The sequence below is a fragment of the Tachyglossus aculeatus genome, chromosome 23, assembly GCF_015852505.1.
Source record: "Tachyglossus aculeatus isolate mTacAcu1 chromosome 23, mTacAcu1.pri, whole genome shotgun sequence".
Taxonomy (NCBI): Eukaryota; Metazoa; Chordata; class Mammalia; order Monotremata; family Tachyglossidae; genus Tachyglossus; species Tachyglossus aculeatus.
In genome coordinates this window covers 32,815,992-32,888,080 of record NC_052088.1, presented here as the reverse complement: position 1 = coordinate 32,888,080, position 72,089 = coordinate 32,815,992, and the positions used below count along the sequence as shown (strand labels likewise).

Sequence of the window (72,089 nt, the reverse complement as noted above, 5' to 3'; positions counted from 1 at the left end):
GGTTCAGTGGGGAGGGGAAGGAGGTAGGGCGGGGGGATGGGAAGGAGGAAAGGAAAAAGGGGGCTCAGTCTGGGAAGGCCTTCTGGAGGAGGTGAACTCTCAGTAGGGCTTTGAAGGGAGGAAGAGAGCTAGCTTGGCAGATGTGTGGAGGGAGGGCAGTCCATATACCCAAACTGTCCAACCCTCTCTCTAGCTTCAAAGCATTATTAAAGTAACATTTTCTCCAGAAGGCCTTCCCTGTTTAATTCCTCTTTTCCCCGCCTCGCTCTCCCTTCTGCGTCATCTATGTGCTTCAACCTGTGACCTTTAGGCATTTGAAATTTGCTTTACCGTCAGCCCTATGAAACTTACATACATGTCTTTAAACTATAGATCATAAATCATTTATAGATTAATGTCTCTCCCCCTTTAGACTGTAAGTTTATCATCATCGTATTTATTGAGCACTTACTGTGTGCAGAGCACTGTACTAAGCGCTTGGGAAGTACAAATTGGCAACATATAGAGACAGTCCCTACCCAACAGTGGGCTCACAGTCTAAAAGTTTATCGTGGACAGGGAATGCCTCCGCCAACTCTGTTGTACTGTACTCTCCCAAGGTTTTAGTGCAGAGCTCTACACATAGTAAGTGCTCCACGAATACCAAATAATAATAATAATAATAATAATTGTACTTGTTAAACACTATGTGCAAAGCACTGTTCTAAGCACTAGGGTAGATACAAGGTAATCAGGTGTCTCACATGAGGCTCACAGTCTTAATCCCCATTTTACAGATTAAGTAACTGAGGCACACAGAAGTTAAGTGGCTTGCCCATTGTCACACAGCAGACAAGTGGTGGAGCCGGGATTAGAACCCACATCCTCTGACTCCCATACCCATGATCATTCTGCTGAGCCGCACTGCTTCTCTAATATAACCCACCTGCCGTGTGACCTTGGGCAGGTAACAACTTATTTGTGCCTCAGTTACCGCATCTGTAAAATGGGGATCGAGACTTTGAGCCCCTTGTGGGACAGGGACTGTGTCCAGCCCAATTTCCTTGTATCCACCCCAGGGCTTAGTACAGCACCTGGCACATAGTAAGTGCTTCACAAATACCACAATTATTATTACCTCATATCTATCCCAGCACTTAGTACAGTGATTGGCATGATGACAGTGATGACATGATGACAGTGAAGCCTTCGGCTTCAAGGCTCTCCATCACCTCGCCCCCTCCTACCTCACCTTCCTTCTCTCCTTCTACAGCCCAGCCCGCACCCTCCGCTCCTCTGCCGCTAATCTCCTCTCCGTGCCTCGTTCTCACCTGTCCCGCCATCGACCCCCGGCCCATGTCATCCCCCTGGCCTGGAATGCCCTCCTTCCCCACATCCGCCAAGCTAGCTCTCTTCCTCCCTTCAAGGCCCTACTGAGAGCTCACCTCCTCCAGGAGGCCTTCCCAGACTGAGCCCCCTCCTTCCTCTCCCCCTCCTCCTCCTCTCCATCCCCCCGCCTTACCTCCCTCCCTTCCCCACAGCACCTGTATATATGTTTGTACCTATTTATTGATTTATTTTACTTGTACATATTTATTCTATGTATTTTATTCTGTTAATATGTTTTGTTTTGTTCTCTGTCACCCCCTTCTAGACTGTGAGCCTACTGTTGGGTAGAGACCATCTCTATATGTTGCCAACTTGTACTTCCCAAGCACTTAGTACAGTGCTCTGCACACAATAGGCGCTCAATAAATACGATTGAATTAAATTGATGATGATGATGATGCAGTCTCAGCCTCTCTGGGTTTCAATCTTCTCATCTGTACAATGGGGATAAAATAGATTGTGAATCCTATTGGTGACAAGGATTGTATCTAATCTTAGAACATTTTATCTACCTCAGGGCTTAACGCATAATGAATACTTAATAAATGTCATAATCATTACTAATCATTATTTAAAATCTGCTTATTCTTTACAGCAGAGTACATTTTAGTGAAAGTAAGATGCACCATTACCATGACTGAGGTTTATTTCAAAGTCAGAGAATCCTTACAAGTTGTCTTTCTGATTACAAAAGTTTGCATTTGTTAAAGTGTGAATTGATAGGCTAAAGAAAAATCAAACTGAGACGAAAATATCACAAGTCCAAGAGGATGTTAAATTTTATTTTGAAGACATCACAAGTCCGAGAGGATGGTACATTTTCTTTAGAGCTACCAATCTAATTCCACTACACCATAAACTCCTTAAGGGCAGAGAATCAGGTCTACCAATTCTATTGCATTTTCTCAAATAATAATAATAACAATGATGGGTACTTGTTAAGTGCTTACTATGTGCAAAGCACTGTTAAAAGTGCTGGATGTTTAGTGCAGTGCTCTGCACTCAGTAGGTATTCAATAAATGCTTTTGATTGTTTTTTTTTCAATGCATGTTTCTGTCAATATCTTGGAACATTGGTAGTCATACTGGAATTTCTATTTCTGTAACTTCTGGAATATAATGAGATGTTTTTTAAGTATGAACCCCTGTTCATGACTTGAAATGTAAATATCTTAAAGCATTTGGGGGGGGGGGGGGAGAGTGTGTGTGTGTGTGTGTGTGTGTGTGATGACAACAACTCCCAATAGGATCTATCTGTAAAACCCATTAAGGCAATCTCCAGTGTCAATAAACGAAAGGTTCTGGATGGAATAAAGCTTACTCAGGGAAATCAATATAGGGAAATCATGTTGATTGACATGGCTCTCCTAAATTGCCTACTGAAGCATATTGGATCAATTGGTCAATTGATAGTATTTACTGAGTCCTTACTCTGTATAGAGCACTGCTCTAAGTGCTTGGGAAATATAATAGTTGAGATGACCCCTCAAGGGGGAGATAATTAACTTTGCCAAAGTACAGATAAGTAGTTAATAAGAATGATAAAAGATACAAGGTCATCAGATCAGATGCATTTCCTGTCTCCAAGGAGATTCTCCATCTGAGGGTGAGGGGAGAAGGGGCATTTAACACCCATTTTACAGATAAGGAAACTGAGGTACAGAAGAATAACATGGCTGGCCAGTGGTCACACAGCAAAGTGCTACATTCTCTAATCTGTAAACTCACTGTGGGCAGGGAACAGACTCTATTGTATTTTACTCTCCCAAGTGCTCTGCACATAGTAAGCACTCAATAAATACCACTGCTTGATTGATTAAAGTGGCAGAGCTGGGATTAGAAGCCAAATTGTTTGACTCCCAAACCCCTAGTCTTTCCAACAGGCCATGGTCTATTCTACAAGCTTCCCCTGGACAGGTCACAAAAATATGGATGCATGTTTTGCAAACAGATGTTTGTGAGGAGGGATTGCTCTTTTCCTGAGCCAGGATTGGAATGGGGAAAGTGATTAATTGATTTATTGACTGGACCCCCATTTTCCCAACCCAGGGGCTGCCCCCAGAATTCAAGGAGCTAACCCTCTTACCATCATTACCCCCATACAAAGAAGTCACATGGCCTAGTGGAAAGTGCACGGGCCTGGGAGTCAGAGGACCTGGGTTCTAATTCCAGCTGTGCTGATCATCTGCTGCGTGACCTTGGGCAAGTCGCTTAACTGCTCTGTGCCACAGTTACCTAATCTATTTCTCTTCCCTTATTGACACCCATGCCCAAGGTCAGCTGTTCCGGATATTTAATTCCCTCCTCAGGCTCCCTGTTCCTCCCCCTCCCCCATCCCTCCCTCCCAACAATCTGGCCATCTACTTCATTAGGAAAATTAACACTATCAGGTTTGAACTCACCAAATTCACTCCTCCCCACTCCTCCATCCTCCCTCCTCTCGACCCCTTCTTCTACTTTACCATCCTTCCCAGCAGTATCTTCAGAGGAGATCTCCTCCCTTCTCTCAAGTCCCACCCCCTCCAAATATGCTTCAGACCCCATTCCCTCCCACCTTATAAAAACTCTCGCCCCTTCCCTCCTTAACTTCCATCTTCACAACATCACCAAGATCCACCCTTTCCTCTCCATCCAAACCGCTACCTTGGTAGTACAATCACTCATCCTATCCCAACTGGATTACTGCATCAGCCTCCTTTCTGATCTCCCAATCTTTTGTCTCTCCCCACTTCAGTCTATACTTCACTCTGCTGCCAGGATTATCTCTCTACAGAAACGGTCTGGGCACATCACCCCCCTCCTCAAAAATCTCCAGAGGTTGCCTATCAACTTCTGTATCAAGCAAAAACTCCTCACTATTGGCTTCAAAGCTCTCTACAACTTGTCCCCTCCTACCTCACCTCCCTTCTCTCCTTCTCTATCCCAGCCCACACACTCCACTCCACTGGTGCTAACCTTCTCACTGTGCCTCATTCTCCCCTGTCCCACTGTCGACCCCTGGCCCACGTCCTACATCTGGCTTGGCATGCCCTCCCTTCCTCAAATCCACCAATCACACTTCCCCCCTTCAAAGTCCTACTGAAGGCTCACCTCCACCAGGAGACCTCCCCAGACTAAGCCCCCCTTTTCCTCATCACCCTCACTCCCTCCCTTTGCTGCATATACATATGCATATATGCATATACATATGCATACATACATATGCATATACATATCTATAATTTTATTTATTCATATTAATGTCTGTTTACTTGTTTTGATGTGTATATATGTACAATTATATCTATTTATATTGATGCTATCAATGCCTGTTTGCTTGTGTTGATGTCTGTCTCCACCCTTCTAGACTCTGAGCTCATTGTGGGCAGGGATTGTCTCTCTGTTGCTAAATTGTACTTTCCAAGGGCTTAGTACAGTGCTCTACACACAGTAAGTGCTCAATAAACACGATTAAATGAGTGAATGAATGAATGAATGATCTGTAAAATGGGGATTAAGACTATGAGTCTCATGTGAGACTCATGTGTTAATGATGTACATCTAGCTTTATTTCTATTTATTCTGATGACTTGACATCTGTCCACGTGTTTTATCTTGTTGTCTGTCTGCCCCTTCCAGACAGTGAGCCTGTTGTTGGGTAGGGACTGTCTCAACATGTTGCCAACTTGTACTTCCCAAGTGCTTAGTACAGTGCTCTGCACAGTAAGCACTCAATAAATACAATTGAATGAATGAATGAACAGGGATTGGGTCCAACCTGATTAGCTTGTATCTACCCTAATGCTTAGTATAATGCCTGGCACATACACATACTTAAAAAATAGCATTAAAAAACCCATCAGAGCATTGCAGAATAACGATAATGTCAAGGAAACTCAGATGAACAAAATTAAAGTCCCCTGCCCTGCACCAAACAGTGACTGTAACACTGGCCTGTCAGCCGTGGGAAAGAGACTAAAGGAAAATAATGATCATTTCAGAACTGTGGTTTCTCTTGGGAAATCTGGTCTTCTCATGCCCCTTTTCTGAGTACTGGCTCCAACATGCTATAATTTAAACCAACAAATACATCGGGATGTTTTAAATCTCTTCGAAAGGAGCCATCTGCACTGGTGTTATTTCCTACTACAAAATTGACTCTGGGGAAAATAGCACAGAATGTCACATGCTGAATAAGAAATTGTCTTGCTTTTGTCTACCGTGGGGCAACCTGATTACCTTGTAACCTCCCCAGTGCTTAGAACAGTGCTTCGCACATAGTAAGCACCTAACAAATACCATTATTAATTAATTAATTACGCTTTCCTTAAAACTCATGAATATATGTCACAGCAGTCACAAAAGCTCACAGGCTCAACCTTGGCCTTCTCACAATTCGAAAACCTATCAGTCAGTCAATCATATTTATTGAGCACTGTGTGCACAGCACTGTACTAAGCACTTGGGAGAGTACACTATAGCAATAGAATAAACACATTTCCTTGTTCCCGTCTGGACTACTGCACTAGCCTTCTCTCTGATCTCCCATCCTCGTGTCTCTCTCCACTTCAATCCATACTTCATGCTACTGCCCGGATTATCTTTGTCCAGAAACGCTCTGGACATATTACTCCCCTCCTCAAAAACCTCCAATGGCTACTGATCAATCTGCGCATCAAGCAGAAACTCCTCACCCTGGGCTTCAAGGCTCTCCATCACCTCGCCCCCTCCTACCTCACCTCCCTTCTTTCCTTCTACTGCCCAGCCCGCACCCTCCGCTCCTCCACCACTAATCTCCTCACTGTACCTCGCTCTCGCCTGTCCCGCCATCGACCCCGGCCCACGTCATCCCCCGGGCCTGGAATGCCCTCCCTCTGCCCCTCCGCCAAGCTAGCTCTCTTCCTCCCTTCAAGGCCCTGCTGAGAGCTCACCTCCTCCAGGAGGCCTTCCCAGACTGAGCCCCTTCTTTCCTCTCCCCCTCGTCCCCCTCTCCATCCTCCCGTCTTACCTCCTTCCCTTCCCCACAGCACCTGTATATATGTATATATGGTTGTACATATTTATTACTCTATTTATCTATTTATTTATTTATTTTACTTGTACATTTCTATCCTACTTATTTTATTTTGTTGGTATGTTTGGTTCTGTTCTCTGTCTCCCCCTTTTAGACTGTGAGCCCACTGTTGGGTAGGGACTGTCTCTATGTGATGCCAATTTGTACTTCCCAAGCGCTTAGTACAGTGCTCTGCACATAGTAAGCGCTCAATAAATACGATTGATTGATTGATTGATTGATTGTTCACAATGAGCTTATTCATTCAATCATTCATTCAATCGTATTTATTGAGCGCTTACTGTGTGCAGAGCACTGTACTAAGCGCTTGGAAAGTCCAAGTTGGCAACACATAGAGATGGTCCCTACCCAACAGCGGGCTCACATTCTAGAAGGGGGAGACAGATAACAAAACAAAACATATTAACAAAATAAAATAAATAAATAGATCAATCAATCGTATTTATTGTGCGCTTACTGTATGCAGAGCACTGTACTAAGCACTTGGGAAGTACAAGTTGGCAACACATAGAGACGGTTCCTACCCAACAGTGGGCTCACAGTCTAGAAAGGGGAGACAGAGAGCAAAACAAAACATATTAACAAAATAAAATAAATAGAATAGATATGTACAAGTAAAATAAATAAATAGAGCAATAAATATGTACAAACATATATACACATGTACAGGTTCTGTGGGGAAGGGAAGGAGGTAAGGCGGGGGGGATGGAGAGGGGGAGGAGGGGGACCTGAGGCACAGAGAAGTTCATTCATTCAATCATATTCATTCAATCATATTCAATCATCTAGCTTATGGTCTAGAGGGGGAGACAGACAGTAATATAAATAAATAAAATTATAGACAGGTATTTAAGTGCTGTGGGTTTGGGAAGGAGGGTGAATAAAAGGAGTAAGTCAGGGTGATGCAGAAGGGAGTGGGAGAAAAGAAAAAGAGGGCTTAGTCAGGGAAGGGTTCTTGGAGAAGTACCTTCACTAAAGCTTTGAATGAGAGGAGAGTAATGAAGCAGAGGCGGAGCGGGGGGGGGTCCCAGCAGAGGAAAGACCTGGGTGAGAGGTCAGAGGTGAGATCAGGGGACAGTGAGAAGGTTGACATTAGAAAAGTGAAGTGTGTGGGCTGGGTTGTAGCAGGAGAGGAGAGAAGTGAGGTAGGAGGGGGCAAGGGGATCGAGTGCTTTAAAGCCGATGGTGAGGAGTTTCCGTTTGATGCAGGGGTGAACTGGCAACTGCTGGAGTTTTTTGAGGAGAGGAGAAAACTGGTCTGAACATTTATGTAGAAAAATGATCCAAGCAGCAGAGTGAAGCATGGACCGGAATGGGGACAGATAGGAGGCTGGGAGTTCAGCAAGGAAGGATAGGATAAAAATAATACTAACAGTGATTTTTGTTCAGCACTATGTGGCAAACACAGTACTGAGGACTTGGGATTGATACAAGATAAACAAGTCAGACTCAGACCCTATTCCACATGGGGCTCACAGTGTAAGTAGGAAGGAAAACAGGTATTCAATCCCCGTTAATCAGATGAGGAAACTGAGGCCCAGAGAAGCTAAGTACCTTACCCAAGGTCACATAGGCAAGTGGGAGATTAAAATCCAGGTCCTCAGATGCCCAGTCCAGTACTCTTTCCACTAAGCCACGCTGCACCCCCAAATGTCTGGGTAAGATGAGTTTTCCGGAGAATAAAAATCAGGCTCCGTGTTTCTATTTATTCCCTTTATCTTTAGAAATATTAAGTGACTTAACCAAGGTCAAAGAGAAAGCCGAGTTGTAACTCAGAGTTTCTAACTTCAATGAGCCTAAGGATATGAGAAACTAAATCGTCTGCTCCATTTGACCTCCTGAGCCAGAACAATACACCCACAGACAATGCTCTGATTTATGTATAAACGTCACAGTCCAACCCATTCCCAACCCTGGATTTCATCTGAAAGAAATTACCCTGTGGTAAAACAAAGGAGCTTACTGGCTCCCTCCAAGGTCAGACTTGTTTTGGGTCAATAGCTAATTCCTGGGCTCCTGAAACCATTTGTTTGGCCCTGCTACACTGGAAACAAAGTGAGTTCTTTTCTCAACAAATTTAGAAATTGTCAACTCATTCCATGCTCCTAAAGTGTTTGAACCCAAGGCTACTGGGACCTCACCTTGGCTGAAAGGGGTCTACAGTTTGACAAGGCTCAGTGGTCCTAAATCAATCAACCAATCAATTAATCAGTGGCTTAGTACAGTGCTCTGCACATAGTAAGCGCTCAATAAATACGATTGATTGATTGATTTATTGATAAGCACTTACTGTGTGCAGAACACTGGGGAATGTAAGATATGACAGAGTTGGTAGACATGGCCCACGTCCGACCTCCGGCCTGGAATGCCTTCCCTCCTCAAAGCCGCCAAACTAGCTCACTTCCCCCCTCCAAAACCCGACTGAAAGCTCACCTCCTCCAGGAGGCCTTCCCAGACTGACCCCACCTTTTCCTCTGCTCTTCCTCCCCTCCCCATCGCCCCGACTCCCTCCCTCTGCTCTACCCCCATCCCCGCCCCACAGCACTTGTGTATTTATTATTCTCTTGATTTTATTAATGATGTGTATATATCTATTTTTCTATTTATTTATTTTGATGCTATTGATGCCCATCTACTTGTTTTCTTTGGTTGTCTGTCTCCCCCCTTCTAGACTATGAGCCCGTTGTTGGGTAGGGATTGTCTCTGTTGCTGATTTGTAATTTCCAAGTGCTTAGTACAGTGCTCTGCATACAGTAAGTGCTCAATAAATACGATTAAATGAATGAATGAATGAATGAATGAATGAATGAATGAATGAATGAATGAAAGGACCTGGCTCTTAATCCTGGCTCTTCCACTTGTCTGCTGATTAAGACTGTGAGCCCCATGTTCCAGTGCCTAGAACAGTGCTTTGCACAAAGTAAGCACTTAATAAATGCCATTATTATTATTATTATTATGTGAGTCAGGGACTGTACCTTTTATCTATCCCAGCGCTTAGTACAATGCCTTGGACATAGTAAGAGCTTAACAAATATCCCGATTATTATCTGAAAAGCAGCGTGGCTTAGTGGATGAAGAGCCTGGGAGTCAGAAGGAACAGGGTTCTAATCCCCACTCCGCCATTTATCTGCCGTGTGACCTTAGGCAAGTCACTTCAGTTCAGTTTCCTCATCTGTAAAATGGGGATCAAGACTGTGAGTCCTAGGTGGGACAGAGACTGTGTCCAATCCAATTATCTTGTATCTATTCCAGTGCTTAGTACAGTGCCTGGCACATAGGAAGTGCTTAACATATACCACAATTATTATTATTATTACTGTATAAAATATTTTTTGAGAAACCACGTGGCCCAATAGAAAAAAGTGTGCTTTGGGAGTCAGGGCACCTGGGTTTGAATCATTCATTCAATCATTCATTCAATCGTATTTATTGAGCACTTATTGTGTGCAGAGCACTGTACTAAGCGCTTGGAAAGTACAATTAGGCAACCAAGAGAGACAATCCCTGCCCCGTCCACTACTTGCCTGCTGGGTGACCTCAGGCAAATCAGTTGACTTCTCCGTGCTTTGTTTCCTCATCTGAAAAATGGAGAGTCAATGTCTCTTCTATCTAATAATAATGATAATTTTGGTACTTGTTAAGCGCTTACTATGTGCCAGGCACTAGACGAAGTGCTAGGGGAGATACAAGGTAATCAAGTTGGACACAGTCCCTGTCCCACATCGGGCTCACAGTCTTAATCACCATTTTACAGATGAGGGAACTGAGGCACCTGTCCCTTAGGCTGTAAGTCCCATGTGGGAGACGGCTTTTTTCTGATTCTTTTTCATGGTATTTATGAAGTGTTTACTGGGCATCGAGAACTGTTCTAAGCACTGGGGCAGATACCCATTTATGTGGTCAGACACAGACCCTGCCCCACATGGGATTCACAGTTTAAAATGGAGGGAGTAGGACTTAATCCCTATTTTCCAGATGAGGTAACAGAAGAATTAAGTGACTTGGCCAAGGTCACACAGCAAGCAATTGGCAGAGGTAGGATTAGAACTGAGGTCCATGACTCCCAGGCCAGTGCCTACATTGCACAATCTGACTATATTGCATCTTCCCAGAAAGTGGCATGTAGAAAATGGTTAATTAATACCACAGTTATCGTTTTTATTATTACATCTTCCAGGGTCCTCTGTTCTTGTGTGCATATCATGACTCAGCGCTGCTTGTCACTTGTCAGAATACATGCTGTGATGTCTTTATCATCATAATTCTGGTATTTCTAAGTGCTTCCTATGTGCCAGGCATTGTACTAAGCACTGGAGTGAATATAAGCAAACCAGATTGGGCACAGTCCATACCTTACATGGGGCTCACAGTCTTAACCCCTATTTTACAACTGAAGAAACTGAGGCACAGAGAATAATAATAATAACAATGATAGCATGTGTTAAGTGCTTACTATGTGTAAAGCACTGTTCTAAGAGCTGGAGAAGTGAAGTGACTTGCCCAAGGCCACGCAACAGACATGTGGTGGGACCAGAATTAGAACTCAGGACTTGCTGACTCCCAGGCCCATGCTCTATCCACTAGGCCTTTTGATTTAAGATGATGACATCTTATTTGGCCCTTCCAGGTTTTCCAAAATGTTTCCTGGTCACTCTATTTACAGGTGAACCCAAGTCACTTGAGTGTGGGGGTTTTTTTGGTGCTGTTTATTTTGTGGGTTTTTTTGTGGTATTTGTTAAGTGCTTACTATGTACCAAGCACTGTACTAAATTAATCTACCTCAGTTAATCAGGTCCCATATGGGACTAAGAGTCTGAGTAGGAGGGGCAACAGGTATTAAATCCCTTAGTGCTTAGTACAGTGCCAAGCGCTTAGTACAGTGCTCAAGCACTTAATACAGAAGCAGCATGGTATAGTGGATACAGCATGGGCCTGGGATTAAGATGGTCCAGGATTCTAATCCTAGCTCCACCATTTATCTGTTGTGTGACCTTGGGCAAGTCACTTAACTTCTCTGTGCCTCAGTTACCTCATCTGGAAAATGGGAATTAAGACTGTGAGCCCCATGTGGGACAACCTGATTACCTTGTATCTACCTCAGTATTTAGAACAGTGCTTGGCACATAGTAAGTGCTTAACAAATACCATCATTATTATCCTTATTATTGTTCTCTGTGCCTCAGTTACCTCACCTGTAAAATGGGAATTGAGACTGCGAGCCCCACATGGGACAAGGGACTGGGTCTAACCTGACTTGGTTGTATCCACCCCGGGGCTTAGTACAGTGCCTGGCACATAGAAAACACTTTACAAATACCATAATTATTAGTACAGTGCTTTGCACATAGTAAGCACTCAATAAATACAATTGAATGAATGAATGAATCCCCATTTTGCAAAAGAGAGAACAGAGGCACACAGAAGTGAAGTGACTTGCTCAAGGTCACACAGCAGACATGTGACGGAGCTGAGGTTCGAACCCACGTTCTCTACCTCCCAGGGCCATGCGCTTTCCACTAGGCAACGCTGATTCCTAATCTCCTATTTCATGAGGGCATTGGGGACGTGGCGACTAGCAGACAGGCTGACAGGACCAAACTTTATGGGATTACGATCAATGTTTTGGATTGTTCCTCAACACAAAGAAGACAGCAAACCCAGGCTTATCTTCAAATTAACCTTGCGTAAGGTACAACCTCATTCCCTAGCTTGCTGAGTTACTCTGGAGGCCTAATTTGTTATCTCTTTTCCAGGAGCTGCCAGCCAAATTAGAGGGCCCATCCCTAAACATTAGGATGAATATCAAAGGCTTAACTCATGGTTCCAAAAATTTCCTTTCACCAAAATCAGACAGAGTCCTTGGCAGGATGGGCCAATGGTCTTACCCAGTAGTGATGTTGCTTAACGGGGAGTTTCTGCTGTTGCATCATTTTCAAACTGGGTGACAAAATAATAATAATTATAATAATAATAATAATTGTGGTATTTGTTAAATGTTTACTAAATGCTGGGGTAGATACAAGGTTATTGGGTTGGACACAGTTCCTGTCCCATGTGGGGCTCACAGTCTTAATCCCCATTTTTTTATAGATAAGGAAACTGAGGCACAGAGAAGTTAAGTGACTTGTCCAAGGTCAAACAGTGGACATGTAGCAGAGTCAGAAATAAAACTCAGGTCCTTCTGACTCCCAGGCCTGTGCTGTACCCACTAAGCCACGCTCCTTCTAAAAGGGAAGATCTTACAGCTAGACACAGGTGCCCCAAACCCAGAGATTGTCCTTAATCTAGTCACTCTCTGAGATGCCAGAGACGGGAGCTGAGAAGCAGTGTGGCCTGTAAAAGAGCCCCAGCCTAGACGCCAGAGGACCTGGATTCTAATTCCAGCTCTGTGTGACCTTGGGCCAGTCACTTAAGCTCTCAATGCCTAAGTGGGAATTCAATATTTCATCTTCCTCCTAAGTAGACAGTGAGCTCCGTGTCAGACAGGGACTGTTATCATCCTGATTCTCTTGTCTCTATCCCTTGGCTTGGAACATAGTGAGTGCTTAAAAAGAAGCAGCATGGCCTAGTGGATAGAGCACGGGCTTGGGAGTCAGAAGGTCTTGGGTTCTAATCCCAGCTCCGGCACTTGTCTGCAGTGTGACCTTGGGCAAGTCACTTCAGTTACCTCATCTATAAAATGGGGGTTAAGACTGTGAGCCCCCATAACTATGGTATTTATTAAGTGGGTACTGTGTACCAAGCTCTGTGCCCAAAACTGGGGTAGATACAAGATAATCAGATTGGACACAGTCCCTGTTCCACACGGGACTCACAGTCTAAGGGAGAGAGAGAAATCAGGGAACTGTTCTCCATTTTACAGATAATAATAACAATAATAATGGTATTTGTTAAGCGCTTACTATGTGCTAAGCACTGTTCTAAACACTAGGGTACATACAGGGTAATCAGGTTGTCCCATGTGGGGCTCACACTTTTAATCCCCATTTTACAGACGAGGTAACTGAGGCCCAGAGAAGTTAAGTGACTTGCCCAAGGTCACACAGCAGACAAGTGGCAGAGTCAGGATTAGAACCCATGTCCTCTGACTCCCAAGCCCGTGCTCTTTCCACTAAGCCACGCTGCTTCTCTGCATGAGAAGCAACAGATGAGAAAAGTGAGGCACAGGAAAATTGACTCGTCCAAGGTCATAAAGCTGGCAAGGGGCAGAGCAGAATTAGAATTCAGGTCCCCTGCTGCTGAAGCAGCAATAAAAGACATAGCCCCCAAGCCCTGTGCCACCAACAGGAGAGATGATGCCACTTCAGCGGTGAGCAAGGACATCACCCACATTCCCTCAGAAGGCTACAACATGGCCATTCTTGCTGGACATGCAGGTAATTGAATTGCTGAGTTATCTTTGCCAGGTGCATAATTGGAGCTCTGTACTCTCTGTACTGTGATTTTATCTAGGGAATTGGCACATGTGCCCGCTAACCCAGAACAGACACTTCGTCCCTCCCGCTCGCAAGCGGTGTGTGAGTTAAGGTCTCCGGGCATCAAGCCGGCTTCTGGGTGGAGATCTGAACTTGATTCTTTAAGAATGGTAGCTTTGACCCGTCTGTTAAGAAAGTAAGGTCCCAACATTACGTTTAGAAAAGAGATCTTGGCTCCTTTATCTACCTAGCTATCTCTCATGTTAGGGAATGTTTCTGTCATATTGTTCTCTTGTACTCTCCCAAGCGTTCAGTACAATGCTCTCCCCACAGTAAGCACTCAATAAATACCATTGACTAACTATAGTATTAACCTATATCCATATATGATATGTCAAATTAATTGTATTTATTTAGCACTTACTTTGTGCAGGACACAGTACTAACCACTTGGAAGAGAAAAATAGAACAGAGATGGTAGAAACGTTCCCTACCCATAAAGCTTACAGTCAAATAGGAGCTTATAGTCTAGAAGGTGCTTTTATACACACACACACACACACACACACACACACAAGCTCAGTTGGCACAAAATGTGTCTGTTGTTCCACTGTACTCTTCCAAATGCTCAGTACTGTGCTCTGTACACAGTAAGTACTCAATATGATAGAATGAATAAATGAATGAATACATAATGCATTTGCTAATCCATTTTTCTCAATGTGGTTTTGCTTTTTTTTTTTATCATTTGTATGTTTTTAGGCAGACAGAGTAAAAAAAGTCCACTCCTTAAGGGCTTTATCTGAAAACACAGCACTCTGTTGTTTGCTCGTTCTGATGTTGAGGAATAAGAAAAGAATTGAATCTAAAGGATCCCAAAATATTTACTGTTTGGAGGAAAAAGAAAATGGAAAGATGACTAGGTAAATAAATAAATACTTATGTGGTAGAAGATCAGGGTAAGCCCTCTTCTATAGTACTTTGTCTTTTCTTTTGATCTCCAAGTCCCTCTCTCTGGTTTGGCTCAGGAAAGCTTCTAGGAATGCACGTTCCCTTTGTCTCACGCCTCCCGCTTGAATCCCCTCTAGTCTGTGAGCTCCTTATGGGCAGGGAACGGGACTACCAACTCTGTTCTGTTGTCCTCTCCCAGTGGCTTAGTACAGTGCTCTGCACACGGTAAGCACTCAGTAAATACCCCTGATTGATCGACTGATTGATTGGAGGAAAATCTGAAGTTTCTTGCATTCTCCTTCACATATTATAAATTCATTTTTTTCTCCCATTCTTTCACTGTCTGCGACGGGCATCTCCATTACTGACTCTCTGTGGCTGCCAATATTTTGAGCACCGGAAATGAGAGTCTCGGATGGGATCAAACCATCTCTCCCTTTTGTTTCCTTCGCTGGATCAAGAAACGGAGGTTATGAAGAAACAGGTTTCCCTGAATCTGACATCCTGACTGGTGAATTGCAGATTGTGGATACTTACCTTTTCCACCATGCTCCTTTTAACAATTACGGTATTTGTTAAGCGCTCACTCTGGGCCAGGCATTGTACTAAGCGCTGGGGTGGATAAAGGCAAATCGGGTCGGACACAGTCCCTGTCCCACTTAACGCTCACAGTCTCAATCCCCATTTTACAGATGAGGTGACTGAGTCACAGAGAAGAAAAGTGACTTGCCCAAGGTCACACAGCAGACGAGTGGTGGAGCTGGGATTGGAACTCATGACCTCCTGATTCCCAGGCCCATGCTCTAACCGCTACACCATGCTGTGTTTACTTAACTCTTTGGAGCTCTTTCTCATGATGAGAATTCATCACCCACATGAAGTCACTGGTACCATGTGTGGAATTGAGAAGCTGGGTGGTCTAGTGGTTAGATCATGGGCTTGGGAGTCAGAAGGACCTGAGTTCTAATCCAGATTTTTCCACGTCAATCACTCACATTTATTGAGCACTTTCTGCATGCAGAGTACTGTACTAAGCTCTTGGGAGAGTACAACACAACAATATAACAAACACATTCCCTGCCCACAATGAGCTTACTGTAACTTATCCGCTGTTAGATCTTGGGCAAGTGACTTTCGGTGCCTCAGTTTGCTTTGCTTCGTGTCTGCTATGTGTCCTTAGGAGTAAGAGGTCATGGCTTCTAATCCCAGCTCCACTACTGATCAACTGTGTGACCTCAGGCAAGTCACTTGACTTCTCTGTTTCTCTGTTACCTCATCACTAAAATGGGGATTAAGACTGTGATCCCCACGTGGGACAACCTGATTACCTTGAATCTACCCCAGCGCTTAGAACATAGTAAGCACTTAACAAGCACCATCTTCATTATTATTGCTAACTTCTCTATGCCCCAGTTTCTTCAACTGTAAAATGGGGATTCAATCCTATTCCCTCCAATTTAGACTGTAAGCCTCAGGTGGGACAGGGACTGTGTCGTCCTGAATAGCACATATCTACCCCAGTGCTTAGAACAGTACTTAACATGTAGTAAGTGCTAAACACAAACCATAATAATAATAAAGATAATAATGCTTACCTGAATGGTAAGAGGTCTGGAAAATGTACTACTGTATTATCCGGGCAAAGCAGGCAGATGAGTAAGATTTTTTATCTCAAAAACACTCAGGCTCATGGATGCGGTATTACCTGATAATAGCAATAAATATAACATTGTGTCAAGCATGCGTTGAGGTTGAGACAGAGACAATATAATCAGACCAGGCACAGTCTCTGGCTCACATGTAATTCATTCATTCATTCAATTGTATCTATTGAGAGCTTATTGTGTGCAGAGGACTGTACTAAGCGCTTAGGAAAATACAATATAACAATAAGCAGACACATTCCCTGCCCACAATGACCTCATACTCTAGGAAAAAACAGTTTTTTAAGGCCCACTTTACAGATAAGGAAACTGATCCACAGAGCTGTTAAGGGACTTACCTTAGGTCACGGACTCCTGTGTTTTTTTCCATAACGTCACCCTGAAAGCCAACTCTAAAAGAGTACATACATCAATATGTAGACAAGTGCTATATATGTCTGTAGTTTCATAGGTGCTGAAGTGGCAGTTGGGAAGATATAACCTGGGGAGGAGAAAAATTGATCAGGACTGCTTCCTGGAAGAGGTAGGCTTACAGAAACACTTTGAAAAGGGAAACAGATGGGGTCTGATGAATTTTAAGGGGGAACTTGTTCCAGGCAGAGGAAAGTAGTTGGGACCCAGTGAAAAGAGCACTGGCCTGGGAGTCATAGGATTTATAGGTTCTAATCTCTTTGCCACTTACCTGCAGTTTGACCCTGAGAAATTTGCTTTAGTTCTCTGTGCTTCAGGTTCTTTATCGGTAAAATGGGGATTCGATTGCCTGCTCTCCCCCCTACTTTGACCCTGAGCCCAGATATGGGACAGGAACTGTTTCAGACCTGGTTACCTTGGATCCACCTCAGAGCTTAGTATGGTGTTGGCACATGGTAAGCACTCGACAAATACCACAGTTCAGTGAGGTTGAGCAAGGCGCAGGAGGTAGGAGAAGAGAGTGTGAAAGCAAAGTGGAAGGCCATAAGGCAATTAATGCAACTATTATAAAGGTGTAAGGGCTCTGATGGAATGAACGATGGAAATTTCAAACAAAAAATTCAGGTGGGATTAATACTAGTCCTTGGATAGTAGATGTTCGCTATAAAGTCAGGGTAGAAAAACTAGAATTCTGGTTGGTTTAAGAGAACGACAAGGAGTGCCATGAAAATTCTGGTGTGTACGGCTCAGAGCTCTAACCCTAACCCTCTCCGTGTGCTGATGAGGGCATTTCTGTCTAGCATCTTAAACTTTCACCTCAAATATCAATCAGTCAATCAATCAATCGTATTATTGAGCACTTACTGTGTGCAGAGCACTGTACAAAGGGCTTGGGAGAGTACATACACATTCCCCATCTACACTCATTCCTGAATTTCTCCAAGCATTCCTTGAACTTCATGATGTTTCTGGAATACATAATCCTCTACTATAACTGGATGTCATGTTTCCTCCCTGCTGGATAAAAAAACTTTAAATGAATCAGTGGTATTTATTGAGTGCATACTGTGTGCAGAGCACAGTACTAAGTGTTTAGGAGAGTACCATGCATTAGGGTTGGTAGAAAAGTTTCCTGCCCCCAGAGATCTTAATGACTACAGAGGGAGATAGATACTAAAATGAATTACAGATAGGGGAAATGGCAGTATACAATCAATCCATCAGTGGCATTTATTGACTGCTTACTGTCTGCAGGCCACTGAACTAAGCGGTTGGGAGAATCCAACATCACTTGCTCCCTGTGCTCTGCCCCCTCTCCCCACCCTACAGCACTTGTGTATATTTGTACATATCTATACTTCTATTTATTTATATCAATGCCTGTTTACTTGTTTTGATGTGTTTGTATCTATAATTCTATTTATTTATATCAATGCCTGTTTACTTGTTTTGATGCCTATCTCTCCCCTTCTAGACTGTAAGCCCAGTCTGGGCAGGAATTGTCTCTCTTTACTGCTGAACTGTACTTTCCAAGCACTTAGTACAGTGCCCTGCACACAGTAAGTACCCAATAAATATGACTGAATGAACAGGCACACTTCTGTACATAAGTGCTGTGGGCAGGAACCGCATCTGCCAACTGTTATAGTGTAATAATAATAATAATAATGGTGGCATTTATTAAGCACTTAATATGTGTAAAACACTGTTCTAAGCGCTGACTCTCCCAAGTGCTTAGTACAGTGCTCTGCACATGGTCAGCACTCAATAAACACGACTGATCGATCGGGGCTGAGGGTGGGATGAATATCAAGTCCTTAAGGGGGTAGAAATCCGAGTAAATAAGTGATGCGGAAGGAACAGAGGTTAAGGTAAATGAGGGCTTAGTTAGGGAGGGCCTCTTGGAGGAGATGAGGTTTCAGATGAGTTTTGAAGGTGGAGAGCATGGTGATCCGGGGCCAAAGAGGGAAAATGGGTAAGGGGTCGGCAGTGGGACAGACGAGATCCAGGCACAGAGTAGGTGAATAGCTTCAGAATAGGAAAAACGACCCCCACATTTCCTAGGTTCTGCTTTGTCAGTTCATTTTCACTGCTTTAACCTGTTTCTGCATTTGTAGGATAAACATGTCAGCTGACTAGTATTCCACACACTGAACCAGCCTTGGAAGATTTCTTCAAGATAACTCAGAAACCCCTGCTTAGAAACACCACCTTCAGGAAAAACACCTTGTCAGAAAAGGACCCAGCAGTGAAGAAAATAAAGACATGAAGTTCTCAAGGCAGAATTAATTAGAAGTTTTGGGGGGGGGATGTGTAAATAGCCTCCCATTAATAATGATAATAGTAATAATAATAATGGTATATTTAAGCTCTTACTAGGTTCATTCATCTATTTATTCATTCGGTCAGATTTATTGAGCTCTTACTGTGTGCAAAGCAATGTACTAAGTGCTTGGGAGAGCACGCTATAACAACAGACACATTACGTCTAGACTTGTGTTTATCTGTCAAGCACTGTTCTAATCAGGTTAGACCCACTCCCTGTCCCCTATAGGGCTCACAGTCTTAAACCCCATTTTCCAACTGAGGCCCAGAGAAGTGAAACGACTCACCCAAGGTCACATAGCAGACAAGTGGTGGAGCCCTTGTGTCAACTGCCCCATCCTGGGGCTCTTTGGTGGGTTAGCCCCACCCCCCGCCGCGAGGTGACAGGTTGGGATTAAGATGCGGTTTCACCGTGAGAGGTTTTTCTGGGCTGGGCTGTGGGCGCCATGTAGGTACTGGTGGAGGCATAGACGATGCCGGCCCAGGTACAGGTCAGGGCCCAGATCGAGGTGCAGGTCCAAGCCCAGGCCCAGGCCCAGGGCCAGACCCAGGCCCAGGCAGAGGCGCAGGCCCAAGCCCAGGCCCAGGCTCAGGACCAGACCCAGGATGAAACCCAGGCCCAGGACCAGACCCAGGATCAGACCCAGACCCAGGCCCAGGACGAGACCAAGACCCAGGCCCAGACCTAGGACCAGGACCAGACACAGGCCCAGATCCAGGACCAGACACAGGCCCAGATCCAGGACCAGACCCAAACCCAAGCCCAGGACAAGACCCACGCCCAGGACCAGACCCAGACTCTGGCCCAGGACGAGACCCATACCCAGACCCAGGATGAAACCCAGGCCCAGGACCAGGACCAGACCTAGACCCAGGCCCAGACCCAGACATAGGCCCAGATCCAGACCCAAACCCAGGCCCAGACCTTGGACGAAATCCAGGACCAGGCCCAGGCCCAGGACCATCTTACCCCCCATCTTACCTCCTTCCCTTCCCCACAGCACCTGTATATATGTTTGTACATATTTATTACTCTATTTATTGATTGATTTATTTTACTTGTACATATCTATTCTATTTATTTTACTTTGTTAGTACGTTTGGTTTTGTTCTCTGTCTCCCCCTTCTAGACTGTGAGCCCACTGTTGGGTAGGGACTGTCTTTATATGTTGCCAACTTGTACTTCCCAAGCGCTTAGTACAGTGCTCTGCACACAGTAAGCGCTCAATACGATTGATTGATTGACCAGACCTAGGCACAGGCCCAGGCCCAGATCCAGACCCAGGACGAGACCCAGACCAGACCCTGGCCCAGATACAGGCCCAGATCCAGACCCAGACCCTGGCCCGGGACCAGACTTAGGCCCAGACCCAGATCCAAACCCAGGCCCAGGACGAGACCCAGACCCAGGCCCAGATCCAGGCCCAGACTCAGGCCCAGACTCAGGACCAGCCCCAGCCCCAGGACGAGGTCCAGACTGGCAACGGTGCTGACGGCCCGGCCCTGCTCTAACAGGGCGGTGGACGCTGCTCCATCCGTGTATCTGTGTTGGGGACGGAAGGCGCCTTACAGAATCGTCCCGTCCCCCCTTTTCCCAAGCAGGGAACGAGGCTGAGTCGGGCGGGGGGCGGGCCGGGGGTCGGGACCGGCCGGCCTTACGGAGGGGCTGGAGCCCTGGATGGAGGCGGGGCCGGGGGAGGCCACGCCCCCCTCGACAATCTCCCCCCTGATTGGCCGGATGTCGCTCCGGGGGCGGGGCCGGGAAAAGCCACGCCCCTCCATCGCTCGTTTCCCCGCAGGGTAAGGGGGCGGGGCCTACAATATCCACGCCCCTTTCTCGCTCATCCCCCTGCTGATTGGCTGGAGGCCGAACAGGGGCGTGGCCTAAAGGGGGCGTGTCCAGGAGAGGCCACGCCCCCTGCATGTTTCCCCGGGGAGCCGGGTGACGGGCTGTGGTCCCCGCTCGTCCGTCATGCGCTCCCGACACAGTCTCATCCTCCTCCTCCTCCTCCTCCTCGGAGCAACGGGCGGCAACAGCACAGGTAGAGGCGGAGGGCCGGGTTGCCGGGGGATTCATTCATTCAATCGTATTTATTGAGCGCTTACTGTGTGCAGAGCACTGTACTAAGCGCTTGGGAAGTACGAGTCGGCAGCATATAGAGACGGTCTCTACCCAACAGTGGGCTCACAGTCTAGAAGGATGCTCGGGCTTCCTTCCTTCATTTTCATTCATTCATTCAATCGTATTTATTGAGCGCTTACTGTGTGCAGAGCACTGTACTAAGCGCTTGGGAAGTACAAGTCGGCAACATATAGAGACGGTCCCTACCCAACAGCGGGCTCACAGTCTAGAAGACATATATATATATATATATATATATATACAGGTGCTATGGGGTGGGGAAGGAGATTCCGCCAAGCTAGCTCTCTTCCTCCCTTCAAAGCCCTACTGAGAGCTAACCTCCTCCAGGAGGCCTTCCCAGACTGAACCCTCTCCTTCGTCTCACCTTCCTCCCCCTCCCCATCCCCCCGCCTTACCTCCTTCCCCTCCCAACAGCACCTATATATATGTATATATGTTTGTACGTATTTATTACTCTATTTTATTTGTACATATTTATACTATTTATTTTATTTTGTTAATATGTTTTGTTCTCTGTCTCCCCCTTCTAGACTGAGCCCGCTGTTGGGTAGGGACCGTCTCTATATGTTGCCAACTTGTACTTCCCAAGCGCTTAGTACTGTGCTGTGCACACAGTAAGCGCTCAATAAATACGATTGAATGAATGTATATATGTTTGTACGTATTTATTACTCCATTTATTTTATTTGTACATATTTATTCTATTTATTTTATTTTGTTAATATGTTTTGTTTTGCTCTCTGTCCTCCCCTTCTAGACTGTGAGCCCACTGTTGGGTAGGGAGCGTCTCTATATCTTGCCAACTTGTACTTCCCAAGCGCTTAGTACAGTGCTCTGCACACAGTAAGCTTTCAATAAATACGATTGAATGAATGAATGAATTCCGTACTGGGTGCAGAGCACTGGGCTAAGCTCTCGGGATGCGCAGGACGGGCCCCGCCGCCGGGAATTCTGCCTCTGCCCACCTGCCCTGTAGCTGCTGCTGCTTGTTCTACTGCAGCTGTTGGGTAGGGACCGTCTCTATATATTGCCAACTTTTACTTCCCAAGCGCTCTGCACACAGTAAGCGCTCAATAAATCCGATTGAATGAATGAAGTACTGCACCCTCCCTACGCCCTTCTCAGAATAATCATCATCATAATCATAATAATGGTATTTGTTAAGCGCTTACTATGTGCAAAGCACTGTTCTAAGCGCCGGGGAGGTTACAAGATGATCAGGTTGTCCCACAGCGGGCTCACAGTCCTAATCCCCATTTTACAGATGAGATAACTGAGGCTCAGAGAAGTGAAGTGACTTGCCCAAAGTCACCCAGCTGACAAGTGGCAGAGTCGGGATTTGAACCCATGACCTCTGACTCCAAAGCCCATGCTCTTTTCCATTGAGCCATGTTGCTTCTCTATTGTTGTTCTATTGCACTCTATGTAGCACTTAACACAGTGCTTGGCACATAGGAAGCGCTCAGTAAATATAAGATGTATCTGGAATGTATCTGTTGTTGTATTGCACCCTCCCTAGGGCTTAGTACAGTGCTTGGCACACAGGAAACGCTCAGTAAATACCTTATATATCTAGAATGTATGTTTGTTCTGTTGCACTTTCCCTGCTTGGCACACAAGAAGCGCTCAATAGATATGGCATGTATCTGTTTGTTGTTCTGTTGCAGTCTCCCTAGTGTTTAGTGCAGTGCCTGGCACCCAGAAAGCACTCAACAAATATTGAATGAATTAATGAATAATAATGATGATGATGGTATTAATCGCTTACAATGGGCCAAGCACTATTCTAAGCACTGGGGTAGATGGAAGGTAATCAGGTTGTTCCACGTGGCGCTTACAGTCTTGGCCACCCCAGCGCTTACTACAGTGCTTGGCACATAGTAAGCACTTAACAAATATCAGTAATATTATTATTAATAATCCCCATTTTACAGATGAGGGAACAGAGGCCCAGAGAAGTGAAGTGACTTTCCTTCATTCATTCAATCATATTTATTGAGCGCTTGCTATGTGCAGAGCACTGTAATAAGCACTTGGGAAGTACGATTCGGCAACGAACAGGGACAATCCCTACCCAACAATGGGCTCACAGTCTAGAAGTGGGGAGACAGACAACAAGACAAAACAAGTAGACAGGCAGACTTGCCCACGATCACACAGCAGACAAGGGGCGGAGGCGAAATTAGAACCCACATCCTCTGACTCCCAAGCCCGGGCTCCGGGCACTAAGCCATCTGCTTCTCTGTAGCATCCAGTTCACGGCTGCCATTTTAGCTGAGATATTGCTATTTGCTCAGTATCATCAGTGCCAGCACACAGAGACCTCGGCTTTCTTAAAATAGGCCGGTCTTTTCTTGATGACCTCAAAAGGAAGCAGCACTGAAAGGCGACCCACCGGTGGACACTGCATTGTTGCAATCAAATCCAGTAATCAATAGTCACCAGGCTTTACGTGAACAGAGCATTGTACTAAGAGAGTCCGGTAAAGTGAAAGGCATCGTCCCTGCCCTCAGGGCGTATTTTTACACTACTGAATATAGGCCAGCAGGAGTTGGGGGGGAATTTGGCTTTAATTTACTTTCAGGAACTCCAGGTACCTTTGGTTTCTTAACGCTAAAGTGGCCCTGCAACTTGGAGTTGTAGATCCACCTTTATGTAAACCACATAACTGTTTCCCTGCCCTCTCTACCCCTTGCCTGCCGTGTGATCTTGCGCAAGCCATTTAACATCTCTGTGCCTTAGTGTTATCATCCATAAAAATGGGAATGTTACCTTTTCTCCCAAACCTTCAGGCAGAGAGCCCTATGTAGGACAGGGTCTGTATCTGTACGCATTTATTAATACGGTGCTTAACATTTAGTAAGTACTTGAGAAATATCCTTATCATCTTTTATCCTTATCCTTATCAAGCGCTTAGTACAGTGCTCAAGCGCTTAGTACAGAGCTCTGCACATAGTAAGCGCTCAATAAATACTATTGATGATGATCTTTTGGTTTCAAGTCTTATTCTTTTTTATGGTATTTGTGAAGCGCTTACTTTGTGCCAAGCACTGAACTAAGCGCTGAGATGTGTACAAACTAATCGGAGTGGACACAGCCCCATTCCCACATGGGGATCACAGTCTTAATCCGCATTTTACAGATGAGGTAACTGAGGCACAGGGAAGTGACTCTCCCAGGATAAACAGCAGACAAATGGAGGAAGCAGTGTGGTCTAGTGGACACAGCATGTGGTTATGACTTCTAATCCTTGGCTCTTCCACTTCTCTGCTGTTTGACCTTGTATGAGTCACTTCACTTCTCTCTGCCTCAGTGACCTCATTTGTAAAATGGGGTTTTAGACTGTGATCCCCACATGGGACAGGGTCTGATCCAAATCGATTGACCTGTGTCCACCCCAGCGCTTAGTAGAGTGCTTGTCACATAGTAAGTGCTTAACAAATACTGTCATTATTATTATTATTATTAAACTTATCCAACAATTCCAAGATCTATTTTGAATTCCAGGATAGCAGATTCTTCTCTAGCTAGGGAGCATTCCACAGTGATTCCCGCTGAAAAGATGCAGAGGTTCCTAAGGGCCTTTGTATGTAATTACCGTGAGCAGTTGTAGCAGTTTGTTCCCTGTATCTGCAGCCAAGCATGTGATGTTGGTGCACTTTGTGCTTAGTTGGGCACTACTTGAAAAAGTCCCCCTAAGGGGTAACGTCGAGAAGGAGGGTGCAGGCACTGTCTGTAGTGTCAGCTCCAAGGGTGTGGGGTTTGAGAGTGCCCTGAGAGACCCTCCCAGTCCCCCGGCCCCTGCACACACACACACTCAAATCTAGTGTTTCAGAGTTGATGATGATGATGGTATTTGTTAAGCACTTACTATGTGCAAAGCACTGTTCTAAGCGCTGGGGGCATACAAAGTGATCAGGTTGTCCCACATGGGGCTCACAGTCTCAGTCCCCATTTTACAGATGAGGTAACTGAGGCACAGAGAAGTTAAGTGACTTGCCCAAAGTCACACAGCTGACAATTGGTGGAGTTAGGATATGAACCCATGACCTCTGACTCCCAAGCCCGTGCTCTTTCCACTGAGCCCCACTGCTTCTCAGACCAAGAGGCTTCCATTGGTAGCAAGCTCCACTGAGAAGCAGTGTGGCCTAGTGGAAAGATCCCGGGCCTGGGAGTAAGAGGATCTGGATTCTAATTCCGGCTCCTCCACTCACTTGCTGTGTAACCTCCGGCAAGTCACTTAACTTGGGACGCAGCATGGCATAGTGGAAAGAGCATGGGGCCTGCGAGTCAGAAGGTTGTGTGTTCTAATTCTGGTTCCACCACTTGTCACTTCTCTGGGCCTCAGTTTCCTCATCTGTAACATTGGGATTGAGACTATAAGCCCCATGTGGGAGGGGGACTGTGTCCAGCCGAATTTGTTTGTTTACACCCCAGTGCTTAGTGCAGTGCCTGGCACACAGTAAGCACTTAACAAATACTAGAATTATCATTTTTATTATGATTATTATTATTAATAGCTTCTTTGTGCCTCAGTTCCTTCACTATGAGCTCAGTGTGGGCAGGGATTGTCTCTATTGCTATATAGTACTTTCCCAAGCGCTTAGTACAGTGCTCTGCACACAGTAAGTGCTCAATAAATATGGTTGAATGAATGAATGAATCTTCTAAGTGGGAATTCAGTGCCTGTTTTCCCTCTTACTTAGCTTGTGAGCTCCATGTGGGATCTAACTATCCTGTATCTAACCCAGTTCTTAGTATACTGCTTGGCACAAGGTATACACTTAACAAATACCGTCATCATCAGCATCATTACTATTATTTTATTATTATTCTTCCACTCACTCCCATGCATGCATCAGGACTATTTCCCCAGGCTGTAGTGTTATCTTTAATGGTTCTCCCAGGACCTCTGTCTCCGGAGGCTGAGGGAGGCATCCTCCTCCTGACTGATTAGCCCCTGAATACTTCACCAGCCCCCCCCCGGCATTCATTCCCATTCCCCATCTTCACCCAGTTCAGAAAATCCCAGAGAAAGATTGGATCTCGATGGGAGATAGCTCAGCTGCTGATCAGGATCTCTGGTCTCCAGCATGATCCTGTTTTTCTTGGTTCCAGGCCTCTGGCCTGCAGCTCAGAGAGAACAGGTGTTCCGCAGGACTGGGCAGGTTTCATTCTGCTTCGGGGCCTTTAGCCAGCAAAGATGAAACCCATTGTCACTCAAGTCACAGTTGTTCTCTGAGACAAAGGGCAGTCTGCTTCCCACAACTGCACGTACAAAAACGGGTGTGTGTGAACACTCAAACACACATTTGAGCAGTTCTCTAGACTGGAAGCTCCTTGCTCCTTACATGCAGGGAATGTATCTACCAACCCTGTTACGTTGTATTTTCCCAAGTCCCCAGTACAGTGCTTGGCACACTGGAAGTGCTCAATAAATACCACTCATTGATTGATGTGGCCTAAAGCCAGTTTCCTATACCTGGGCCATAGCCCTACTTGTTCTTTTACTAGCCTGGAGAAACAGTGAAAGTGCACAGAATATGTGTGTATGAGGGAGCATTCAATGCCAAGCAAGATGTTTTTTAGGCATGTCTTGCGTGGGTAGTCTGATCCATCCATGTCCATAATGACATAATAAAACCTGGCTCTCTACCTGATTGAGAAAACTGAAACTATCAGTTGTGATCTCCCTAAAATCTCCCCTGCTCTTCTCCATTCCCTCCCTCCCTCCTGCCCTTCTTTAGTTCTCCCATCTTTCCCAGCAGTATCTCCTGAGGAGATCTCTGGCCTTCTCTGAGAATCCACCCCCTCCACCTGCACATCCAACCCCATCCCTTCACACCTTATCAAAGCACTTGCTGTCTCCCTTCTTCCCTCCCTAGCCACCATCTTCAACTGTTTGCTCTCAGTGGCTTCTTCCCCACTGCTTTGAAACATGTTCATGTCCCCTCTACCCTAAGAAAACCCTCCCTTGACACCACAACTCCCTCCGTTTATCACCCAAACTTCCTCCTACCATTTCTCTCCAAACTCCTTGAGTGAGTTACCTACACCCGCTGTCTCAGGTTCCTCTCCTCCAAGTCTCCTCTTGACCCCCTCCGATCTGGCTTCCATCCCCTTCATTCCACAGAAACCATCCTTTCAAAGGTGGCACATGGTCTCCTTCTTGCCATCCTACTTACTGTGTAATCAGCACTTAGAACAGCACTCAGCACTTAGAACAGTGCTTTTGCACATAGTAAGTGCTCTGTCCACTAAGCCACGCTGCTACCAAGTGGTTGACGTGTAATATTTGCTTAAGTACCATTATTACAAATATTATTTCTGTATTTGACTGACAGTAACCTCCTCACTGTGCCTCGTTCTCTCCTGTCCCGCCGTCAACCCCCGAACCACGTCCTCCCCCTGGCCTGGAATGCCCTCCCTCCGCACATCTGCCAAGCTAGCACTCTTCCTCCCTTCAAAGCCTTACAGAGAGCTCACCTCCTCCAGAAGGCCTTCCCAGACTGAGCCCCCTCCTTCCTTTCCCCCTCCTCCCGCTCCCCATCCCCCTGCCTTACCTCCTTCCCCTCCCCACAGCACCTGTATATATGTATATATGTTTGTTTATTTTATGTTATGTATGTATATATGTCTTTATTTTACTTGTATATATATATTCTATTTATTTTACTTTGTTAATATGTTTTGTTTTGCTGTCTGTCTCCCCCTTCTAGACTGTGAGCCCGCTGTTGGATAGGGACTGTCTCTATATGTTGACAACTTCTACTTCCCCAGTGCTTAGTACAGTGCTCTGCACACAGTAAGTGCTCAATAAATACGATTGAATGAATGAATGATTTGGGTTTTTGGAGGCTGGGGTTGAAAACCTCTTGAATAGTTCCACATTCTGGGGTCTTCCTAGGAGTTATTTTTACAGCAGAAATTGAAGTCATGTTTTCCATGACTTTGGACCTTGGTATTTTTTTTCCAGAGGAACAAACATACAGAATTGTTTTGAGAAGTGTCAAAGCCTTCCAGCCCTGAGATGATTCATCCCCCTCTGAGTCACCCTCTGATTTACCTAGTGTTTACTCTGCTGCCGGTGAGCCCGGTTGCAAAATTCCTGGCAAATGTGGCCAGCTGACGTTTTTTATGTTTTTGCAAATGATCTTATAACATTTAATTTGATTTTCTGGTGTTTATATTAAGCTGTTCTTCCCCACTTTCAAAATCCTTCCGAAAACATCTCCAGATGGCACCCCCTGATTAATCCCCTCATCCATGATCAAATCATTCTGTTAATGACTCCACACTTAAAATTATTCCTCTTTATTTATTCATTCATTCAGTCAGTCAAATTTATTGGGCGCTTACTGTGTGCAGAGCACGGTACTAAGCGCTTGGAAAGTACAATTCGGCAACAGAGACATTCCCTGCCTAACAACGGGCTCACAGTCTATAAGGGGGAGATAGACAACAAAAGAAACCAAGTAGATATGCATCAATAGCATCAAAATAAATAAATAGAATTATAGATATATACACATCAGTAATGAAATCAATAGAATAATAAATATGTACATAAATACACAAGCACTGTGGGGCAGGGATGGGGTAGATCGGAGGGAGGGAGTTGGGGCAATGGGGAGGGGAGGAGGAGCAAAGGAAAAGGTTCCTTTGTCCATTAATTCCTTAATTTGTTTTTGCTTTCTTTTGTTGGTACCAATTACATATTTATTTTTTCCTTTGTTCCACTTGTTTGAATGCAACCTAATTGGGATTTCCCCCATTAGATGGTAAACTCCTCATGTCTTCTTATGTGCTCCCCAGTGCCTAGTAGTACAGTGGGCTGAACACAATAGGCATCCAGTATAATAAGGAAGGTATTTGTTAAGTGCTTACTATGAGCCAAGCACCCTTCCAGTATAGCACTCTGTATAAAGTAGGTGCCCACTTGAGAAGCAGCCTGGAGTAGTGAAAAGAGCACCGGCCTGGGATTCAGAAGGGCATGGGTTCTAATCCCGGCTCTACCACTTCTCTGCTGCGTTACTTTGGGCAAGTCACTTGGCTTCTCTGTGCACAAAGTAAGTACCATTGATGATCAACCAGTTGCAGTGACAGAAAATGCTGATGTCTACTAACTCTATTGTATCGTACTCTCCCAAGTGCCTGGCACAGTGCTTTGCGCCCAGTAAGAAATCAGTTAATGCCATTGATTGAAGTTAGGGTTTTTAAAAATTTGAGTTCACTTCATTCAATCATATTTATTGAGCACTTACTGTGAGCAGAGCACTGTACTAAGCGCTTGGGAAGTACAAAGCGGGAACATATAGACACGGTCCCTACCCAACAACGAGAGGGTCAAGGGTTAGACTGAAGTTGTGTGTTTTGCAGTATGATAATACTGATAATAATCATGGTACTTGTTAAGCAGCGTGGCTCAGTGGGAAGAGCACGGGCTTTGGAGTCAGAGGTCATGGGTTTGAATCCCGACTCCACCACATGTCTGCTGTGTGATCCTGGGCAAGTCACTTAACTTCTCTGGGCCTCAGTTACCTCATCTGTAAAATGGGGATTAAGACTGTGAGCCCCACATGGAACAACCTGATCACCCTGTATCCTCCCCAGCGCTTAGAACAGTGCTTTGCACATAGTAAGCGCTTAACAAATGCCAATTATTATTATTATTATTATTATTAAGCGCTTAGCATGTGCCAAGCACCGTTCTAAACACTGGGGTAGACACGAGTTAATCAGGTTGGACACAGTCCCTGTCCCACATGGTGCTCACACTCATTTTACAGCTGAGGTAACTGAGGCCCAGAGAAGTGAAGTAACTTGCCCAAGGTCACACAGCAATGTGGCAAAGCCAGGATTAGAACCCAGGTCCTTCTGACTCCCAGGCCTGGGCTCTGTCCACTAAACTATGCTGCTTCTATAATTACTAGGATTAATGGTAAAATGATGTTGATAAGGCACTCATTTCTAAGAAAGCCAAAATATTTAGGTCCAAAAAAGCTAGCACATATCCACCAGAGGAATCATCTGGATACCACCAGTAAACAAGGGAGAAAAACAACTGTGTCCCCTGAACTGAGGGATCCCACTGGCCAAAAAGTTGTCCACATAGCCCTGAGCCTTTCCACTCCTCTTCCAGTTCTGCCTGTTCCCTGGGACCCATCACTCAACAGTATTTATTGAGTGTTTCTTGTGTGCAGAGAACTGTTCTAAACGCTTGGGAGAGTACAACAGAATTAGCATTCCCTGTCCGTAACGAGTTTACAGTCTAGAGCGGAAGTCAGATATTAATATGAATAAGTAATGTATAATATATGCCTTGACTTGTCCCTCACGCAATCCTTCTCTTTCCCAGAACAGAGGGGCCAGGTTTCTTGACTGTAAGCCTGGTGTGGGCAGGGATTGTCTCTATTGCTGAATTGCACTTTCCAAGCGCTTAATACAGTGTTCTGCACACAGTAAGCACTCAATAAATATGATTGAATGAGTGAACAGATATCTTACCCCTGTTTTTTACTGATGAGGAAACTCAGAGAGATGTTAAGTAATCTGCCCAAAGTCACACAGCAGACGAGTGGAGGAGAGGGAGGAGATAGATATATGTGCCACTAAGACAGAGAAGTTATGTAACTTGCGCAGGATGTTTCCAGTAGGCCATGCGGCTTCTCAAGTTCTGTATTTCCCTTTCTTAGTTTCAGAGGAAACCGAGGCAAAGAGAAGTGACTTTCCCAAAGTCACGAGGCAGGCAAATGGTGGAGTGGAGTGAGGCTGAGAGTGGGCCCAGAAACAAGAGCCGCTGTGGTCACCCAGCCCTCAAGCCTGACACTGCCCAGGCTGAGAAAGGGAGGGTTTCCAATAAAACTTGAGCATAGAGATCGTTTACATTGAAAATGCAAGCCAAACCCTCAAACAGTTTGAATATCCTGCACAGGGGAGGAAGGCTTCCTTTCAGTGTCATGGTGCAATAGAAGCTCTGAGCCCTTTTATCTACAAGAACAAGTTTTACTGTGTAGAAATCATTTCAGCAGTGGAACAGAATCTTTTCTATTTAAAAAAAGGTAGTGAATATGAAGATTATGGGTGCCATTTGCGTTTGATCTATACAAACCTGAATCTGACTGTAAATATGAATTTCTGGGACTCTTCAACCATAGCCCCTCAGTTCAACCATTAGAAGATGGTTATCTCCTACTCTGCAGAGATGGAAGTGTTTTATTATGCTGTCAGCCTTTTCCTTGACTTAGGAACACTCTGTTATTTGGGACTGTAGCCTGATTCCAAGGAGATCGGCTATTAAGGTTAGAGACTGGAGCAAGGAAGAGGTATTAGTGCTAATCCTGTGAACTCCTGAATTGTATATCCCAATTTTCTGCCTCAGTTTCTTCATTTTAAATGAAGTGATCATGTGGAGTGGGTTCATTCATTCAATCGTATTTATTGAGTGCTTACTATGTGCAGAGCACTGTACTAAGCGCTTGGGAAATACAAATTGGCAACATATAGAGACGGTCCTTACCCAACAATGGGCTCAAAAGAGGGAGACAGACAACAAAACAAGTAGAAAGGATAATACAATGCAATAGAGTTGGTAGAGACAATCAAGGTGTTTACAATCTAGCCTGAAGAGAGGAAGACCACGACAGGATGAAGGGGAAAAACAAAGGAAAGCAAGCTTTATTTGAACACATTTTACCTAGGAAAGTTCCTGTGTGTTTTGTAGGAGGCAACAGAGGGGTTAAAGTAGCTTTTGCTGTTGTGTAGATTATAAAATCAGTGAACTAGTGCAGTGTTTTCTGGACTAGGGCAATCTGGGAATCTATTTCAGTAATTAATGGTTATTTAGTTTTTTCAAAAATAAATGGTTTTCCATGAAAAAGTTTTCCATTAATGTCTCTGGGTCCATAAATTTGGGTGGTTTGGGGTCAAATTTAGGCTGGCATTATTAAAGTCCAGTTTAATAATTTAATTGGTTAAATTTTGGCTAGTTAGTAGAAGTTTTGTATCATATCGTAGCCTGCCTGCGATACGGCATTACTGCTTCTGCCTCTTTGCTCACCACCTTGCATTCAGCATCTTCCTCACTCTCTTCTGTACTTCACTCCACCACTTGGATCATTTTTCTGAAAAGTCGTTTTGCTCATGTCTCCTCACTCAGAAACCTCCAATAGTTGCCCCTTCATCTCCCCATAAAACAGAAACTCTTGATCATTGGAGAAGCAGTGTGGCTCAGTGGAAAGAGCCCGGGCTTTGGAGTCAGAGGTCATGGGTTCAAATTCCAGCTCCGCCAATTGTCAGCTGTGTGACTTTGGGCAAGTTTCTTAACTTCTCTGGGCCTCAGTTGCCTCATCTGTAAAATGGGGATTAATACTGTGAGCCCCACATGGGACAACCTGATCACCTTGTATCCTCCCCAGTGCTTAGAACAGTGCTTTGCACATGGTAAGCACTTAACAAATGCCATCATTATTATTATTATTATTATTATTGCCTTTAAGGCACTCAATCCTCTCTCCCCATCCATCCTAACCTTGTTTATCTCCCACTCCAGCCCAGCCTGCACACTAAATTCATTGATTCATTCCATTGTAATAAGCACTTACTCTGTGCAGAGCGCTTGGGAAATTCACTCCTCTTACACCAGCCCGCTTCGTGTACCCCAATCTAACAATCAATCAATGGTATTGAATGCTTACTGTGTGCAGGGTAGTCTGCTAAGCACTCGGGAAAATTGGTAGGCATGATCCTTGTGCAAAAGGAGTTTATGGTTGTCTAGACAGGGAAAGAGACATTCAAATAAATTACAGATGGGGAAATAGAGAATAAGGATATGTAAGTGCTGTGGGGTAGGTAGGGGGTGAATACAAGTTCATCCATTCATTCATTCTTATTTACTGAGCGCTTACTGTGTGCAGAGCACTGTACTATGCACATGGGAAAGTACAATACAACAATAAACAGTGACATTCCCTGCCCATAATGAGCTTTCAGAAGTGCATAGGTGATGCAGAAGGGAGGAAGAGAAGCAGCACTGTGTGGTGGATAGATCACGGGCTTGGGAGTCAGGAGGTCATGGGTTCTAATCCTGACCCAGCCACTTGTCTGCTGTGTGACCTTGAGCAACTCACTTCACTTCTCTGGGCCTCAGCTACCTTATCTGTAAAATAGGGATTGAGAATGGCAGCCCCATGTGGGACAGGGACTGTGTCCCACCCGATTTGATTGTATCCACCCCAGCACTTAGTAGAGTGCCTGGCACATAGTAAGCGCTTAACAAATAGCATTATTATTATTATTATTATTATTATTATTATTATTATTATTATTAAGAGTAGGGGAAATGAGAGCTTAGACAGAGAAGGCCTCTTGGAGAAGATGTGATTTGCAGGATGGCTTTGAAGGTAAGGAGAGTGGTTCTCTGCCATATGGGGAGGGAGTTCCAGACCAGAGGAGGAGGTTGGCAAGAGATCGGTGGTGAGATAGATAAGACTGAGGGACAGTGAATAGGTTGGTGTTAGAAGAGTGAATTGTGCAGACTGGGTTGTAGCAGGAGATCAGCAAGGTAAGGTAGGATGGGGAGCACTGATGGAGCGCCTTAAAGCCAGTGATGAGGAGTTTTGGTGTGATGTGGCGGTGGATGGGGTGTGGTGAGATTTGGACTGAAAATGACCTGGACAAAATGGAGTGAAGAATGGACTAGATTGGTGAGGAATGGGAGGAAGTGGATGTCAGCCAGGAGGTTGATGAGGTAGTCAAGGGGGAATAGGATAAGTGCTCGGATCATCACGTAGCAGTTTGGATGGAGAGGAAAGGTCGATTTTAGCAACCTTGTGAATGTTGAAGCAGCAGGATTTAGTGACAGATTGAATCTGTGGGCTGAGTGAGAAAGATGAGTTGAGGATGGTACCAAGGTTATGAGGTTGTGAGACAGGGAGAATGGTGGTGTTGTCTATATCATGATGGGAAAATCAAGGGGAGGATGGGGTTTGAGGGGAAAGTGAGGAATTCTGTTATGGACATGTGGAGTTAGAGGTGTAGGCAGGACATCCATGTAGAGACCTCCTGAAGGCAGGAGACAATGGGAGACTGAAGAGAAGGAGAGAGATTAGGATGGGAGTTGTAGATTTGGGAAATATCGGCATAGAGGTGGTAGTTGAAGCCAAGGAGAGGGAGAGTAGAAGGAGAATGAAGAGGGACACAGAATTTCGCCTTCGGGATGCCTGTTATCAGGGAGCAGAAGCCTACGAAAGAGACTGAAAATGAGGGGCCAGAGAGATAGAAGGGGGATCAGGAGAGGATAGTGTGACTGAAGCCAAGGTTAGATAATGTTTCAAGGAGAAGGGGGTGGTCCACAGTGCTGCGGGCAGCTGAAAGGCCAAGGAGGAATAGAATGGAGTAGAGTTTGTTGGAATTGGCAAGAAGGAGATCACTGGGCTTTGAGAGGAGCATTTCCACTACCCTCTACACCTTCAAATCCCTACAGAAGACTATAAACTTGTTCTGGGCAGGGAATATGTCTGTTTACTATCAGACTGTACTCTCCCAAGCACTTAGTACAGTGCTGTGCACACAGTAAGGGCTCAATAAATACAACTGAATGAATGAAATCATATCTCTTCCAAGAAGCCTTCACTGAATATTCTCTCATTTTCCCACCCTATTTTCCCTCCCTTCTTCAGTGACTTTGCACTTTGTTTTGTAATTTAGTAATAATTAAGGTATTTGTTAAACACTTACTATGTACCAGGCACATAACCACAATCTTGTAACCTAAGCACTTTGATACTCACGCCACCCCAGTTCCACAGGAATTATATCCATTATCCTTACATTCTGCTGCTTTCCCTCTGTAATTTTAAAATTCCTGTTTAACCCACTAGTTTGTAAGCTTCTTGAGGGCAGGGATCATATCAACCAAATCTGTCATATGACACTTACCCAAATGCTTAGTTCAGTGCTCTCTTTATGGTATTTAAGTGCTCAATAAATACTACTGATTGATAGATTCCAAAAGAAGGGATAGGTAAAGGAGAAGACTAAGTCTTGCTTGCTGGATATGATACACACACACCTTCTCTCTCTCTCTCTCTCTCTCTCTCTCTCTCTCTCTCTCTCTCTTTCTCTCTCTCATTTTATTCCTTCTGGTAAGTTCTCCCTTTTTTCACTCCTATTTTTGTTTTCCCCTTTCAAATTCCTCCTCCTCTTCAACTTTTCTGCTTTCTCCACTTTTCTTTTTCTCTGATCCTCTCTTTTACTCTGAGCAGGTGCATGCATTTCTCTGTCTTGCCTCTCAATTTTTTTTCTTAATTTGTGCTTAATAAAAAGATGCTTAATTTAGCCTAAGAGTGAAAATAAAGGCAGGGATGAGAAACTGCTTGAAGTCAGAAAGCAAGTACAGTTAAGAACATTTTGGTGTAAATTAGTCAGCGGTATTTATAGAGCACTTTGTGCAGAGCAACTTACTGAACACTTGGGAGAGTTCAGTGCAGTTGGTAGACATGATCCTTACCGTCAGGGACCTTAGAGACTAATGGAATGATAATTATGATATTTGTTAGATGCTTGTTGTTGCCAAGCATGGGTGAAGATATAGGATAAATCAGATAGGACACAGTCCCTATCCTACCCAGAGGCTCAGCATCTAAAGGAGTAAAATGGTTTCCCATTAAGGAGAAGCTGAACACATTTGAGGGAAATGTTTTTCTATTAAAACATTAAATACATTATTGGCCCTGGTATTGAGTTTAAATTGTCTGGGATAAAAAAAAAAATGTTTTCTTCACTTGTCTCTGTCTAGGTCCAATAAATGAACTGATTCAAATAATTCAGTTTGTAAGCGCATACCTAGTTAGCTATATCACTTGCGAAAAAGTTAATCTATTGTTATGTTTTCTTTATCTAATAGATGCAGACTTGAGGACTCAAATGCCCAGTCAAGAAACTGAGGAGACACACTCTAACCTTACATTCGTGAAGCAAAGCATATCTCTAATTGGTATTTATTTTATTTTATTTTATTCATTTTATTCTGGTATGTGTTATGCATTTTCTTTGGGGAAAGTGCTCTACTCTGCTGGGGATAGGTGGAGAACCATGGATAAAGTTCCAGACCCACAGGGGTTTCTCATACATTGCTAATTCTTTTGTACTCTCCCAAATGCCTAGTACACAGTGTATTGCATACAGTACAGTGGAAGCTACTTAAGGACCGGGATCATGTTTACTAACTACTAGTGTACTTTCTCAATCACTGGGTATAGTGCTGCAAACAGTAAGCTCTCAATATACCACTGATTGGCTGATTGACTGTGGACAAGTCACTTAAATTCTCTCACCTGTTTCGTCATCTGTAAAATGGGGATTCAATACCTATTCTCCCTCTGAATAATAAATAAATGATAATTTACTTAGGCTATGAGCCCCATGTGGGACAGGGACTATGTCTGTTATGATTGTGTATCTACCTCAGTGCTTAATACAGTGCTTGACACATAGTAAGTAGTTAACAAATACCATTTTTATTATTATTATTACCTGGAGCTGAGAAAACAATATTAGAATTAGACAATTTGTCACTTCAAAATAGTAGTACCTTCTTTCACCAATCTTAAATGTGTTTAAATCTTTGAGGTATTCAACTGGTTAGTTGCATTTCCTGTTTTAACTGACTTCCTATTTTTCAGTTTGCCTCCAAGTCGGTTTTCAGTTGAGAGAATTAGAATTATGAAGGTATATGCTTAATATCAATTTCTAGACATTCGTTGATGGCTTCATATGTCTGATACTGCTGGGACCTTGAGCTTTTTGGGGTTCTTTTTCTCTAAGGAGGACATTGGTATTAATTACTATGTGCCCAGCTCTCTGCTAAGTGCTATGATAGAAGGAATTCAATCAGACACTGTTCCTGAGGTAGAGTGGGTATTTTATCTATGTTTTACATTGAGGAGACTGAGGCTTCAGAGAGGTTAAGTGACTTGCCCAAGGTTGTCTAGCAGATAAATCCAAAGAGGGAGTGAGTTCCAGGCAGGAGGGAGGACTTGACCAAGGAAATTAGAACCCAGGATTCCTGACCCCTGGACCCGTGCTCTTTCCATTAGGCCACACTGCTTATAATCTTAAACTTTCTGCTATCTGAGAAACATCCAGGGTTACACCAGCCGTGGGTTTTTTTTGTTAGGTTTTTTTCTCTCCCCTTAGTTGCTTCTCAAAGTTGAAGAAGACACAGCTAATAATAATAATTGGGTATTTGTTAAGTGCTTTTTCAGTGCCAAGCTCTATACTAAACACTGGGGTAAATTCAGGATAATCAGATCAGACACAGTCCCTGTCGAAACAGGGCTAAAGGCATTAATACTTAACTGTCAAAAATTTGAAGGTGAATCAATTAATGGTATTTATTGAGTGCTTAGTGTGTGCATAGCACTGTAATAAATGCTTGGGAGAGTACACTATAACAGAGTTGGTAGACACCTTCCCTGCCCACAGTGAGTTTACAGACTACAGGGGGTTACAGACACCAATTTAAAGAAATTATGGATATATGTGTAAGTGCCTTTTGGGATAAGGTTTGAACTCTTAGTTTCCTCAATAACAGTTAGCTCGTTGAGGGCAGGGGACGTGTCTCCTAACTCTATTATATTATACTCACCCCATGGCTTACTGCAGTGCTCTGCACACAGTAAGTGCTTAATAAATATGACTGATTAAACAGTGCCTTCCCGGGACCATCTGATCAGCAAATGAAGTTCTGTCGTCCCAGTTCATTTGCTGATAATAATCTTATCAATCAATCAATCAATCAATCGTATTTATTGAGCGCTTACTATGTGCAGAGCACTGTACTAAGCGCTTGGGAAGTACAAATTGGCATCACATAGAGACAGTCCCTACCCGATAGTGGGCTCACAGTCTAAAAGGGGGAGACAGAGAACAGAACCAAACATACCAACAAAATAAAATAAGTAGGATAGAAATGTACAAGTAAAATAAATAAATAAATAAATAAACAGAGTAATAAATATGTACAACCATATATACATATATACAGGTGCTGTGGGGAGGGGAAGGCGGTAAGGCGGGGGGATGGAGAGGGGGACGAGGGGGAGAGGAAAGAAGGGGCTCAATCTGGGAAGGCCTCCTGGAGGAGGTGAGCTCTCAGCAGGGCCTTGAAGGGAGGAAGAGAGCTAGCTTGGCGGATGGGCAGAGGGAGGGCATTCCAGGCCCGGGGGATGACGTGGGCCGGGGGTCGATGGCGGGACAGGCGAGAGCGAGGTACAGTGAGGAGATTAGTGGTGGAGGAGCGGAGGGTGCGGGCTGGGCAGTAGAAGGAGAGAAGGGAGGTGAGGTAGGAGGGGGCGAGGTGATGGAGAGCCTTGAAGCCCAGGGTGAGGAGTTTCTGCCTGATGCGCAGATTGATCGGTAGCCATTGGAGGTTTTTGAGGAGGGGAGTGATATGTCCAGAGCGTTTCTGGACAAAGATAATCCGGGCAGCAGCATGAAGTATGGATTGAAGTGGAGAGAGACACGAGGATGGGAGATCAGAGAGAAGGCTAGTGCAGTAGTCCAGACGGGATAGGATGAGAGCTTGAATTAGCAGGGTAGCGGTTTGGATGGAGAGGAAAGGGCGGATCTTGGCAATGTTGCAGAGCTGAGACCGGCAGGTTTTGGTGACGGCTTGGATGTGAGGGGTGAATGAGAGAGCGGAGTCGAGGATGACACCAAGGTTGCGGGCTTGTGAGACGGGAAGGATGGTAGTGCCGTCAACAGAGATGGGAAAGTCAGGGAGAGGGCAAGGTTTGGGAGGGAAGACAAGGAGCTCAGTCTTCGACATGTTGAGCTTTAGGTGGCGGGCGGACATCCAGATGGAGATGTCCTGAAGGCAGGAGGAGATGCGAGCCTGGAGGGAGGGGGAGAGAGCAGGGGCAGAGATGTAGATCTGGGTGTCATCAGCGTAGAGGTGATAGTTGAAGCCGTGGGAGCGAATGAGATCACCAAGGGAGTGAGTGTAGATTGAGAACAGAAGGGGACCAAGCACTGAACCTTGGGGAACTCCCACAGTAAGAGGATGGGAGGGGGAGGAGGAGCCTGCAAAAGAGACTGAGAAAGAACGACCGGAGAGATAAGAGGAGAACCAGGAGAGGACGGAGTCTGTGAAGCCCTGGTCGGATAGCGTGCTGAGGAGAAGGGGGTGGTCCACAGTGTCGAAGGCAGCTGAGAGGTCGAGGAGGATTAGGACAGAGTATGAGCCGTTGGATTTGGCAAGCAGGAGGTCATTGGTGACCTTTGAGAGCGCAGTTTCCGTGGAATGAAGGGGACGGAAGCCAGACTGGAGGGGGTCGAGGAGAGAGTTGTTGTTGAGGAATTCTAGGCAGCGCGTGTAGACAACTCGTTCAAGGAGTTTGGAAAGGAATGGTAGGAGGGATATGGGACGATAACTAGAAGGTGAGGTGGGGTCAAGAGAGGGTTTTTTTAGGATGGGAGAGACATGGGCATGTTTGAAGGCAGAGTGGAAGGAACCAGTGGAGAGTGAGCGGTTGAAGATGGAAGTTAAGGAGGGGAGAAGGGATGGAGCGAGAGATTTCATAAGATGAGAGGGAATGGGGTCAGAAGCACAGGTGGCCGGAGTAGCACTTGAGAGGAGGGAGGAGAGTTCCTCTGAGGATACCACTGGGAAGGATGGGAGAGTAGCAGAGAATGTTGAGAGCCGGGGGGTTGGAGAAAGGGGGGAAGAGACTTTGGGGAGGTCGGACCTGATGGATTTAATTTTGTTAATGAAGTAGGAGGCCAGATCGTGGGGGGTGAGGGAAGGAGGAGGGGGAGGAACCGGGGGCCTGAGAAGGGAGTTGAATGTACGGAAGAGCTGGCGGGGGTGATGGGCATGGGTGTCAATAAGGGAGGAGAAATAGTTTTGTCTGGCAGAAGAGAGGGCTGAGTTAAGGCAGGAAAGGATAAACTTGAAGTGAACGAGGTTGGCATGGTGTTTAGACTTTCTCCAGCAGCGTTCGGCAGCTCGAGCATAAGAGCGAAGGAGGCGGACAGTGGCAGTGATCCAGGGCTGTGGGTTAGTGGTGCGAGAGCGGCGAAGGGAAAGGGGAGCGAGCGAGTCTAGCTGAGTAGAAAGGGTAGAGTTGAGAGCAGTAATCTGATCATCAAGACTGGGTAGAGAGGAGAGGGCGGCGAGGTGGGGTGTGAGGCGTTCCGAAAGATGGGTGGGGTCCAGAGAGCGGAGATCTCTGTGAGGGAGTAATACGGAGTTACAGGGGAAAGGAGTGTGAGTGAGGAGGCAGGTGAGAAGATTATGATCAGAGAGAGGGATCACTTCATTTCTTTAGAGAAGCAGCGTGGTGCAGTGGATAGAGCACAGGCCTGGGGGTCAGAAAGTTGTGGGTTCTAACCCTGGCCCTGCCACTTGTCTGCTGTGTGACCTTGGGCAAGTCATTTCACTTCTCTATGCCTCATCTGTAAAATAGGGAATGGGGCTGTGGGCCCCAAGTGGGACAGGGACTGTGCCCAACCCGATTTGCTTGTATCCACCCCGGTGCTTAGTGCAGTGCTTGGCACATAGGAAGTGCTTAACGAATACCACAATTATTATTAATTATTATTACTGTTATCATTTAATTCACCTCACCCCAACCTTCCAAGCCTTTTCTTTCAAAAAATGTTCTAATTCATGAAAAAAAAATGGAAAGCTTCAGGAGCAAAATTCAATCCCTTGTCTCGCTGTTTCTTTTCCTCATCTGCCAACTGTAGAAGGCCTGGAAGTGTTAGAAATGGATGGATATGGAGAAGATAAGAACAATGTCAGCTACTCTTTTTACCTTCTGAGGGGAACCCTGTAGTGTTGGAAAGAGGCACTGGAAGCTTTTTGATGGGTGGGTGTAGGAGAGTGTAACAGCAGATTGGAGATAGAATTTCCAGAGCCAGCCCAGGAAAACAAGGCTGAATGGAGTAAACACACTCCCTATTCCCTGTATTTAATAAGTCACGAGGCACAGTATTTTTAGCATCATTATAAAGAAGCCAGTGCCCTTTGTTTATGTTGAATAAGGTGACTTTTTAGAGGAGGAAATTGAAAAACACCAGCATGTACTTCCCAAGCGCTTAGTACAGTGCTCTGCACACAGTAAGTGCTCAATAAATACGACTGATTGATTGATTGAGAAAGGTGATGAAAATGTAGGAGGTAAATTTTGTGAGGAGAGATGAGGGGATAGTTCCTTTTAGACTGTAAGCTTGTTTTGGGCAGGGAATGTGTCTACCAACTGTTGTACTGTACTCTCCCAAGCACCTGGTACAGTGCTCTACAGACAGTAAGTGCTCAATATATACAATTGATTGTTAACTTGGAGAAAGAACAGATGGTAATAAAGCAAGACTTCATATCGATGCAAAGCTTTTCTCACACAGAGGGTGGCGACCAGCTGGTCTATTTCTACTCTCCCCTAAGGAAGATGCTACTTTTATATTTTGTTTTCATTTGAACTCGTAAATGCGAGACAGGTGCAGGGTAAACAGGAATATTTTATTGAAAATTTCATTCCAAACTCCCAGAATTCTGTAACATAACAATATAAAGGTGTCAGCACAAATACATAAAATGACTAATTTATGCTCCCTCACCACTTTCAATCCGGGCTCCTGTATCAAGTCTTTCCTGACCCGTCTTCTCTAGCCTGGATTCCTGGGGCTCAACTCATTAAAAATTTTTCCTGCCTTCCAGGTAGCAGACCAGAAAAACATTGCCTTTCAAACTCCTACTTATTTGAATCAAACGATAACCTTTCTTGGTTTTCACTGAGACCAACTCCTCCTTCTCTCTGGTTCTATTAACCTGCTGCCCAGTGGATCTGCGAAGATCTATATTCTGGGGACTCCAGGAAATCTTGATAAAGGTAGCGTCTTCTGGAGAGGCACATGCTTCTTAACCTAAGTTGCCATGGCCTATGCGGGCATCTCAACACCTAAATTCAAGTCAGAAGGTCATGGGTTCTAATTCTTGTTTCACCACTTGTCTGCTGTGTGGCCTTGGGCAAGCCCCTACACTTTTCTGGGCCTCAGTTATCTCATCTGGAAAATGGGGATGAAGATTGAGCCCTGTGCTGGATAGGGACTGTGTCCAACCCAATTTGCTTGTATCCACCCCAGCGCTTAGTACAGTGCCTGGCATAAAGTGAGCACTTAACAAATACCATAATTATTATCATTATTATAATTGGTATAAAACTGTTAACTCATTCCAACCTTTTCTTAGGGTTTAGAACGCCCAGCTCTGCCACTGTGTGTTATACTCTCCCAAGCACCTAGTGTGCCACTGTGTGCCACTGTCACTGAATGCTGTGTAACTTTGGACAAGTCACAGTTTCTCTGGGCCTGAGTTTCCTCATCCTTAGAATGGGGATTCAGTACCTGTTCTCCCTCCCACAGAGTCTGTGAGTTTCACGTGGGACAGGGTCTCTGACCGACATGATTATCTCCTATGTACTTTAGTGTTTTCTTACAGTGCTTGGCACCTAGCAATCACTTAACAAACACCATTATTATTACTATCATTATTAGTTAATTAACAAATGATTCCATTAACTGGGGCTCCAAGTCACTCTGAACTGTATCCCTAGGGAAATCTGCTTTTACATGTTTACAGTTTCATCACAAATTCCCTTTGGGGTTGGACATTTCATCTTTCTTTACCAAAACCTGTTTTTAAGGGAAAGAGTTGATTTGGGCTTTTCTGAGTTATACAAGTATGATTCAGGGGATCTGCCAACTTTAATTAGCTATTCTTACTGTTCTCACACTTGCACCTGGTTACTTCTTAAGACAGGAAAGCTTACTTTAAAAGTTTGAAACCCAATTAAAAAGTGATGAAGTCATGAAATTTTGAATATTCTGTTTTTCCCTATCTCGACACAATTTACCAAGCCCTGAGTAAATCTGTGAATTTGTTGAAAGTACAGTTCCATTTGGGAGAAGACATCACCGTGGATTACATCAAGATTTTAAAAATAAAATAAGAAATCCTAAACATTCATGATGCTTTAAAAATTCTGTTTAAAACATAAAAGCTTCAGAAGTTAAGATTCTCTTTGGAAGGAAGTATTCAGTTGACCAGTTGGATGTAATCAGACTGATTTGTACAGATTAAGGGGATTGTGTCAGTCAGTGGTATTTATTGAGCGCTTGGTGTGTGGGGGGCACTGTAATAAGCACTTAGGAGGGTATATGATAGAGTAGGACGGGCCCTACTTGACACATAGTAGGTGCTTAACAAATACAATAATAATAATAATGATATTGTCATTGAATTCTCTAAGTTTTATTTGCTTGGCTTAGTTTGAATAATACTATGAAGAGAGAGTATTTTGGAAGAAGAAAGTCATATTGGTATGCACAGAGCACAGTACTAACTACTGGAGGAAAAATATGCAGTTGAAAATTAGACATGGTCCCTAGACCTCAATCAATTAATGGGATTTATTGAATGCTTAATAAGTGTGGAGCACTGAACTAAGCTTTGGAAAATTAAATCCAGTTTAGTTGGTAGATATGTTCTCTGGCTTCCAGAAGCTTACAAAAGGCTTACGGTAAGAATAAGGGAGGGGAGAAACAATGGACATTACATACATATGGGACATTGAAACAATAAAAACACAGAAACAGCCTAAAAGATAAGGGCAGCAATCTATATATAAGGGATCGTAAACTGTGGCTAAAGGAGCAGAATTTTGAGTTCTCACAACTTACAGTCTACCCAACATACACACAGATTGGCCTAGTGGAAAGAGTTTAGGCCAGGAAGACAGAGGACCTGGGTTCTAATCCCAGCTCTGCAACTTGTCTGCTGTGTGACCTGGAACAAGTCAATCAATCAATCAGTCAATCAATAAATTATTTATTAAGGGCTTACTATGTGCAAAACACTGTATTAACTGCATGGGAGTGCACAGTATAACAGAATTAGTAGACACGTTCCCTCCCACAATGAGCTCACAGTAATTTAACTTCTTTGTGCTTCAGTTACCAAATCTGTAATATGGGGATTAAGAATGTGAGCCCTATATTCATTCAGTCATATTTATTGAGGGCTTACTGTGTGCAGAGCATTGTACTAAGCGCTTGGGAAGTACAAGTTGGGACAGGGACTGCATCCAACCTGATTATCCTGTATCTATCCCAATACTTAGTTTAGTGCTTGGCACATAAGAGCTTAACAAATACCCAAAGTTGGGTAGGGATTGTCTGTTGCTGAACTGTACTCTCCAAACTCTTAGTACAGTGCTCTGCACGTAGTAGGCGCTCAGTAAATACGATTGAATGAATGAATGAAACACCATTTTTAAAAAAGCAACCATAAAGGATTGTTGAATTAGGCTTCGTATTTAATCATTTGACTAAAAAAATGTTTTTTCAGGTGTTATAGTTTATGCGAGGTCTGCAAATATGCTTTGCCATAAGCAAAACTCTGGAACCTAATGTGTATTTCCTTCAAAGGCTGGAACTAGAACACTGATCAGTTGTGAAGGTTGATAGGTTACATTCTTATTTTCAGCTCAAATTCAGTTACTATTCTGTTTTTCAAATAGGGACTCCAAGTGCCTCAGTGGAAAGAAATACGATACTCCACAATCCTTCTCACGTAGAACTCACCTGTAACTTTTCTGGGGATCTAAATTCAGTAAGAGTAATCTGGAAGAAGGAAGGTGAACAAATCAACAGTAGCCACATCTTCACAAATCAAACCGGAAATGTCCTATATACGCAGTACACGTAAGTTGGCTGACATTTAACTTTTACTGTAACAATCAGAAACTGGATGAAGTTTCATTATTAGTCTGCTGAACAGGGTGTACAGTTAAAAAACTTGAGCGGTCTTCCTTATTTGAATATTTCCTAAGTTTTATTTTGATCTCCCTGCTGTTCATTCATTGTCGTATTTATTGAGCGCTTACTGTGTGCAGAGCACTGTGCTAAGCACTTGGGAAGTACAAGTTGGCAACATATAAAGACAGTCCCTACCCAACAGTGGGCTCATAGTCTAGAATTTCAGGGGGATAGCTCTGCCCGTGATCCATTCCAATGAGTAGGTAGAATCACAATGAGACCTCTACAGATATTAACAATTCATTTTTTTCTAGGTTCAAAATCTTAAATAGCACCCAGATGGGAAGTTACCTGTGCATTTTCGAAGATGCAGAAGAACAGAGGGGCATGTTTAACTTCAAAGGTCAGTCATGGAGATTTAGAGCCTTTTTTCTCAGGGTCCTTTTCCCATGTAATAGGCATTTGGCGTTCCGGGCAGTGTGATTAAACTAGGGGTAAGAGTAGGTCTTTCTGGTTGACCTACCCAGCGTGGCTCAGTGGAAAGAGCACGGGCTTGGGAGTCAGAGGACGTAGGTTCTAATCCCTGCTCCGCCACTTATCTGCTATGTGACCTTGGGCAAGCCACTTAACTTCTCTGTGCCTCAGTTACTTCATCTGTAAAATGGGGATTAAACTGTGAGCCTCACATGGGACAACCTGATTACCTTGTATCTACCCCGGCGCTTAGAACAATGCTCGGCACATAGTAAGTGCTTAACAAATACCATAACTGTTATTATTACTATTACTACCCCTTACACGCATGCTGGAAGTGTCTGTTTCTTTTCTCCTGCTGGGGTTCTGAGTGGTTTCTAGCTCCTTTACCCTTCTCCCTCCCTCACTCTGTCTCCTTCTCCTTTTCTCTATCCCTCTTTCTTTTTTTTATGGTATTTGTTCAGCACTTACTATGTGCCAGGCCCACAGGAGGTTTGCAGTCTTAATTCCCATTTTACAGATGAGGTAGCTGAGACACAGAGAAGTTAAATTACTTGCTAAGGTCACCCCACAGACCAAGTGGTGGAGCTGGGACTAGAACTCTGGTCCTTCTGACTTCTAGGCCTGCTTTGTCTACTTGGCCATGCAATTGTTACTGCATTCAGATTGCAAGCTCCTTGTGGGCAGGGAATGTGTCATGTCTACCAACCCTGTAGCATTTTACTCTCCCAAACACTTAGTATGGTGCTCTGCATGTAGTAAGCACTCAATAAATACCATTGAGAAGTTGATAGATTCAGAGCAGTAGCATAAGCGCAGCATGGCTTAGTGGAAAGAGCGTGGACTTGGGAGTCAGAGGATGTGGGTTCTAATCCTGGCTCCACCACTTGTCTGCTGTGTGACCTTGGGCAAGCCACTTAACTTCTCTATTACCTCATGAGTTACAGATGAGTTACCCCATCTGTAAAATGAGGATTAAGACTGTGAGCCCCATGTGGGACAACCTGATTACCTTGTATTTACCCCAGCGCTTAGAACAGTGATTGGCACATAGTAAGTGCTTAACAAATACCATTGTTTTTTGGGGGGGGGGTTGGTGGGGGAGAAGAATACAAGAGAAATAGTAGCCATGATCCCCTTCCATGATCCGTATAGCAAGCAAGGTGGGGCAATCTCTTCCCCTCAGTTTCAACCCATCTCTGCTTCAGAATAGCCTTTGGCCATGAGAAAGTACTGGGTCTGAAATGCTGGTAGGTATTCCTGTTGGAAACCTTGCAGGAATTTGACCTTGAAACCTTTAACCTTGCTTCTCAGCAGGTGTTGGCAGTACAGGAGTTCTCACCTAGATTCCGTGGTTGAATTAATTGCTGGCTGTATATGGGCAAAACCGTTCTCTTGGATGGCAAAGAGGTGTCCATTTTTCTTATTTTGGCATTTGGCTTCCAACTTCACTTTAATCTCTCTCCACATTCAAGTCTCTCCCAAAATACCACTTCCTCAAACAATCCTTCCCCGTTTAATTTCCCGGCACCCTGAATCAAATAATCCATAGCACATCTCTACTTGTATATATACATATATACACACTAAAGCAGTAGAAAAAATGATTTATATTTTGATCATTTTAGTTGTCAGTGTGTTTATGGTCACCTTCCCCCATTAGAGTGTAAGCTCCTTGTAGGCAGGGAATATGTAACTTCATGATCCTGTACTTCTAAGTTCCCATTAGAGTGCCTTACACTAATCAGCAGTGGAGTCCAGTGTGGCCTAATGGATAGAGCATGGGCCTAGCAGTGCGAAGTACCTTCTGTCTCCCCTTCTAGAAACTAAGCTCATTTTGGGCAGGGAATGTGTGCACTTATTGTTCTGTTGTACTCTCTCAAGCTGATAGTACAGTGCTCTGCACACAGTAAGTGTTCAATAAATACAACTGAAGTGAAACTGGGTTCTGATCCCAGTTTCACCACTTGTCTGCTGTGCGACCTTAGGCAAGTCCCATAACTTCTCTGTGCCTCAGTGACCTCATCTGTAAAATGGGGAGTAGGACTGTGAGCCCCATGAGGAACATGGACTGTATTCAACCAGATTACCTTATATCTACCCCAGTTTTTAGAATGGTACCTGGCCCATAGTTAGTGCTTAACAAATACCATTAAAAAAAAAAGTGTATTGAGGCCTAGCGGAAAAAGCACGGGCCTGGGAGTCAGAGGACCTGAGTTCTAATTCCAGCTCTGCCAAATGTTGCTATGTGACCTGGGGAAAGTCACTTAACTTCTCTGTGCCTCAGTTTCCTCAAGTGTAAAATGAGATTACATTTCCCTGCCCACAGAGAGTTTACAGTATAGGGGAGGGGGACACAAAGACATTTAAAAAAGTGGATATTTGATAAACACTACTGCTATAGCTGCTTCATATTATTTCTAGTAATTAGGTATGAGTGGTGAGAGGCCCTGTCAAGGTATTTTCCACTGAAGATTAAGGCATTAGCAAGCAGAGTGTTGCCCAGGGTGTCTGAGATTTTTAAAAAAATGGGAGACATGGTACAGACTACTGGAAAAAGCAACAGGCCTGACCATCATAGGATGTGGGCCCAAATCCCAGCTCCACCGTTTGCCCACTGTGTGACCTTGGGCAAGTCACTTAACTTTTCTCTTAAACATTTTAACAATTTTCTCATCTGTAAAATGGGGATTCAATACCTGCTCTCCCTCCTACTTAGACTGTGAGTCCCAAGTGGGCTGTGTCCAACCTGATTGTCTTTTATCTACCCCAACAAGTAGTACAATGCATGGCACATCGTAAGTGCTTTCAAAATAACACTATTATTTTTATAATAATAATAATAATTTTGGTATTTCTTAAGTGCTTACTATGGGGATAGATACAAGCTAATCAGGTTGCACACAGTCCCTGTCCCACATGGGGCTCACAGTCTTAACCCCCATTTTACAGATGAGGAAATTGAAGCCCAGAGAAGTGAAGTGACTTGCCCAAGGTCACACAGCAGACAAGTGGCGGAGGTGCCATGAGAATCCAGATCCTTCTGACTCCAAAGCCCATGCTCTATACATTAGGCCACCCTACTTCTCTTATCATTATCATCGTTATTATTATCTTTATTAGTAATAATTCTCTTCTACGATTTGGCCACAATCTTTTTTTTTGTCTAGGCAGTTTCCACTTATTTCAAAATTATCTTCCACCTTTATGCTGAAAACCATGGGGTTTTCTGTTTTCTGCCAGCCTCATCATCTGATTGTGTATTTTCTGCCTTCTCTTTGTGCTTGCTGCCGAGAAAGCGCTACAGAATTGGCATCCGTTAATTACACTTATTGTCACTTTCCACTGAGGTGAAGGTGTAGAAGCTCCTTGTGGGCAGGGAACATGTTTACCAACTCTGTTATACAGTACTTTCCCAAGTGCCTAGTGCAATGCTCTGCGCACGGTAAGTGCTCAATAAATACTATCGATTGATTGATAGATAAGGTTATGCAAAAAGGATCCTGTTGTTGGGTAGGGATTGTATCTGTTGCTGAATTGTACTTTCCAAGCACTCAGTACAGTGCTCTGCACGCAGTAAGCACTCAATAAATACGATTGAATGAATAGGCAGATCTTCCAATCAAATCAATCAGTGTGTCAGAGAAAGCTGATTCAGCTTTGCTCCTGTCCATCTGACTAGATCAGCAAACTCTAGAGTCTGGCTGTGGGTCTTTGATTCTTTGAATTCTTTTCCTCATCTGTCAGTAGCCACTTCGGATGTCTTTAAAGACTCTTCTCCATAAAACTTCACACTGACTAGTTTCTGTCCTTATGCTGAGTCCCTGAGCAGTTCAGTCAATCTCCTTAACTTCGACTGTCGTGTCTAAGTGACCACTTCACTCAAACAGTGTAACTTATTGTGCACTTACTGTGTGCAGACTCTAAACTCGTAATGGGCAGGGAACGTGCCTATCGACTCTGTTGTATTGTACTCTCCCAGGAGCTTAGTACAGTGCTCTGCACACAGTAATGACGATTGCAGAGGAACAGAGGACATCTGTGTATCTACTTTAGTCAAAATGAGGTAAAACAATCAGTCATTAGGCTTCATGGAGCCCTTACTCTGTGCAGATCACAGCATAAGTTCTTGGGAGAGTATTCTAAAATCAAGCAAACAAAATCCCTGCCCTCAAGGAGTTTAACAGTTTCACTGGGAGCACAAATAATACATATTCAGAGAAACATCAGTCAGTCAGTGGTACTTATCGAGCACTTTCTGTGAACAGAGCACTGTACTAAGCGCTTGGGAGCTACAATACAACAGAGTTGTTTCGACACGATTCCTGCCCACAATGAGTTGACAATCAACAGGGGGAGACAGATGTTAATATAAATAAATAATTTATAATATATAAATATCTCAACATTTTGCATAGTCTCATTTTCTGAGAGATGTGTTCTTGCTGTATACTATGGGTTGAGCATATGTGGGAAACTTAATAAATGGAAATAATAAGAGGGGTCATTTTATAGATTGGAGAAAACAATTTCAATATGAAACGTGTCTTGAGCAGTCAAAAAATGGGATGCATTCCTTTCAAGTAACAGAATACATTTCTCCTGTTCCTAGTTCCTGAGGTTCATGGAAAAGATAAACCATTACTCAGTTATGAAGGGGATTCAGTTGTCATGACATGTAAAAGTGAGAATTCTGCCCCTCTTAAATGGATTTGGTTTAAGGCAAATGAAAGTGGCCAGGTAAGTTCTGCTTTTTCTGGGGAGCTATATTATGTAAAAACCAACTTAAACATACATACCATCTCTAGGATTCTTTGGTCTACTCAAACATCTAAAAAGTTTTCTTGTCTTTTATATTCTGATTTTGGTATTTATTAAGTGCTTACTATGTGCCAAGCACTGTTCTAAGCACTGGGGGAGATATGTGGTAATCAAGTTGTCCCACATGGGGCTCACAATCTTAATCCCCATTTTCCAGATGAGGTAACTGAAGCACAGAGAAGTTATGTGACTTACCGTCCTCACTGCCGGCAGGGATGCTAGATCATCAGGGAGAAGAGAAGCAGCGTGGCTCACTGGTAAAGAGCACGGGCTTTGGAGTCAGAGGTCATGGGTTCAAACCCCGGCTCCACCAATTGTCAGCTCTGTGACTTTGGGCAAGTCACTTAACTTCTCTGTGCCTCAGTTATGTCATCCGTAAAATGGGGATTAAGACTGTGAGCTCCATGTGGGACAACCTGATCACCTTGTAACCTCCCCAAGTGCTTTGCACATAGTAAGCGCTTAATAAATGCTATTATTATTATTATCAGGGCAGACACCTTCCCTGTCCCACATGGGAATCATAGTCTAAGAGGAAGAGAGAACTGGTATTTAGCCCCATTTTATAGATGAGAAAACTACAGAACAGAGAAATAAGTGGCTTTCCTGAAGTCACACAGCAGGCTAGTGGCAGAGTCCAGGATTAGAACCCAAGGACACTGATTCCCAGGCCAGTGGTCTTACCACTAGACCGAATGGCTTCTCCACGCTGATTTGTATTTCAGGCATGAAATCTGCAGATTCCAGTCCTACATACATGAATTGAAAAATGGGAACATGGAAGCACACTAAAGAATCTGTAGTGGATTCCTACTGGATTTAAAGATCTGCTGTGTCTCTACCGCACTCAAGAGCCCTTTACTTTTCCCACAGGATGTTACTTTATGCAGCATAAAGTATCAATGCAGCATAAAGTATCAATGAATTCAAGAAGGGTTCTCTCTGTCCCAGCATACCATTCTTCCATCCCACTAAGGCACACTTTTGTACTGTCATTTGCCAAGAGCATATTTGTCAATGCCCACCTCATCCCTGAGATCACGATGTGATAGGGATATTCCCATTTCCTTGTTTTAGGTCCCTGTGGACACCGAAATAAAAGAGAAGTATGAACTCCCAAGCAAATACGCCAACGAAACCAAGCTCAAGATTCTGCAACTTTCAGAGCAAGATGGAGGATTGTACATGTGTCAAGCCATATTCCCCCTGGGCGAGAGCGAAGGAAAAGTTGATCTTAAAGTGTTGAGCTATTTGGTACCCCTGAAACCGTTCCTTGCGATTGCTGCTGAGGTGATAATATTAGTCACCATCATTCTGCTCTATGAGGTGCACACGAAGAGGAAGCAGAACACCGCAGGTACAATAGTTAAGATAAAAGAGTTACTAAAGCACTAATAATAATGATGATGATATCTATCAGATGCTTACTATGTGTCAAGGACTGATCTAAGCTGTGGGGAAGGTTTACACTAATCAGGTTGGACAAGGTCCCTGTCCCACGAGGGGCTCACTGTCTTAATCCCCTTTTTACAGATGAGGGAACTGAGGCACCGAGAAATGAAGCGGCTTGCCCAAGGTGACATAGCAGACAAGTTGTAGAGCCGGGATTAGAACCCTGATCTTTCTGACTCCCAGGCCCATGCTCTATCCACAAGGCCATGCTGCTTCCCTAGTGGGAAACAGAGATTTTCGCCACCATTCTCCCTGTTCTGGATTCCTTAAACCTGACTCAATCAGTGGTGGGGTTTTTTTTTTGAGCATTTACTGCATGCAGAGCACTGTACTGAGCACATGGGAAAGTATAGTACAATAGAGTTGGGAGACACGGTCCCTGCCCACAACGAGCTTACAGTCTTGGAGGGGAAGACAGACATCGATTAAATTGTAGATATGTATGTGGGGCTGAAGGAGGAATGATTAAAGGGTACAAATCCAAGTGTAAAGATGACCCAGAATGGAATGGGAGAAGAGGAAGTGAGGGCTTAGTTGGGGAAGGCTTTGAAAGTGGGGGGAATGATCGTCTGTTGGATATGAACAAGAATTTTCTGGACATTACCTTTGCCTCCTCACCATCGTTCAACTCATTCAGTCTGTCTCTAAATCCAGCTGTTTTTTCTTCCACACTTCCTGGATCCCAAAGCCTCCTTCTTCATTCCAACCACCCCCTCACTGGTCCAGGTCTTTATCGAGAGCTGGCTAGACTCTCTAGACTGTAAGCTCATTGTGGGCAGGGATTGTGTCTGTTTATTGTTATATTGTACTCTCCCAAGCACTTAGTATAGTGCTCTGCACACAGTAAGTGCTCAATAAATATGATTGAATGAGTGAAACGCAACGGTTCTAAGCAAGTTTAATAATAATGATGGTATTTGTTAAGCACTTACTATGTGCCAAGCAAAGAATAAGTGCATGGTTTAGTCATTTCCCCCAGCCCCGTTCCTGACACTTAAGGTTTGGGGATTTGGGCTGACATTGTGTTATGCTCGGGGAAATGCACACAATCAATCAGTTGGTCATATTTATTGAGCACTTACTGTTTGCAGAGCACTGTACAAAGCACTTGGGAGAATACAATGTAACAGAATTGGTAGACACGTTACCTGCCCAGGGTGAGCTTAAACACTTGTATATACATGGCCACCCCATAGGGATAGTGTGGCACTTGTATCCATCCTCAGAACTGTCAGATGTGTAGTCAGTTAACTTTTCTGTGCCTCAGTTTCCTCATCTGCAAACTGGAGATTAAGTACCTGTTCTTCATCCCTTGTAGACTGTGATCCCCATATGGGACATGGACTGTATCCAACTTTATCTTGTATCTCCCCCAGGGCTCAGTACAGTGCATGGCATCTAGTAAGAGCTGAAGAAATACCACAGTTGTTATTATTATTAAGTCTATTGCAATTGTCCCGAGTGATATCTCTTAGGGGAGGGAAAGAGTGAGTTGAGAAACTGAGTTGGTTTGAGGGGGATGGGGAGAAATGAGGGGAGTCTTAGCCCTAACCTTCATGCCTGGGTTAGATGAGAAGCAGCATGCCGTAATGGATAGAGCACAGGCCTGGGAGTCAGAAGGTCATGGGTTCTAATCCTGGCTCTGCCACAAGTCTGCTGTGTGACCTTGGGCAAGTCACTTTACTTCTCTGTGCCTCACCGTAAAATGGGGGTCAAAACTGTGAGCCTAGCACATAGTAAGCGTTTAACAAATACCATAATTATCATTATTATTACTACTACTAATAATAATAAAAGAAAATTGTAGCTGATTACATCTGTTTGTCAAGAATCATGAAATCATTCCAAGGTTCACATTGTTCTTGCTTTCCATAGAGGGAGAGAAAGAGTTTGAACAAATCGAACAACTGTAAGTACTTTTTTTGACTAATGTATACTTAGGCAAATGAAGTGAAACAGAATCAGTTACAGATAATTCAGCTATAGAAAAAAAGTTAACACAAAAGCTTGTTATAAAGTGCCTGCCTTACCTTTGAATTTTCACCATTTAGGCAAAAAACTTATCTTTATCCAGCTTTTGGATTTTGCTTTTTATTTTAAAACGAACACAAAGGCTGTCCGACTAACTGGAGTAGACTCGTGACACTTCTACTGGCTTGAGACATATTTTGTCACTCTGAACCAAGATCCAGTAATTATCTGATTTTCCAAAAATCACAGTGAATTGTTCAAATGCCAGAGATGTGGGGGCTGAAAATATTTGACCCAGGAAACTCTAACATTGTTCAGTTGGTCATCCGTCTGGCAGGGTCGAACTGTTATCGATCAGGTGCCAGGTGATCGGACCCTGGCCGTGTTCTGGCCCTATGGGCTGCTGGGAATTTTAGTCCCCCAAGAACAACGGTGTTGAATTGTACAGTGCTCTGCACATAGTAAGCACTCAATAAATATGATTGAACGAATGATTGATCAGAGTGAGGAGAGACAGGAGGCTGGAATGTCAGCAAGGAGGTTGCTGCAGTAACTAGGTGGGATAGGATGAGTGATTGTATTAATGTGGTAGCAGTTTGGTTGGAGAGGAAAAAGTAGATTTTAGCGATGTCACGAAGGTGGGACCGACAGGATTTGGTGACAGATTGAATATGTGGATTGAATGAGAGAGAAGAGTCAAGATTAATGCCTCGGTTATGGGCTTGTGAGACAGGAAGGGTGACGGGGCTGTCTACAGTGTTGGGAAAGTCAGCAGGAGGACAGGATTTGGGTGGGAAGGGAAGGAGCTCTGTTTTGGACATGTTAAGTTTGAGATGACAGGAGGCCATCCAAGTAGAGATGTCTTGAAGGCAGGAGGAGATGCAAGACTGGAACGAGAGGGAGAGAGATCAGGGCTGGAGATGTAGATTTGGGTATCATCTGCATAGAGGTGGTAGTAAAAGCCATGGGAGTGAATGAGTTCTTCAAGGGAGTGAGAAGTAAGAGCTCAATAAATACGACTGAATGAATAAATAGTGTTCTTGGCTATTTGTAGGATCCTTGTGTTAGTAAGACAGCTGTAATCATTCATACCAAAATATTGCCATTAGGGAGTTGGTTCTAAGAAAGATGCAGCCTAAATGATTTTGATACACTCTAGCACAGTGTGATAAATGTTTTCAGTCCAATTATATGTTGTAAGCCTGTTCTGAATTTTTTTTTAATACAGAAAATCAGAAGATAGCAACGGTATAGAAAATAATACCACCAGGCACCGCAAGATTTAAATGCATTTCAAATAAGACTCAAACTAAAGGTATGTCTCTCTCTCTCTCTCTCTCTCTCTCACACACACACACAGTTTTGTATCTGCATCCCTGCTTTCCATCATAAAAGACCAAGTAGAGTGCAATGTAACCATCTCTTCTCATCCAGATTATGTGTATCGGGGAGGATAGCCATTTTGGTAACCAGCTCTTCTCATCCAAATTTTGTGCATGTCAGGGGAGGATGGCCATTTTGGCAAGGTGACCAGTGACAGACATTGGAAGCCTTTTCCATTGCCTGTTCCTCCTGACCACCACACTGTGAATGGGCAGAGGGAGAGTATTTAGCTGACCTGTTTTCCCTCCCACTTAAAACTCGGAGCCCTCTATGGGACAGGAACTGTGTCCCACCCTATTATCTTGAATCTACCCCTGTGCTTAGTATAGGACTTGGCACATAGTAAGTGTATAACATTCCCTTTTTATTATATTATTATTATTGTTGTTGTTGTTACTGGGGAGCCATTTCTTAAGTTGTAGTTGGGGGAAATTTAGCAGAAATGCTCATCCCATTTTGCCTCACACTTCAAGGGGCAGGAGGCTGATCTCAAGTGCCTCTAAAACCCATTCAGCCACAGTCCAGCCAGTGCTGCAGCATGGCATAATGGAAAGAGCCTGGGCCTGGGAGTTAGAGGACCTGGGTTCTATTCCCGGCTCTGCCACATGCCTGCTGTGTGATCTTGGACAAGTCACTTCTCTATGCCTCAGTCTCTTCATCTGTAGAATGGGTTTTCAATACCTGTTCTCCTTTCGGGCAGGGAATGTGCCTGTTTATTGTTATATGGAACGCACCCAAGTGCTTAGTACAGTGCTCTGAAATCAGCAAGCCTTCAGTAAATATGATTGAATTAATGTCTATGTAGACTATGAGCCCCAGGTGGGACAAGAACTGTGTCTGACCTGATTATCTTGTATCTACCTCAGGGCTTGGCCCCAGAGCTTAGTGTACTGCTTGGCACATAGTTAATATGTAACAGATACCGCAATGTTAATTTCAAATACCACAGTTATTTTTATGATACTCCTTTTCTTATCACGTTCCTGCTAAACCTTCCATCAGCCTGATCCCTGTGAATTGTAATAAGATATGAACTTTCAATCTTGGGAGACAACTTTTTCAGAAAGAATGGTTTTATATAGCACCATTGCATTCAGTGCAGCAGAAACGCTAAGGCAGTATCTCAATGCAGGAGAAAAAACTGGAAACAGGTATGTGAATATCTGCTTTATTTTTTATCTAGGAAACTGTGAGTTGAAGATTGGGAAACATCATTGATCAGCAGCAATCCCGGGAGAGTGTGTTCTGAATGGAACATTTAGAAAATTTGCTACGATTTCGACTCCGTAAGCTTGGAATTCTTCTAAGGACGGAATATTTATGCAATAAAAACAGGTCACCATCTCAGTGCATAAAACTTCCTCTGTAAACGCTATGTACTATCTCAGTGCTTTCGATGTCACCATCCTATCTATTTCACCTGATTTTTAAGCGAAAAACAAATTAGCGTTTATTCAGGTATGCAGGTGTTGACCTTGTTTGATCATGTGAAATGCCTTGGGTTTTTTTCCTAGCATTTTCATCTACAATTAAAATGACAGCATGATCCGAGCTTCACTTTACCCCTTTACAGTGTAGCAGGGAAGGCACCAGCAAAACTCCTCCCTGGTAGGTACAACAGATGTTCCATATGAGCCTCTTTTTAACCAAAGGAATCATTAAACGGAAGTCTGTATCATGTCTGTCTCAATCCAAGTCTAGTGTCTTCTATGTGATGCCTAATAGTAACCTGAAAAATACTGAGATATTACACACCAAAGACTGTATCGTGTATAGCTGAATGATAGCTACAGAAAACCCTACCTCCTGCACTTAAAAAGTTCAAAAGCCCAAAAGCTGGCTCCATAGTCTTGGCTGTTCATTATGCTCATTTTAAGTTATCATGCTCTCTCAAGTGTTTAGCACAGTGCTCTGTGCACCGTAAGCGCTCAGTACGTACTACTGACTGATTGATTCAGCCAGTGTAGTCCTATGTGTATAAACTGAAACCTCCTCCCCACTACCCCCTCAACCTCTAAATCTCCACTGCCTCTCCCCTACCCCACCCATTGTTACCTCTTCAGGACCAAGTGGTTGTTGGGTCTCGGGTTTGAAAGCATAAATATAAGGAATTTCACCCGAAGGCCTTTATTTATATTAATGTCTGTCTGCCCTTCTAGATTGTAAGCTTCTTGTGGGCAAGGAACATGTTTACCTACAAAATTTATGCTACCAGTTGGAAACACATCTACAAAACATATCTGCCTACTCAGTTGTACTCTTCCCAAATGCTTAGCACAGGAAACGCTCAGTAAATACCATTGATTGAGGTGTTTAACACCGGTAGTCTTCCCTCAAGGGACACTCCCCCGAGTTGACCTCTGTCCTCAAACATGTAGTTTTGGGAGTCACTCTTGCTTGAATATTGTACTCTGGCCCTGAAGACCAGGTGCTCATGAGCAGGTAAAGTGTCTTCCAACTCTTGTACTGTACTCTTTCAATGCTGAGTATAGTACTCTGCACATAGTAAGCGCTCAGTAAATACCATTGGTTGGATGAAATATTGCCCCTGCAAGCAGGGCTATCACACATGTCAAAAACTATCTTGTCAGGTTCTTGGCCATCAGAATATGAGTTCAGAGTCTACTGGTAGCCCCAACTTCTCCTACCTACCAGAGCCGTTTCCCAGGTGCTATTTTTATCCACTCTTAATGATCTCTTATATCCGTGGCTTGTCTGAACATCTGAAAAGTACCTGACCTCTGGAAGTTTCCATCAAATCTTGATAAGTGGATGTTTTAAAGGATCCTCTCATAGAACAGGCACGTGAGCAAAGGATCGTTTTCTTTTTGGAGGAAGTCCTAATGATCCTAAAATTTGTTTAAAAAATCTGGATCAGGTATAAAGCCGATCTGATGCCCGAGTGAGATTCACAATGATTGTGGATGTGGTATAAACCTTTGTGTAACACTTTAGGGATTTGGTGAAATGTTTCTAACTGAAAGCAAAAATGGCATGTGGATATTTAATGGTCATGTGATAAGATTTGGTGATAAGGAAAAGATTATATCCTATAGATCTCCATTTTTATCTTGTTTGTATTTGATCCGACTTTGTTGTGAAAGGATATTCTAATGTGGTGGCTTGTCTTTCATCTGAAGTACATTGATTGCTAGAGCTATAAATGATATACAAGGTTAATATTCTTCTACATAATGGCTCTTGAACTTTGTTTACTCTCAAAAGCCAGTCTTTGTGGTAGTTATTCAATGTGATTGTTTCCGTGCAGATGAACTATAGACTGTAAACTCAGTCGTGGGCAGGGAATGTGTTGTTTATTGTTATAGCGTACTCTCCCAAGTGCTTAGTACAGTGTTCTGCACACAGTAAGTGCTCAATAAATGTGATTGAATGAACTATAGAAACAAAATGTGCTACAGGCTTTAGGCTAAACCTTTGAGAGCAGCTGAGAACATGCTGGTTCCAGTTTTGGTTTTACAGTCACAAGTGGCTTTGACCAGGTTGGGTTCAATAGAACAGTGGCACCAGAGAAACGGAACCTTCACTGATGTTTTATTCTTCATTTTAGCCGTACTTATTTCGAACTCAGTCAAATTAGAGTTTGTCAAATTAGAGTTTGAACATGTAGGAGGATAAGTTGGATTTAAGGTGCAGGGCCTAAGGGACTGTGGGAAGAGGAGCCATCTGTCTTAAAAAAAGAAAATCAGCATAAACCAGCTTTAGGAGATGTCGGTGTTTTAAAAATCACATCATCTGATCATAATAATATTAATGGCACTAGATAAACACGTGATATGTGCCATGCACTGTTCTAAGCACTGGAGTATATACATACAAGGTAACCAGGCTGGATATGGTCCCCATGTCACATGAGGATCACAGTCTAAATCAGAGGGAGAACAGGTATCAAATCCCATTTAACAGATGAGGAAATTCAAGCACACACTGTATGTGCTCAATAAATAGGATCGAATGAATGAGTGAGACCCAAATGTCTCGCCCAATGTTCCCCAGCAGATAAGTGGCAGAGCTGGGAATAGAACTCAGTTCCTCTGAATCCCACAATGCTTTGAACATCAAATCTCTCTGCACAGACTAAGCACGTTCAGCAGATATCATGGAGTGAGAATAGTAAAACGAGTATCTCCCAATTGGCTGTTGACACTGGCATCCCTTCTTCTCTTTCTCCAAACTTTCAATTTGTGTCTGATCGAGCTTTCTCACACTCTGGTACAAGGAGGTTGCTGGGAGAGATCTCTTATTAACCTACAACAGTGTTACCGTAGTCTTTCTCCTCTCTAGTCCATAAAACTTGATTTTAGATTGTGTATTTTGCATTGAAATTTGCTTTCTATATGTTTCTTCAAATAGCCTACCCAGCATAGGTGGCGGATTCTTTTAATTAGAATCCAGGATGAATCAAACAAGAGACATTACAGTTGATGAGCTGGGGATCGAGTTCATGCAGTTTCTAAAAATGGAAAATTATGTACCAGTTAAACATATGGGAGGAATGACAAATATGTTATTTTTGTTGCATCTTTTGAAAAAAATGTGCCTATAATCATTGCTTTATAACCAGGGGCTGCTAAATGTTACAGTTGTTCTTTATACTTGTCTTGATTGATGTTTTCAATGTAGATTGTTTATCAATTTCTTTGTGTATTTTTTCAGTTATTCAGAATCTAAATACCTGCTGGTTTTCCAGATGTTTCAGTCATATATACAAAGGGGTCTGTGGCATGGAAACTGAAAATACTTAATATGCAATTAAATTCAGTAAAACCAACTTGAGGACTATATGTTATTTGTGCATAGAACCCGTTTTTTTAGAAACCAGTATGGGGTTGAATGGTCAACAATCCCATCTGCTGCATAAATGGTCTTGGAGGTAAAAATTAAGTGTACTGGAAAGAACCTCATTCGGGTCTTTCCACATTCCCTTTAATGCTTAAAACAGTGGTCTCAAAAACCCATTTGAAAAATATTCCCTTTTTGTTCTTCTCCATGCCCGAAGTGGAGAATGCCTGCTATTTCCCTGGGACAATTTCTATCCTCAATGTTTTTGCCAAGATTCTCAAACCACGTATGGTTATAACCTCATCTATAGATACTTAGCAGCAGCAGACTCCGCTGAAAGATGCATTTGGTAAAGAAAAAGCTAATTTAGAATCGAACAACCACAGGTTTGTTTATGATTACACTTTTTCAGTTTCCCCTCGAGTTTAATGGAAGAAGGCACTTTGAGTCTTCCACATTTTGACCAGAGCAGGCATTGTCAGTCAGTCACTCGGTCGTATTTATTGAGTGCATACTGTGACCAGAGCAGTGTACTAAGCGCTTGGGAGAGTACAATATAACAGACATATCCCCTGCGCACAACATGTTTACAGGGTACAGGGCTTTATAGGGGTAATGCTATAAGGACCCTGGCCATTCCCATTATCTTGAGCTAATATTTGGGTTAGCACAATCACACGCAACCACAGTATGTGTTAGGCACTGTGCTGAGCGCTGGGATAGATCTGAGCAAGAAGCAACGTGGCTTAGTGGATAGAACACTGCCCTGGGAGTCAGAATGACCTGGGTTCTTATCCCGGCTCTACCACGTCTATTGTGTGACTTTGGGCAAGTCACTTAACTTCCCTGGGCCTCAGTTACCTCATCTCTGGACTGTGAGCTTGTTGTGGCAGGAAATGTATCTGTTTGTTATGTTGTTTTCTCCCAAGTGCTTAGTACAGTACTTTGCACCCAATAAGTACTCAATAAATATGATTGCATGTGTGAATGAATGAATGACCTCTTGTCCATCCAAAATCCCAGTCTGCCCCCTGAGTTCTTCCCTTTATTTACATCTATTTCTCATGCATGAGTTGCATCAAAAGGAGTTCCATAGCACACTGTCAAGTCCGCTGGAAAGCAACTAGAAAAACATAACCTACTTTCTTCCCAAGATCTAAGAGTTTAGGCCACTTCTCAGTAGTAGAACCATTGTGAATCGGGCTGCTGAGCATGAGTGGAAAGTTCAAACATGGACATATCTGTGAGGCCCTCTGAAAAAAAAAAAAGAAAAGCAACATAACATTGGAATTTTTAACACCTTAAGTTACCCTGCCCACTGTGAACATATTGATTGCTGTGTCTTCTCTTATGCTGTTGAATCGTTTCTGACCAATAGCCACACCATGGACACTTCTCTCCCAGAACACCCCGCTCTCCCTCTGCAGCTGTTCTGGTAGTGGTTCCATAGAGTTTTCTTGGTAAAAATCCAGAAGCGGTTTACCATTGCCTCCTTCCAAGCAGTAAACTTGAGTCTCCGCCCTCGACACTCTTGCCTGCTGCTGCTGCCCAGCAGGGGTAAGTTTTAACTTGTAGCGGATTTCCTTCCACTTGCTTGCCACTGGCCAAGCTAGGAATGGAATGGGTAGGCCTCTGCTTGACTCTCCCTCCCGTAGTTGAGACTGGGAGAGGACTGGAAACTCTCCAGGTGCGATCCTGAGAAGGGATTGATTGCTTTGGCCATTTAATATTTAAGTGGATATTGTGCAGGCAAATGTAATGGTGAAATCAGACTTTTCAACGTTGCTGAATCTAGCTTGCGTTTTCCAAGGAAAATGATGAATTGGGCTTGCAACCCTGTGGCACCTCCTTGAGACATCGTGGGTGTTTGCCCGTTGAAAAGGAAAAGCAGTGTGGTCTAGTGGAAAGAGCATAGACCTGGGGGTCGAACCTGGATTCTAATCCCAGCTCTGCCACGTATCTGCTGTGTGACTTTGGGCAAGCAATAATGGTAATTATGGTATTTGTTAAGCGCTTAACTATGTGCCAAGCACTGTACTAAGTGCTGGGGTGGATACAAGCAAATCAGATTGGACACAGTCCCTGTCCCATGTGGGGCTCACAGTCTCAATCCCCATTTTCCAGATGAGGTAACTGAGGCCCATTCATTCATTCAAATGTATTTATTGAGCACTTACTGTGTGCAGAGTACTGTACATAGCGCTTGGAAAGTACAAGTTGGCAACATATAGAGATGGTCCCTACCCAACAATGGGCGACAAGTGAAGTGACTTGCCCAAGGTCACACAGCAGACAAGTGGCAGAGCAGGGATTAGAACCCATGATCTTCTGACTCCCAGGCCTGGGCTCTTTCCACTATGCCATGTGTCACATAACTTCTCTGTGTCTCAGTTCCCTCATTTGCAAAATGAGGATTCAATACCTGTTCTCCCTCCTCTTAGACTATAAGCTCCAGGTGAGACCTGAATATCTTGTATCTAGCACAGTGCTTAGTGCAGTGCTTGGCACATAGTAAGCGCTTAACAAGTACCGGGATTATTATACCTATTCATAAAAAAAATTTGAGCCTCCGCAAAGTGATAGCTATCGAAAAGGACACAGCACAGTCTGAGTAAGACCACAGGTAGTTTGCTAGAAGGAAATTCCGAGTGCTGGAAGAAAACAAGAAAGAAATAAAATAGGGGAACTAGGATCTTTGAACACCCAGGATATTTCTTCAGAAGCTCAACTGGCTCAGTGATGTTAACACCTGAAAAATGTTGAAAGACATCTTTCAAAGACAGACACTGTGTACAGAACACTGAAATAAGTGCTTGGGATAATGCAATATACAAAAGAGTTGGTAGACGTGTTCCCTGCCCACGAGAAGGTTACAGTTCACAAGGGAAGACAGATACTAATATGAATATATTACAGATATGTATGTAAATCCTGTGGGCTGAGAGTGAGGTGAATAAGGGCTTAGGAAAGCATTTAGTGCAGTGCTCTGCACGCAGTAAGCGCTCAATAAATACGTCTGAATGAATGAAGTACTAATAGAGTTGGTAGACACGGTTCTAACCATCAAAGATCTTTTTTTTGGGTACTTGTTAAGCCCTTACTATGTGTCAAGGACTGTACTAAGCGCTGAGGTTGATAGAAGTTTATCAGACTAGACACAGTCCATGTCCCTCAAGGGGCTCACAGTCTTAATCCCTATTTTCCAGATGAGGTAACTGTGGCACAGAGAAGTGAAATGACTTGGTCAAGGTCACACAATAGATAAGTGGCAGAGCCAGGATTAGAACCCATGTCCTTCTGAATCCCAGGCCCCTGTTTATTCCATAGGCTGTACTGCTTAGTATTTTTTCCACTGGTTGATTCTTAGGTTCTTACGTTCTCATCTGCAAGAAACAGAGGGAGACCTTGGAACTCTGATTGCCGAACAGTGAAAAGAAAATAAGCAGAAGTTGAACAGGGTTTAGTTAAACTCTGCAGCTGTCCAAATGTTTAGTTCCTTAAAAAGGTATTTAGTAACATAACAGTGAAACCGTGGCAAGGGGAAAAGCAAACAAAAATCAGTAGAAGAAAGAGATGTCTAAAATTTCAGCTGCAGAGGAGAGCCACAGCTCATCGTGGACAGGAAATGTGTCTGTTGTTATATTGTACTCTCCCAAGCGCTTAGTACAGTGCTTTGCACACAGTAAGCACTCAATAAATGCAATTGTGTGAATGAATCAATGAATAGGAAATTTAACCAATTTGCCTTCAGGGCCAGAGCTATCAGTTTGGGAGGTCAAAAAGGAATTCCTTTGAGAGAAGGCACCTCCCTCCAGCAAAGGGTTGCCTCCCTCGGTGAATGGCGGTGAATGGTTGCCCTTCTCAGTGTAAGGCACCTCCCTCTAGAAACTACAATGGCGGTAATTGGGAGTGAATTTGCCATTGTTCTCCAAGCCTAGGAACAACTGGAGGGGTGGAGATTTAATCATTATTTCTGAAATGCTACTACTTTAAATTTCGCAAAATTAGTAAAAGAGGTAGAAGCAAATCAAATACAAAAAAAATCTTGATATACATGGAATATATATATATATATATATATATATATATATATATATATATATATATATATGACTGGTATAAATGCGATGGCTTGAGTAAGGAAGCCTACCTCGACATGTACACTATGGAATTAACCAAATGTGCGGTGAAAATAAAATGTATGGAAGACATGTGGTCCTCCCCCTCCGCCCGGCCCTACCTCCTTCCCCTCCCCACAGCACCTGTTTATATGTTCGTACAGATTTATTACTCTATTTTACTTGTACATATTTACTATTCTATTTATTTTATTTTGTTAATATGTTTTGTTTTGTTGTCTGTCTCCCCATTCTAGACTGTGAGCCTGCTGTTGGGTAGGGACCATCTCTATATGTTGCCAACTTGTACTTCCCAAGCGCAGAGCACACAGTAAGCGCTTAATAAATACGACTGAATGAATGAACGAACAATCTAGATTTTACAATCTACAATTATACAAGTCAGATGCATGGGGCAATCATTTTTCAATTAGAAATAATGACACTCGTATTCCAGCCTGGAGCAAATTGCAGTTTTGCCTGGACTGATTTTTTTGGTAGGGGCTGTTATCTGAATTCACATTGAGGCTCTCGACAGTTTGAACATATCCATTTAATAATTGTAGTATTTGTTAAGCACTTACTATGTGCCAGGCACTGTACTAAGCACTGGGGTTGATACAAGCAAATTGGGTTGGACACAGTCGCTGTCCTACGTCAGGCTCACAGGCTCAATCCCCATCTTATACGAGATAACTGAAGCCCAGAGCTGTCAAGTGACTTGCCCAAGGTCACACAGCACTCTGATACATTTCAGACAAGGTGTCTGTTTCAGTGGGAGAACTCTTGAGATAAAGGCTTTCTGTGAACATGACAACTATTTCCATTCATTCATTCAGCTGCATTTATTGAGCACTTACTGTGTGCAAAGCACTGTACTAAGCACTTGGGAGAGTACAATACAACATCAGACACATTCCCTGCCCACAACTTCATTCATTCATTCGATCGTATTTATTGAGTGCTTACTGTGTGCAGAGCCCTGTACTAAGCGCTTGGAAAGTACAATTCAGCAACAGAGACAATCCCTGCCCACAATGGGCTCACTGTCTAGAAGGGGAGAGACAGACATCAAAACAAGTAAACAGGCATCTAGACTGTGAGCCCACTGTTAGGTAGGGACTGTCTCTATATGTTGCCAACTTGTACTTCCCAAGCGCTTAGTACAGTGCTCTGCACACAGTAAGCGCTCAAAAAATATGATTGATTGATCAGTATTAATAAATAGAATTAAAGATATATACACATTAATATAGATACATAGAATTACAAATATGTGCCTATAAATGCACAAGTACTCTGGGGTCGAGAGGGGGATAGAGCAAAGGGAGGGAGTCGGCAATGGTGAGGGGAGGAGGAGCAGAGATAAAGGGGGGCTCGATCTGGGAAGGCCTCCTGGAGGAGGTGAGTTTTAAGTAGGGCTTTGAAGGGGGGGAAGTGTGCTTGTTTGGTGGATGTGAGGAGGGAGGGCATTCCAGGCCAGAGGTAGGATGTGGGCCAGGGGTCGACAGTGGGACAGGCGAGAATGAGGCACAGTGAGAAGGTTGAGAGCTCACAGCCTAGAGGGTGAGAGAGACATTAATATAAATAAATTAACAGATAGATAAATAAATGCATTGCAGATATATACAGATAAATAGATATGTGCCACACTCCTAAACTCACCTATGTCTGGTGAGAGCAGAGAAATGAATGAAGAGGATAGTAAAACCAGAGTGACATTGGGAAACATTGCCAAAGGCCCGTTTCCCTGAACTCTGACCACCGACAGCTTGTTGATGGTTCTTTCTTTTTTATTAGTATTTCGCTGGATTAAGTCATCCGTTGCTCTGCGAAACTGGCTCTGCCCCAGTATGGATTTCCCAAACTGACTCTGACTCATGGGACGTAACCCCAGGAGAGCAGGTTTGGGAAGGAAACCATCATTCGTTTCCAAATGGTGACCTCTAGCGTGGGCAAAGAAGGAAGGTTCATCTGTGACAGTGGTTTTCATGACAGTCAGCTGTCCACTGAAAAGTGACTGTGATGGTCTGTCTGTAAAGAAGGAATTAAACCTTCTTAATGAGAAGAGATGCTTCTTAGAGAAGCAGCGTGGCTTAGTGGAAAGAGCACGGGCTTGGGAGTCAGAGGACATGGGTTGTAATTCCAGCTCTGCCACTTGTCCGCTGCGTGACCTTGTGAAATAAATAATAAATAATGATGGCATTTATTAAGTGCTTATTATGTGCAAAGCACTGTTGTAAGCGCTGGGAAGGTTACAAGGTAATCAAGTTGTCCCACGGAGGGCTCACAGTCTTAATCCCCATTTTACAGATGAGGTAACTGAGGCACAGAGAAGTTAAGTATGTGCCCCAGGTGGGACAACCTGATCACCTTGCATCTACCCCAGTGCTTAGAACGGTGCTTGGCACATAGTAAGCGCTTAACAAATGGCATCATTATTTTGAAACAACTCCGAGGCCAAGCTATCTGCAGTTACAGTTCTTGGCAAGCCAGAACCAACTGAGATCTCTCCTAGTCTCGGGACTTACTAGCTCATTTGCTATTTCCTCATCTTCTCCTCTCCTCTATCTTCTCCTCTCCCTTTTCTCCCCTCACCCCCTCGATGGCCTACCTCAATGCACCCTGATATCCAGCTCCATTCCACTCCCATTCCACTACTGCAAGCATGTGTCCCCCTCTAAACTATAAGCTCTTTGTGGGCAGGGAATAATAATAATAATAATTTTGGTATTTGTTAAGCACTTACTATGTGCCAAGCACTGTTCTAAGCACTGGGGGAGATACAAGGTATTCGGATTGTCCCACGTGGGGCTCACAGTCTTCATCCCCATTTGACAGATGAGGGAACTGAGGCACAGAGAAATTAAGTGACTTGCCCAAAGTCACACAGCTGATAAGTGGCAGAGCTGGGATTAGAATCCATGACCTCTGACTCCCAAGCCCATGCTCTTTCCACTGAGCCACACTGCTTCTCGAGACACACTGCTTCTCTATGTGTCTGGCAACTCTTTTGTACTATAGTACTACTACTAATAATACCAATAATAATTGTATTCATTGAGCACTTACTATGTGCCAAGCACTGTACTAAGTGCTGGGGTAAGTGCAAGTTAATCAGATCCCACATGGAGCTCACAGTCTATATAGAAGGGTGAAAAGGTATTAAATCCCAAATGTGCAGATGAGGGAATGGAGCCTTGGGAACTCCCAGTTAGGGAATGGGAAGGATCAGCCAGGGAAGTAGGAAGAAAACCAGAAGAACTGTCTCAGGAAAAACAAGGCTCAGTAGAGTTGGAAATTATCCTGGAGCAGAAACACAGAAAGTAGACGTAACTCAGAATCCAGGTTTTGATATTTAACAAGAGCAAGGTCATCTTTCATTTAAAATGGAACTTTGGTTTCACAGATTCACGGCGGGATTGATTGCATTGATTTGTTCCTTTGTAAAATGCTCTGTAAAATCTTTTTACGTATAAACCACACCACTCTGGCTTTTTCACCTCCTGCCGAATCCCCGGGTTTGCCCCTGCTCATCAGAGCAACTCAAAGGAGGTTGTTGATGTGGCATTTGCAGTAGAATTGGGTGCTTTGAAGGGAATGCAGAGGTTTTGTGTGGAGATGGTGTGTGATTAGAGAAGTATTCATTCCTTCAATTGCATTTAATAATAATAATAATAATGGCATTTATTAAGTGCTTGCTATGTGCAAAGCATTGTTCTAAGGCTGGGGAGGTTACAAGGTGATCAGGTTGTCCCACGGGGGGCTCACAGTCCCCATTTTACAGATGAGGTAACTGAGGCATAGAGAAGGTAAGTGACTTGCCCAAAGTCACACAGCTGACAACTGGCAGAGCTGAGATTTGAACCCATGACCTCCGACTCCAAAGCCTGTGCTCTTTCCACTGAGCCACGCTGCTTCTCTTTGAGCATTTATTGAGCACTTACTGTGTGCAGAGCTGAGGGTACAGCACAACCATAAATAGACACCTTTCCTGCCCACAATGAGAAGCAGCACTACCAAGTGGCCTAGCGTAAAGAGTCAGGGCCTGGGAATCAGATGACCTGGGCTCCTATCCTGGCTCCATTACTTGTCTGCTGGGTGACCTTGGGCAAATCACTTCTCTGTGCCTCGGTTACCTCATCTCTAAAATGAGGTTTAAAACTGTGAGCCCTATGAGGGTCAAAGACTGGGGCCAACCCGATTGTCTTGTATCTACCTCAGTGCTCAGTACAGTGCCTGGCACAGAGTGAGCGCTTAACAAATACCGCTATAATAAAAAAAAGATCTGACAGGGGTGATGATGACAATAGTGACTGCTCTTGAGACAACAGGCTCAAATTCCCTCAGTGGATCTCTCTGCCATCAACCCCTTTTCCCAGATGAGGATGCATGAGAAGCAACATGGCCTAGTGGAAAGAGCATAAGCTTGGAAATCAGAGGTCCTGGTTTTTAATCCTGGCTCTGACACGTCTGCTATGTGACCTTGAGCAAGTCACTTCACTTCTCTGTGCCTCAGTTACCTCAAACGTATATTGGGAATTAAGACTGTGAGCCCCATGTGGGACAACCCGATTACCTTGTATCTACCCCAGTGCTTAGAACAGTGCTTGGCACATAGTAGGTGCTTAACAAATACCACAATTATTTAATATTGGGGCAATGACATCATTAAAGAACAGCCAGAATTTGGGTGGTATTGGGAAGCTGTTCATTCATTTATTCCTGATCTGCTTCCATCCACTCCAACGCTTAGTACAGTGCCTGGCACATAGTAAGTGTTTAACAAATACCACAATTATTATTCATTCATTCAGTTGTATTTATTGAACTCTCACTGTGTACAAACCACTGTACTAAGTGCTTGGGAGAGTATGATATAATAATAAGCAGTCACATTCTGTGCCCACAGAGAGCTTACACTCTAGAGGGGTAGACAGGCATTAATAGAAATAAAATATTACATTAGGTCTCTTCACCCAGGTCTAAGATGGGAGCCCCAGCTCCTCATGAAGAACTCAACTGATCTGGGGGTGATACTAAGGCATCCCACTCCTTTGGAGCTTCTTACTTTGTTAGGCTCTCCCCACCTTTTCTGCCTGGTTTTCTCTCTCTCCTGGATCATGGCCTAGAGAATCAGTATTGCCTAGGAGATAGAGCACAGCCCTGGGAATCTAAAGGACCTAGATTATGTCTCAGTGGAAAGAGCATGGGCTTTGGAGTCAGAGGTCATGTGTTTAAATCCTGGCTCTGCCAACTGTCAGCTGTTTGACTTTGGGCAAGTCACTTAACTTCTCTGTGCCTCAGTTACCTCATCTGAAAAATGAGGATTAAAATTGTGAGCCACCCATGGGACAACCTGATTACCTTGTAACCTCTCCAGCACTTAGAACAGTGCTTTGCATGTAGTAAACGCTTAACAAATATTATTATTATTATTATTATTATTATTATTATTATTATTATTATTATTATTATTGCAGTGTTTGTTAAGCGCTTACTATGAGCCAGGCACTGTACTAAGTGCTGGGGTAGATAAAAGCTAATCAGTCCCTGTCCCACATAGGGCTCACAGTTGCCATTTTTCAGATGATGTAACTGACGTCCAGAGAAGTGAAGTGACTTGCCCATGGTCACCCAGCAGATGAGTGGCAGAGCTGGGATTAGAACCCAGGTCCTTCTGACTCCCAGGCCTGTGTTCTATCCACTAGACCGTGCTGCTTCTCTAATCCTGGCTCCACCACTCATCTTTGTGATCTTGGGCAAGTCATTTAACTTCTATGCCATAGTTAACTCTTCTGTAAAATAGGGATTAAGACTGTGAGCCCCACGTGGGACATGGACTGTGTCCAAACTGATCACATTGCTCCTACCCCATTGCTTAGTATAGTGCCTGGCACATAGTAAATGCTTAACAAATACCACAAAACAAACAAAAACAAAGCAGGGCCTGAGAGTCAGAGGACCCGGATTCTAATCCCAGCTCTACCATTTGTCTGCTCTGTGACTTTTGGCAAGTCACTTAACATCTCAGGGCCTCAGTTTCCTTATCTGTAAAATGGGGATTAAATCCTACTGTTTTCTTCTTAGACTGTGAGTCTCATGTGGGACAAGGACTGTGTCCAATTTGCTTATCTCGTATCTACCCCAGTATCTAGAAGAGTGCTTGGCACATACTAGACACTTAACAAATTCCATTTACTTATCTGAGGTGAGCAAGAAATGCAAAAATGAGTCAAGTGTTGCCAAAATGGGATGGAAAGACTCAGATTCACCATTTTTTCCCCTTCTTGGAAAGTTTTGGCTTTTCCCTTCTCCAGTTCATACGTCACGGGAGTCTGGTTGGATCATTTTTCTAAACCATCACTCTATGAATGCTCCTCAAAATCCTCCAGTGGTTGCCCAACCAACTCTGCATCAAGCAGAAACTCCTCCTCACTGGCTTTAAGACCCTCGGTCAGCTACTTCCTACTTAACCTTGCTTCTCTCCCGCTATTGCCCAGCCCACACATTTCACTCCTCTACCATCAACTTACTCTCTCTCTCTCCATTGACCTCTTTCTTACACCTTCCCTCCAATCTGGAACCCCTCCCTCTTTTCATCTGATAGATCACCCCTCTCCCCATCTTCAAAGCTTCTGAAATCACATCTCCTCAGAAGGCCTTCCCTAAGATCTCCTCTCCCCACCCCATTTTCTTTTATGGTATTTGTTAAGCACTTACTATGTGTCAAGCGCTGTTCTAAACGCTGGGGTAGATTCGGAGTAACCGAGGTTCACCATCTAGTCGCAGGGAAAGGTATTGAATCTTCATTTTGCAATTTTGCAGTTGATTAAACTGAGGCAGAAGGAAGTTAAGTGACTTGTCCAAGGCCACACAGCAGGCAAGCAGTGGAGCAGGTTCTTTTGCTTCTTGGTCCTTGCTTTATCCATTAGGCCACACTTCAGTTTGTCCACATTATTTATGTCTTCACCCCTAAGCATTTAGCTAAGCCCCCATCTCCTCCTCCCACACACTTATATCTACATCTTTAAATGCTGTTCATTCATTCATTCAATCGTATTTATTGAGAGCTTAACTGTGTGCAGAGCACTGTACTAAGCACTTGGTTGCTTCTCCTACCTCAAATTTAAGTGTCCTTCTCCCGATATATTTTAAGCTCCTTGAAGGCAGGGATTGTGACTGCTGTTGTACTTTCCCAAGTCATAAGTGCAGTGCTCTGAACACAGAACGTACTAAAAAATACTTTTGATTGATTATTGATTTCTTCTCTCTCTCTCTCTCTCTCGCTCTCTCTCTCGCTCTCTCTTTCTCTCTCTCTCTCTCTTCTGTCTGGCCCTTCTCTGGAGAGAAGAGAACCTCAGCTCATCCAAAATTAGACCTGACCTGTTCCTCCTGGGAATTTAGGACTTAGAGATATTGAAAAGTCTCTGTAGTCTGTAAGCATTAGGGCTAATATAAATCAACCATATTTATTGAGTGCTTACTATGTGCAGAGCTCTGTGCTTGCAAGAGTACAATACAACAGAATTTGCAGACACATTCCCTGCCCATAACAAGCTTTACAGTCTAGCAGCATGGCACAGTGGCTAGAGCCCTGGCCTGGGGGTCAGAAGGTCATGGGTTGTCTGCTGTGTGACCTCAGGCAAGTTTTACTTCACTTCTGTGTGCCTCATCCTGTAAAATGAGGATGAAGAGTGTGAGCCCCATATGGGACAGGGATGGTATATAATCTGATTAGCTCATATCTACCCCAGTGCTTAGTCAAGTGCCTGGAACACAGTAAGCACTTAATAAATACCATAAAAAAGGAGATAATGCAAGAAAGCAAGGGAGGGGAGGGTGGAAGGATGGGGCAGTTACAGGAAATAAGCAGAGGGTGAAGTGGAGGCTGATGCATGCTATAACTGTATCCTA

The 72,089-nt window shown here is 43.8% G+C and overlaps 1 protein-coding gene and 1 non-coding gene across 2 annotated transcripts; one reads left to right on the top strand and one right to left on the bottom strand.

The window, feature by feature from the left end:
- The first annotated feature begins 21,150 nt into the window (after positions 1-21,150).
- EMB (embigin) lies at positions 21,151-60,043 on the top strand. Its single transcript, XM_038765798.1, has 9 exons — positions 21,151-21,232; positions 36,239-36,328; positions 44,916-45,099; positions 45,468-45,556; positions 50,240-50,367; positions 51,526-51,805; positions 53,776-53,809; positions 55,100-55,186; positions 56,438-60,043. The coding sequence occupies exons 1-8, from the start codon at positions 21,163-21,165 to the stop codon at positions 55,155-55,157; spliced, it is 933 nt and encodes a 310-aa protein (XP_038621726.1). The 5' UTR covers positions 21,151-21,162; the 3' UTR covers positions 55,158-55,186; positions 56,438-60,043.
- Positions 60,044-61,621: 1,578 nt separating this feature from the next.
- LOC119944932 lies at positions 61,622-61,759 on the bottom strand. The gene has a single exon (XR_005456072.1). It is a non-coding gene; the product is annotated as a small nucleolar RNA SNORA7 (small nucleolar RNA).
- Between the last annotated feature and the right edge of the window lie 10,330 nt (positions 61,760-72,089).

What these genes read in the sequence shown, in the direction of transcription:
- EMB (XM_038765798.1), top strand. Translation starts at nt 21,163, where the DNA reads ATGCGCTCCCGACACAGTCTCATCCTCCTCCTCCTCCTCCTCCTCGGA. An exon ending in GTCCTATATACGCAGTACAC is followed by an intron (nt 45,100 to 45,467) that starts GTAAGTTGGCTG and finishes ATTTTTTTCTAG; the next exon opens with GTTCAAAATCTTAAATAGCA. An exon ending in AGGCAAATGAAAGTGGCCAG is followed by an intron (nt 50,368 to 51,525) that starts GTAAGTTCTGCT and finishes TCCTTGTTTTAG; the next exon opens with GTCCCTGTGGACACCGAAAT.